Here is a 72089-nt window from a genome sequence, read left to right as displayed (position 1 = left end):
GCTGGCAACTATTTTTCAGAAAAAAAATGTCATTCTCAAAACAGTGCCATAGACTTTTCTTTCTACGTCTGTTTCTTGTGTCTGGAACTGTGGCAACCCCGGGTCCACCACAGTCACAGAGTTGATCTCTCTGTGCATCGTTGCCTGTAGGAGATTTTGCAGGTTCAAACTGGGGGAGGATATTACAAGCCAAACTTCATAAATGTCCACCTGTACCCAGCCAGAACGGTGATTACCACGAGACATGCTTCCGCGCTCAACCACAGCATTGCAAAGCAGAAGCAGGTCAGAGAAGCCCAGGTTTCTAAAACGACGTGGCTTCATTTTTCTCCAAAAGTGCAAAAATGATCTCCCATTTTATCTCAGTTTCTTTTCAGCAATGACGCTAACCAACCGTTTAATTCCCCACAGAGTTGTAAAGTGTGGCATAAGCTCATCAGCCCTCATTGTGTTGACGCAGAGAGACAGCAGCGGTTAGAAGGAAATCGTCACAGAGAAGGTCCTTGCTGACAGCATCTCTCTCACGTCACCAATAATCTGCTGCTGGTTTAGAGTCATAAAAATTATTCCACCTGTGAGTTTTCTCCGCTTCCTCCTCCTTTCTCAGCCTCAGCAGAAAGATGTGAACTTTATTGGTTTATGTCTCATCTCACTGGGTGAAGTTTGAATCAGTCTCTCTCCCCTGAGGGCAGAGGAGGGGTGTTATCCAAGTAATTATGCATTTCATCATCACTAGTAATAAGACGAGGAAGATAATTTCTTCCTGTCCAAAGTTGCATTATATTTGGATTAATCTACAAATCCAATCGGTTTGCTATTTTAAAGATATAATACAATGCCATGGAAACAGTAATCAACTTTCCTTGACTATTATTAGGAACGTGTCGAGGCTGAGGAAGAGGTTAATGTGACCTTTTGTGATATTAAAAGAAGTTGAATGCCAAGAAGAAAGGATGATAATTCAGCTGTTCTCTGCACTTCTGGGGACTTCTGCCTCACTCCGGAGACATGTTTTGCTGAATTATCAACTTAATGAGATGACTTTAAATACAATCATTATCACAGACTTTTCAAATGCTAGGAGAAGGAATATTTATGAGAACAGATGGAATAGAAGGAATATTGTAGTTTATTTACTGAAGGGCAGTTTAATGAGAGAGAAATACGTTCTCATCCTCTCGCCCATGCCTCATGTCAACATTTTCGTCCACATCAATTCATGTTTGTTGAGGGTCGAGCTTATTCCTGGCAAGGTAATGGGACTGAGAACCAGGCAGAGATTTAAATTCTGACTCTTTTGTGCACTGTGACATGACCTGGGCGATTATTTCCTTTCTGAGTGGCAATATTCTCACTGGACTATCGGGACAATCATACCTATTTCACAGAGTGAGGCCAAGTATTAAATGAGGTAATAGAGCAAAGGTAACACAGGCCAATTCACAGCCAGCATTTGACACATCTTCCGAGTACTGCTAACAGTCATGTTCAGTGTTTTAGTAGGTTCCCAGTGCAATGAGCTAGGACCAACATGCTAGGATTGCTGCTGTATTCCTACTCAGGTCAACAGTCACTTTTTGCTGCCCATGTTTTGACTTGCCCTTCTTAAATTGTTTTCTTCATAAATATCTTGGAAATCGTGATAAAAATCTGTGAGCTCATTCTCAATACATGTGTGTTTACAAACCAGCACAAATACAGGCAATTAATTTTGTTAAATTATTTCAGGAGGATTATTTTATGAAAATCTTTTTTTGTACCATATGTCATCAATGAATAAAAATTAAATTGGCAAAATTACGATTTCATAGTCTTAAGGGTCAGGGATAATTCTTCCAGTGTGGGGAGAAATAAAGCATTGTCAAATGCTACTGATGGGAATACTAATTTTTCTTTTTAACTTTTTTGGTAATGATTTAATAAAGGAAAAAAAAAAAAACAAGAGGTTGGAAATGTCATCTCAAGTCCAGTGGGAAATTACAGTCCATCAAGCAATATCCAAAGAATAATGTTCCCTAGGCACAGGGTAAGTGGAAATTTGGATGGATTGAAGTTAGTGACGAGGGTGCTCTTCATTGTCTATTTTTACTTTTTATATTTTTAAAATTAAGGCGATATATTTTACATCACTGTTTTAGGATTCAGAAGTGCAGGCTCCCACCCATTCAGGTGTGGGGACACTCATCCAAGGACACTCACCAAGGCACCCCTAGGCCTCCACTGTCGTGCACTGTGTCCCCTCCCTCTCCTCTACCCTCGCCAGCCCTGGCTCCCTCTGAGAGACTCTGTTTTATAGTCAAATTTCTGGGATATGTTTTTGACCGGCCCGTTGCTTGGGTTCTTCAAATTCACAGATAATTCAAACTATGTGGTATTTGTTTTTCAACTTCTGACTTATTTCACTTAACATTATCCCCTCCAGTTCCAATCATGTTATTGCAACTGGCAAGAATTTGTCTTTTGGGGACTCCCTGGTGGCACGAGGGGTTAAGTCTCAGCACTATGAAGCTGTCCACAGCCACTGCAGCACGAGTTCCATCCCCGCCAGGGAGCTGCCCACAGGGTACAGCAGACCTCTCCTGACTCACCCGCTCCCCTCAGCAGTGTGTATCAGTGGATCTGCCTGTTCTGCTCCCCACTCTGTCTCTGGTGAATCCTATCACATACCCCCCGCCCTACACCTCTAGCCTGCACCCCAGCTCTTGTATGCATAAATAAATCTTTAAAAAATAAAATATAATATTTTAAAAGATAAAGTGGGAAGAGTAGGCTGGGAAGGGGAGTATCTGTGGTGCAGGTAATGTCTTCTTGAATTTTAGAGCGTTCCCTCTGTTAGTTCATGAGGTGTATGTAGTTCTCCTGGAAAAAAAAAAGAAAATGGACATTCATCCTGGTCCCTAGGAATGGCTTGCATTTTGACTATTTCTGACTTCCGCTGACATTGATCAGTCGTGTACATTTAGAAAAAAGAAATGCCCGAACATTTGAGCAGATGTCAAAAATTTTATTGAATTCGCATAGCAGCATAGCGTTTAATGGTTTTAAGAAAAGGCAGTAAAGGGATCACTTCAAAAGTTAAACAAGAACGTTTATTGGTCATTTTAATATTAATTTCATAAGCAATCCAGGTTTCCCCTCATACACCTTATATAAATATATATGCATATACTTTCTAAGAAACAGCACGGGCCTGCAATAAAAAATAGTGAGCATTGAGAAAAAATAATTAAAACACAATAATAGTAGAGTACAAAGGAACGTATAATGCTAATTTGCATAATTCACAAAAAAGATATTCTAATGATTTTACACACCTCCCTCTGCCTTCCCACAAAAATAACTAAAACTCAGCAGACAGTGCACTTACGATCAAGGTAAATATTGGCAAATAAGTAGCACCTTTGGTCAATAAAATGATTGTCAACATTTATTTACAAGAAGCCTAAAAACAGCCATTCTAATTTGTAAAGAAAATAAAGCTAATCAATATATAACAGGAAGTTTAACTGCTGCATATTTCAGCATTTGCATAGAATATTTGATGATCAAATCAAATCAAAACAGCTTTTCAATCTAAGATTAAAAATGCTAAAGTTGTCGCTTTCTAGATCTTATTTTGAACATTAGTCAGAATTTTTCTAATATACATTCAGTCTGTGACAGAATACTGTAGTATTCATTTATCAATATAGATTCATCAATTCATTTCAATAAAGACTTATTCTGTGCCTCACCCTTTGTTAGGCCTGAAAGTTATTACTGTAATTAAGATAACATCCTTGTCCACAAGGAGCTCACAGTCTAGTAAGACAGAGATGAATCTGAAAACATTAAAACCTACAGGCAAATATATATACTCAGACAGAGGAATTTGACTTTCAATTTCAAATTTGTTATGTAGTGAAACTTAGAAACTCCAAAACAGGTTTTCCCAGAAAATTAAGTCCACATACTACTGTACTATAAAAGAAAGTTGAGTGATAAATAATTCAGTATTGAAACAAGTTTGCCTAAAAAAGGAAGTAGCACTATATTTTTTAAATGATGGACAATGTGATATATTGCTTATTGAAATGAATCTACATTATGTTTAGTTAAAAAAACAAAATACATACATTATGACAATGCCAGTTTGTTCATTTTTGGTTAATTTTCTTTCACACGTTTTATTTGCTCAGTTTGACACTACCGTATATAATATGTATGTGCTTTATATATAATATAAATTACAGAAATATGCATTTCAAGATTTAATCACAGTCACTTTACATACATTCATTGGTAGGAGATTTCAGTGATTTTATACGTGTTGATATTTTGAACAATGAAATCTGTACAGCCATGATTTGCCATGTTAAAACGACTGATTGGATCACCTTAAGAGTCAAACAAAGCTACCTTTTTCTATATTTTCCTATCTTAGTAACCACTGTTGATACACTAGGTGGCAACAGGAGGGCCTGTTCAGTGGTCTTTAAGATGCTGAGAGGACAAACAAATCAACAACACCTTGTTTCTTTTCACTTAAAAATCATAAAAATACAGCCTAAGAGATGATGCACATTAAAAGATAATTTATAGATCAACCCCGAAAGAATTCTTGCAAAAGTTAATTTAGCTGTGGCTTTTGCAGGGAATGTCTTTCTTATACCTATATGATTAGCAACACGTCATTATGTTTAACTTTTATTGCGAGAATCTTACTTTTAGTATTTTCCCAAATGTACTAAGAGAACACAAAAGAAGTATTTGTTGAAGAAATACATGTAGTAAATAAAATATTTTCAAAAAAAACCCTGAAAACTAGAGTATTACTCATTCCAGGAGGTAGCAAGCAGCACAGTAGTTTAAGCCACTTGGATGGAAGTGCTTTTAAAGAAAAACTTCAAATCAAATGTACATTTAAGTGCATATTTAGAAAGACCTTGCTTTTCCATTTTCAACATAGGAATTGCTATACCTGACTCATATCTAACACACAACCACATTCTTGTGTCATTAATAAGAGGGAACCTTATATTTAGTTGATAACTCACTGTGGCTATGGAAAGTTGTCCCCTGTCACAATGGCAGTGCCAGTCAGAGTATGGGGATCAGTTTGACCGAACCTACCCAAATACATCACTGGCTGCACACATGCTTAGGGCTCTATTCATGAAAGATTTTAGTGTGACACATGAATTGACCCAAAGTGTTATTAAAGTGTGCTCTGAGGGTAAGTACTCTTCATAAATTAAGCACATAAATTCTGTGTACAGATTACTGCTTTTGCACAAGTTCCTAATAGAAATCACTCTTCTGCACCACCAGAGACCTATATTTTTGGAGTGCATTTTTGCTGGAATGAAATTTAAAAAAACTAGAGAAAGAATATTTATTTAGGTAAGATTGGGATGGAGGAAGATGGTACCTCGAAGATAAGAGAAACACTAGTTTTACTGCTTCTAGACACCTCCTATAGATTTTAGTATTATTAATTAGTATTATTTAGTATTATTAATTTAGTATTATTAATTAGGTGAAATAACCATTTTAAAAGCAGGAAATTTTGAGATTGTTCTAATCCTACTAATACGTTCCTCCCTCCCAAGATCTTAGATCAAGAACTATTATGGAGGTCTTCTCCTCAAGGTCACACAATGTCAATAAATTCTTGCATATGACTTAGTAATTTAATAATTTTTTCTTGCATGTTGTGTGCTCTGGCATACTTTTAGGAAACACATAAGTGAATGACACTTCTAAAATAAAATATAAACATCAGCAAAAAAGGGAAGAAATGAAATATTGACACATGGATTCAAAACATATCATGGTGTTTTTTTTGACCACTATATTGCTATAGCAAGATGTATTGTGCAATATCGTTCATCTCACTAGTGATTATGCCCAGTTTACTCAGAATTGTATCCTGTGGGAATCAGCAAATATCCTTCAAATGAAATTTAAAAACATGATTTTGAAAACTATGATCAGTAGGAGAAATGTATTCATGTTGGAAATAAAGGATTTATAAAGTAAGTTTATGTGTTTCCAAACAAATATTTATCATTGTATTAGAGTACATCATTGCAAATAGGATGACTTATGTATGGAGCAAAAACTGGGTTAGCAGTCAAAAGACCTGGTTTTAATTTTCAACCCTGATTAATTTACAGTATAGATATATGTCTAGGCAAACCCCTTAGACTGTTCTCCTCTTAGTCTGTAAAAATGCAGATATCTAACAAATATTTCAGGCTTGAGAAGATGGAACAAATTAAGTTTGCAATTTGATGTGCAAATATGTCAAAACCAAAATACAATACAAATCAAAATACAGTTGTATCTAATGCCTAGAAAATAAACACTTCAGTTCACAAGTCCTTTTCCCCTAATCCAGAAATATTCAGATATTAGTTACAAATAGCAAGCATGTAATATAAAAATAAAGTCCATTAATATATTACATATCAGAAATTTATACTTTAATAAACAAACTATTTAAACTAGGTCTGAGTAAGATTTCTTTGCAGATGAATCTTTTATTTATCTGTTCTGAACTTTTTACAACTTAATAGGACATGGAGTATGTTTTCACACAGACCTCTAATTATTTTGTCATGTTTGTATTTAAAACAATGGATTTTTTTTAAATGTGAAAAAAAAATTGCTGGAATAGTAATGAATTCATGGTCACTGAATAATTGCCTACTAAATAGTCCTGAATATTACCTTACTCACAAGTACATATGAAGACTGAAAAATAAGGAGACCGTTTAAATAGGGGAAGCGCATATCTAAGCCCCTATTCTATGCTAAACATGTTTACTAAAGAATGTCCATAATTATAACAAAAGATAAAGAATTTGACCTATATATTGCAAAACAATAAAAACAAAATCACTTTTAAAAATAATTGTAGAAAATGAGGTTGGCGTTAAAGCAGCATGAAATTGCAATGGGAGAAATAATTTGGTCTAAAAATACTACCATATGCCCATTAAAGTCAAAACTGATTTTTATAGTATTACTTTTCCTCTTAAGGTAGAGAACTCAAAGGATCATTCTCAATACTACAATAATTATTCCACAAACTGTACCTAAGTGAAATAAAGTGAAAAAAAAAAAAAGCAGTAAGAGAAAGACTAAAAACAAACCAACCAACCACAACTGTAGGAAGGACCTTATAAAGAGTTACAGCCGATAGTGCAAAAGCAATCGACAGTAAAGCAGAAAAATCTGAACTACAAAAAAAGACATGAACTCTACGAATTATTCATTTTTACTTATCAGGAAAGATTATGATTTTTGACTATCCAAGCATTCTTAATTAATTACTGATAGTTGGGGCTCTAATGGATAAGTGCATTTTCAAACATAAAATTATGTACATAGGTAGAGAGAAATCAAAACCTAAAAAAAAGACACAAGAAATGCTGCAATTTTAATTTTTATCTAAATAATTGCTATGCTCTTTGGGATCATGCACCGTTGGGGTGAGGGATCTAGTTGATCTGATGTATCAGTGATATCCTTGCACTGCAAGAACCTGCAGGATGATCTGGAACAGCATTACATTGTGATGGTAAACTTTGCTTCTCAAAGTAGTCAGGCATTGTAAGAAAATTAGAAACCCAGGAGTAAGTACAAGGACAAGTAAGGGCAAGATGATCGAATTTTCTGAATTTTCGAAAGTCATCTTCAATGATGTATTTACCATTCAATGGAGAACACATTAACAAAGAAAAATCTTCCAGAGTATCAGTGCTCTCCTTATCTGGAAAAGCATAAGTCTGCAGTCACTTAAGTTTTTGAATATGAATTGCCATGGGCAAAATTATTGACCGTTAGCTCGGGAGCACAGCTACCTCTGCGAGTCACAAATAAAGACAAGACACAACATCGTGACTATGTGAAGGATACGAGACTTTGAGAGTGTGCCCGCCATCTGAAATAGAGCTATTTAGCTAATGGAGCTAAAGGAGAGCCAGATCCCAAAGATGTCAAAAATATAGAGAAAGGACAAAAGTAATGATACTTGTGTTCGCTATAAAACAAATCGAAAGAAAGGAGAAAGACAATGCGGATATTCAAGGTAACTTGAGAAATGAGTTAGGGTGCAGGGCTAGTTGCATTCACTGATGAAAATACTGTATACATTAACCAAATTCTTTGTATTTTATAATATTTATGAAATTTTGGTAGCTCGGAATAATCCTATACATGGGCATCACTAAGATTTTATGAACATGTTTCATAGTAAGTGCTTTTTATTTTTGAGTCATAACAAGTAGCAACAAATATGGGAAATATTTATAAAAAAAAGCATTTTTCTTCTAAATCCAACCTCAGAGAAAATATATTGTAAATGCCATTACTTTCACGAAAGAGGACAAATAAAAGCAATTATGGCTATTATGCACGCATTACTATATATATTTTTTCATTTTTTGGATGTTGCATTGGCTAGAAAAACAGGCAACCCCAAAAATATATTTAGGTTATAGCAAACACAATATCTAATAAACATTAAATAAGCATAATGCAAACTGCAGTTACACCTGTTGACTTACAATGTAGTGTTTACATTTCTGAGTCTCCGTTTTACTTGACTTTGCTTCTGCAGCTTCTAACATTAACAGCCTAGGGGCTCTTTCTGCTTTGAGATAAAACTGAGTTTCAGTTCTGGTTTTATCACATCCTATATCCTGCTATATCCTGCTACATCAGGCCACTAAACTACCCATCTACCCATGATGCTTTATGTTGAATAGTAAATCTTATTATATAAGCAAAATGCAGGGCATAATTTAGTTTCTTTTCCACTTTGCATGCCTTCTCCCTAAGGAACATAATCATGCTTTTAAATCGTATTAAAAATCTACATTTTACATTTGAGAGTTTTTTTAATGTACGTTTTCAAATGCAAAATAAGTGTCAACTCACTGATGAAGGATATTACTGTATCTTATAACATCAATAGGAAAGCATATCACACATCTTGGGTCTTTTCTATATTTTAATTGCCATATGCTGTCAAAGGATAAGTAAAGATAACTAGATTAAAAATACGTAGTCAAATACAGTTATTCTATTTATTTCCTAGTGTTTAAGAGGAGCCCATGAATCAAGGTGGCTGGAAATAGAGAAATGAAATTTATGAATCACGTGAATTCATACTGAGAAAAAATCCTGTCTTCCAAGATAAATTACACCAGAGCAACCCACTGACTCGCAAGTGTGTGCTGGTTAGACCCACAAAGGGGATTGGGGAAGAAGGCAGGGTGAGGGCAAGGCGATGGATCGCCAACATGCTATCAGTAGACGAACCATGTCTAAGGTTCAATAGTGACTACTGGGGGGTGCTCCGTTTTCACACATGGACCAACTTAAACCTGACTATGCTGAGAATGATCGTGAGACCCTGGTTTATATTCACTGCCGTCTGCACCACTCTGTAACCGAGGTATGGGACGTAAAAGGGGCTTCAGGGATAACACATTTACAGGAACGGGAAGAGTGAACATGAAGACAAGCTTACTTTGCCCTTGAACAGTTGTGGCTCCTGGATGTGAGCTTGCACCCCTGCTTGCAGGGGGCTCTGATTTCATTCTAAAGAGCCTTATGTCCGGAGTCCGCACCTGGGCCCATCTGTAGTGTGTGCAGTGCCGCTGGGGCAGGCCTGATGCCTCAGCTCATGTGCTGTGGATGTGCAGGTTGACTTCCCTTTCCTCTTTCTAACAATTTAATAAACTCAGTGTTTGAAATGAAAAGTGAGGTAAGGTGACCCGGGAGCAACAGAACAGACACAAACTGGCTTGCCCTGATAAACTCATCCCTGGTAAATATGACTCCTTCCATGGAGAAAGCTGCGGGATGGAGTCACCCCCATATTCCCAGCAGAATCTAGGGCTCCACATTATTGTTTTGCTGTTTATTTACCCTGGGGGTCTGAGATCTCTATTAATTTAAATGTGTATCTTCAAAGAATTCAAGACATGTTATGGAATGGTGTGAGAATTTCTGCACAATTTATGATGTTGCATTTCTTGTGACGAATATATTGAGAGCGAGATGTAAAAGCACTAATACGAAAAAGCTAATTCAAGACTCAAGATTAGATGGAATTAAATTGAAATAGCCATAGACTGTCACATTTTCCCTGATTTATTTGCCTATTTTATTGGCACAGCCTGCTTTACTTAATATTTGAAAATATGAATACTTCTTCATATGGAAATAAGCAAACGTCAAATGAATGATGGAATTTCATATAACTTAGGTAAAATCCAAGTACTTAAACAGTGCATATATTTACAAATCAAATCCTTAACATGAACTAACACAAAAGCTTGGTATCCAGGAGCAATTTTATAGGGAAGAAGAATAGCACCTACCTCTACAGAAATTAAAAAAAAAAAAATGTACTGCAAACTCTTTTCGACATCTTAAGAGTGACATCACTTCAATAATCAAGCACTCAATGTTTTTATTAATCATGAACTTCATTTAAATTTCAGATTCTAGATATAAATATTTATAACTCGTCGTAATAATGCAATTTCTTCTTGTTTAAAAGCACGTTTTTCACTTGAAATGGTATTTACAGTTCGGAACAAACAGAACTATCCTAGGCCTCTGTTTTCAAAAGTGATTCTGATTCCCAGATGCTTCCGTAGAGCGATGGGAACGAGAAACTCTTCTATCTTAGCCTGGGCCGCAGCGCAGCACTGCCTGCTTCTCACTGTCACGTTAAGAGCTCTACCTACACCGCACAAGTGGTTATCAAGTCACACTCGGCCTTCAGTTCTAAAAGCCTTTTCTTACATTCTCCTGGCTTAGTTATGTCCACAGGCAGCGTGAAATCTCACCCTAGGGAGCAGGGAATTCAAGTGCTGTTCTTCTTAGACAATGAGGTATTTTCAGCCACTGAGTTAAAAGGTCTGTAATTTCCTTTTTTTTAATTTTTTTTTATTTTTTTGCTTTTGCATTTTGGGAAGGGGAGGGAAATGAGAGCTTAGCAGCCTCATTAGAAGCACCTCCCACTCTTAGATGGTTTTAATCAGATGGATTACTCCCAGCAGGAACCCTTTGATCATCACTCTATGCTGGGAAAAATTAGAATTTGACCTATTTGTAAACCTATCAGTCAGGATTCTGACTGGTTCCACTTTGAGGCTGCAGTATTACGGTTCGTCTGAATTAAGTTCTGTTTAAAAGAAATCCCTGGTTATCAAATTATAGATTTCTAGGTAGCCTCTTCTAAAATCAATGGGCATAGCTTATTGCTAGGAGTCATTTAGGCTTTTAACTTGATTTACACATTAACTGAGGATTCTGAAAATTGTCTGAGGGTTCTGTTCTCTAGCACCAGGTCCTCAATGCCTCCCTCCAAAAAAATCATGTGCGTGAATTAATCAAATCTAACAGTGCTCAGAAATAATGGTTTAAAGTGGAGTTTTTTCTTTTGTTCAAATTTATTTTAAAAATGCAATTTTTTTTACAGCAGTGACTTGCAATTTCAGATTAAGACCATCCTCGTTTTCACCCATGTTCTTGTCGGATTTTACGATCCACATGGTAAAGCACAATGCAGATACAATACATTTATTTTTATTCTGTGGGTTTTTCTTTTATTTGAAAAATTGCAATGATAATATCCCCTTTGAACTCGTCTTCTTTTTTTCCTCCAGACACTCTATGAGTGTGTGCATAATTGTGTGAGTGTGTGTGAGCGAGAGAGAGAATGGAGTACATATGTACGCACACAAGAGGGAAAAAACTCATTTTCCTTCAATTTGATACTTTAGTGTCAAAAAGAAAAATGATATGTGGAGACGGGTCACTTTATGAGATTAAACATCCTCCTACTCACTGCTTATACCGGGATTGGAACTCACATCTCTATAACCAAGCCTGAAAGTCTCTAGAAGACTTTAAAATTATTCAGCCACCACGATCAGAGTCATGCACTTAATTAAACCCATTGCACAGATTGGCTCTATGTAGAATCTCAAATTTAAGGAACCAAATAAAATTTTAAAAAGACTTCATTAAAATTTGCCATTAAGAAAAATATCATCTCCATCCTTAATTATGACTCACTACAACAATAAAAAAAATGATATTTGGGGGGAAAAGTCCTAGCAAAGTCATAAACACTGAAACCAGAGATGTGATTTTTTTTAGATATTAGTCTCTCTTTCTGAAGGAGCGGCCCCTTCTCTCGAACTTTTGATACTAACTTCGCAATGTTTACTTTTGTTCAATGGTTCAGATTCTGTGGAATCAGGACTGTGCGTCTTCTCCTTTTTTGCTTCTTCCAACTTCTTTTCCTTCGCAAGCAATCTATAGTTTATAGCATTACCAATGAGCAGCCACACACTCGCTAGAACCACAACAGCGCCACAGGCCATATACATGTATTTATATTCTCCAGTTTTATCCACCAACTGACCTTAAAGACAAAGAACATATTTTAAGTTAGCATAATTAATAGTTTATCATAAAATGATAAACTTTTAAAATAAGTTCTTCCCCAAATGCATACTTATTGCTTTTTTAATATTAAAGGACATTTTACAAAGAAAACTTAGATTAAGAATTCCATATATTTATAGTAAAAACATACATAGGTACACACAGCGTTATATTACCAGTATGTTTCATTTATTAAAAATTATTTACCTTGATAAAAATGTATACACAAAAGATGTACAACCAACATAAACTGGGTACATACGTGTGTATATGTTCAAAAACACATCTGTAAGGCACATTTTAATGTCTGTACATATTATATATTTATCAACCTATTTACTTATGATATATATATATATAGGGATTGTTTATTCCTTTTCTTGCTTCCTATCTTTTCAATAAAGAGGGGAAAATTACATTCCTTAGGAAAAACAAAGACTTTTATGAAGTACCCGCAGCTAAATCAAGGACATAGTCTAGTCCTTGATTTACAGTATCTCACTTTATTCTTATAAGAACCCTGGGAAGTAATGTGGCCATGGTTATATAGCTAGTAAGTGGCAGAATCTGGACTCTAATCCAGGTATGTCTGAACTTCATATTCTTAACTACTCTACAAAACAGTTTTAAACAAACTTCTTGGACAACACTGATGGACCACACCACTAATTTCTGAACAAGTGAAGAAGAGAAAAGCAAAAGACCAATAATGCCTCAATATTAACAAATTAAACATGCATTTTCCCATTTTCAAGATGGTTCCTTGATGTCCAATAGGAATATAAAACTTGATTTAAATATTTGAAAAAAATGGATATTTAGTCCAGCAGTTGCTTTGGCCACCAGGGGGCAGGCCAGGAGGCTCAAAGAATACCCAAGTTCTGTTTCAACCAAACCAATATACAGGGGGTTATGCAAAGGAGGTTCACAAATGGTACGTAATATGTATAACATTAAATATAATATTTGTTTCGTATTTATAACATTTAATCTATCGCTAAATAAAGACTTCACTTCAAAAATTAACCTTTATGTTATCTTTGTCCTTGGTCCTTATAGGAAACGTTGAGCCTATTTCTGATTTTAAAATCTAAAAGTAATCTTTATGGTTTATAAATACGGAATATAAGTCCTGATCAAAAGTGATTCCCAATGAATTTCCCTTCATTTCTGCATTTCCTATACATGTATATATAAGTATATTCATATATTCTTACCAGTGATACTACAAAAGCATTCTTCCTTGACTTGTAACAAGCACCCTATCAATATAACCAAGACACTCCAATGATAAAACAGAGTCTTACTGCTTAAGAGCATTATTTTTAATTTTTGACTCATTTTAATTGCAACAGAAATCTACTCACCAATGCCAGCATAAAGAAATGACATTTTAGTTTTGGGATACATCTTTCAAAGCATAAAACAACTGATATGGACAAAACCTGAAAATCACTATGTTACTGATTATCCAGCTGACCTAAATTCTAAGTTCACAGACCCAGACCCTGAAACACACTTAGGTCTAAAATCAACCGTGAGGGCCTCCCTGATGGCACAAGGGGTTAAGACGCAATCTATGAAGCTGTCCGCAGCCTCTGCAGCACGAGTTCAATTCCCCACCGGCCAGCAAGCAACCCACATGGCGCAGCAGACCTCTCCTGACTCGCCCAGCTGCTCCCCTCAGCAGTGTACTTCAGTCAATCTGCCTTTTCTGTTCCCCACTCTGTCTCTGATGAGTCCTCTCACCCCCAGCCCCCACAGCATCTCTGACCTGTACCCCAGCTCTTGTATGCATAAATAAATAAATCTTAAAAAAATAAAATAAAATCAACTGTGAAATTTTAAAATTCACGATAAAACTGAGACTTAACATCCCCTAGTCGCTAGAGCTATTCTAGATTTACTATCACAAATCACATTATGCACTACCAAGAAATAAGAGTTAGTAGATAGTAATTTTATGCATGTTGCTTTCCCAGATGAGCAATATTCTTACCAGCCAGGGGAGGACCAAGAAGAACAGGACCACACTCCACAATGGTGACGAGTCCCACCGCACTGGAGAACCTTGCAGCGCCAACGAGGTCCATGAGAGTTTCAAAAAGGACACTGCTAACACTCCCAAAGCCAAGCCCAAAAAATACGGCATATAACACAAGTGTCGTGTAGTCGTGTGCCAAAGGACACAGGAGATGACACAATCCATTGAACATGATCGCAAGACTGAAGAAGTACTGGATTCGGGGCCGGATAAATTTGGAGTTTGCAATTAATCCCACAGAAGGCCTGGCAAACATATCTACAAAAGCCATAACAGACAGCAAGAAGGCTGCAGAATATTCATCAATGCCTTTGTCCTTAGCATATGGAGCTAAGAATATAATGGGGGCAAAAAACCCAAAGAACATGATAACATTTCCTGATAGGTAGATCAGAAAGCCCCTGTGCTTAAAAAGGGAGAAATCTAAATACTTATTGACTTTCTGATAGAGCGACATCTTCTTATGGCTTTTCTTCACATCTGCATCATCTGATGCTACGTCAAGCTTAATTTTAGACTTGGAAGCAGTCTGTCTGGGGCCAATTGGTCTCATGAGGGCCCCGGCCACACAGGCATTCAACAGTATGCCTCCCAGAATCAAAAAGCTCCCTTGCCAGCCAAAAGTATTCAAAAGGTACTGATTGAAAGGAGCCAATGTACTCAAAAAAACAGGGCTTCCTGCCATGGCCAATCCATTAGCCACAGGCCGTCTCCTGTAGAAGTATTTGCCGATGATGGTTAAGGCTGGTTGCAGGTTGAAGGCCAGGCCCAAACCTAAAAAGAAGAAAACAAAAAGAAGAAAAACAGATACAGTAGGCGACTCACAAAAGAAACCACCCTTGGAATGGGACACAATATCCATAACAGTTTCATTTCCTCTCATGTGAAAGCACAACAGAAAACCAAGAACTTCTACTGATGTTTCAATGATTGAATCTAGGACAAAATGATTAATTTTTAATCACAATCACTGAATTCCACAGATACACACACATCACACATTCCACTATATATTTAGAGTGAAGGAATGTGAATAGATCAAAAAGACTGTCATTTCTAAAAAACCTTATATGTCCCCGGATATTTCTTTCAAAACCATGCAAGCAGTAAAAAAGAGCAATAAACATGTAATTTCATACTCTAGATACCTCACATTCAATCGTTCACGAATACAGATGCACATGTATACTAACTAAAAAATAAATGCATCGTTTTGCTAGAAAAACACTCCTATTTTAGGGATTAAAGCCTATTTTTAGGAGTCAAAAACTCTTGCTCTCTAGGGAACTCCTTGGCAGAGCTTAAGCACCACCTTTAAGAAATGAATTACTTCTGAAATCTTGCCAAGGTACAATTCATCAATAGTAATAAATAAGGTTGTTTTAATAGTACCTAAAGTTGATTTATATCAGCTACCTCTCTTTCTACTTAACCTAGACATTTTTCTATATTTAGTATTATAAAATGCTTTTATTTTACAATTTTGCATCTGCTAATTTACATATATTGAAACAGCATTGCAACGTGGCTAAATATATAAATTCTTGGACATTCAATTCTGAGTACACATACTCAAAACCTTCAATACGAACACTGTCTGTGAGCAGGTAGGTCCTTAAAAGATGACACAAAGGAAGCAAGATGCTTTGAAGAATAACAGGGCGGCATGTTCTCTCACCCTATCTCAGCCTTACCAGTAAAATAGATAGATTAGCTGCAAGTAGATCCAGTATATAAATAATAAAACTGGTCAAGAGACTTATAAGTGGAGGAACTCAAATTAAAACCCAGACGTTGTGTTTCAAAATTAAAATTTTTTTATCTTATGCCATCCCTTGCCTCCCTCCACCCCCATTTTGTTCCCCTGAATTTTGCCTTCAACTATTAATTCATGTTCTCCTTAGGAGACAGTTGACATTTATTTCCTACACCAGCATGACCAAAAAAAAAAAAACAAAAAAAAAACCTGAAATGAAAAGATTTAAATGTCTCAACTACTTCACTATATGTACAATGGGAAAAAATATTTAGACTATGTGAACTCTATTCCTTCAACAACAATAAAAGGATGGTTTACCAAAGTCAAGTAAATTCTAGAACTGTAAGATTAATATCTTACAAATGATACTGCAATTATCATTATTTACTAATACTTATTTGAAAAAAAAAACAACAAATGCTGGACACTTTGTAAAGTACCATATGTTTTTTTTTTTTTTTTTACATTTATCATTCCAACAGCTGCAAAAGAAAGTTCTCCCTCTGTTGTAAAGACAAGGTCACTAAGAGGTTCAGCCATCCCTGACCCCAGAGCCACGAGTGCTGAGTCAGGTGTGAAGCTGGACTGTCTGATTTCCAAAACCCGAGGCATACTGGCTGACAATGATTTCAGATAAATCCCCAGTAGTTGCATTGAATGTTCAACTCAATAGTCCCAAAGCCTACAAGACCTAAACCAATGGAGTCGAAGTTAGAATAACATACTGCTGTCGACATCTGTGGCACAGTAATGCCAAAATCATCTTTTCCCTAACACATCTAGTAGGTCCAGCTGAATTCTATAGTCCCATATTTAGTATGTCTCTACACAGGAAAGGGCATGCCCTCCACCATGGCAATTGTTAGCTGTAAGATTCCTGTTTGCAATTTCGAACAGTAATTTTGCCATCACAAAAGGAAGACAGTTGGAGGTACACTGTAAAGAGAAATACCTTAACATCACTATTATTGTAGGTTTTACTACATCTACATATATTTTTCCCATCAAATGGTACATACATGCAAGTTTAGACAAATCTAACATGATTATAAAAGGGAAATATATTTATGGATGTAAGAGAAAGACTGAATTTCTTTATATGCTGAAGTCTATTTTTCTAAAAATTGTGAATGTAGAATTGTTTAATTCAATGGCAGGTGAGATTAATAAAAACAGAATTTTCTAAATGCACGTATTCAGGCCAATTGGACGCTATTACATGAGAAACAGCTATAATCAAATGACGGGATATCCTTTAAAAGTATTTGGGTTTAGTGAAGGAGCCTTACGAAAACTTTTAAACAGAATAATTTAGCAAGGAGACACAGGTATACCAACCAGATCTATACCGAAAATATAGACAACAATAATATTGTTAAAGCTAAATTAGTGTGTCCAGAAAATGTCTTTTGAGTGGTATTTTGAACCTATTAAGGGTAACAAGTAAGATACTCTAAATAGTAATAAGTAATGGGTTATTTTTGTTAAACGGAGCTGTTTATATGCCAGACAGTCTGTCCTTGAGAGCCCCCTAAATGAAGAGTGAAGAGAAAAACAGTAAAAACAAACCCTCGCTGTTTTCTTTTTGACACACACATAACATATAACTTTTCCCCCAATTCTTGCAATGAGTTTGACCATTCTAGAGCCCATATTTCAATATGCCAGAAAACACTTTAAGATACTTGAATATTTTATGAACGGTCCTAAAAAGGGAATTCCAAGAAAATAAGAATTTCCCATTTTTTGGCACTTCTTAAAGAGCTTTGCAAACAATAGAACTGCCAAGGAGAAAGCAAGCAGGAAACAGAACTTGACTTACCTCCCAGGAACCCCACAGTGAGGTAAAGTTCCTTGACGCTGCTACTGAAAGAGGCGGCCACCATTCCCAAGCAGCATAAGCAGCCTCCTACTATTACGATGGGGCGGCTGCCATATTTATTCACCAAAACGCTACTTATGGGACCTGCAGAGCAGAGAAGGGTAAGGAGAAGGTAAACTTTAATGGGCAAAGAAAAGTTATTCGCTCACACGGGATATAAGCAAAACTTTCCAACACTTTCCAATCAGCTTGCTGGGTTAGTTTAAACCACATGGGTGAAAGCACACAAAATAATAAATTAGAAGTATTTTACATATAGTTGGTTATGGTCATAACAGTTCAACTTTGATACAAAAGTTTTCCCACAGGACATAGATAAATATATAATTATGTTAATAAATGCAGGTAAATCTGTATAACAAAAACCTGCGAAGAACAGAACTCTCTGATATGGTGAAGGTCACCTGAAAATTATATGAATATAATCACGTACACAATGCAAGCGATGAGTGTTTTCATTAAGAAGCATTGTAAGGAACAGAGTCAGAATAAATTGATTAACTTTGATTCATTATTAGATATAGGTTTGGAAATTTCGTGCTAATACATTCCTATTCATTTTTTAAAATCACTTAGCTAATTCACTTCACTTCACCTCAAATCAGTTCAGTTCAATATTTCTTGAGCTCCTTGTATAAAGCCAGTTGGCACATACCAGGAATAAAATAATAAAGGCACAACTATAATCCTCAAGGTTTTATAGTCCAGAGGAAGAAATAATCAAGTTATTTTATAAACTGTGATGGATGATATGACAGATGCTACACTATCAGAATGGATTCAAAGGCATTAATCAATTATTTGGACTAATAACAATAACCTCCCCTGTATCATTTATATTATGTGTATCAATCCTTTGTGTTGTCTGGATAACTAACGAATGGACTAATTGAGCACTCCATTTTATAAGTGTGGTTGCCTAAATGGTATGAGTTTATATTTCAGCATAGGCTATAAATCACAACTTAATTTATAGTGATGTCAAATAATTATTGATATATTTATAGGTTGCAATAACCACATCAAGGCTTCTTACCATTATTGAGATTATTAAAGGTAGCACTAAAGAAAACACTGAGCGATGTTGGCATTTTTTTTTTTTTGATCTGCTAATTTCTCCAGTAACATCTGTCATGATGCAATGAGAGTTCTAACTTACCATGAATTTATTTTATTTTATATAGTTTATTTAAATGACATCCTATGAAGGATATGTTTGCATAATTCATCTATAATCTTTTTCTAGTAAGAAAAAGATATAATGTATGGCATCTATTTAGAAGTAATTGAAGCCTCTTACCCCATTATATTAGATGTCCATAAAATGTCAAAATATTTCTGCTTTGTAATGGTTGTGAATCAAAACCATTTATACTATGATATAGTATAAAATATACCTTATTTTGTAAAGAATCTCTAATGCCAAGTATTAGCTTGAGGAGGTATCTTAAATCTAAAACACAGCATCATACAACCTCTCTCTTCATCCTATACACAGCTTGGCTTACTTTATTAACAAAGAAGATGATATCTTGCTTTATTTTCTTTCTGTTTTCATTGAGGTGACATTGGTTCACAACCCTGTATATGACTCAGAGCTCCAAGACCACACCTCTTCAGCTGTGCATTACCACACCTCACCCACCACCAGGCACCCACAGACTCCACTGCAGTGCACTGAGTCCCCATCCCAATTCTTTCCCCATCTCCCCCGCCCCTATGGTAGCCTCTATTTTACAGACAGATTTCTTGGGTGTGATTTTTGTTTGACTTTTCTAAAAAAAAAAAAAAAAAAGAAGTTTCAAATAAATACATTCTTATCAGACGTGATTTTTGTTAAACATGAGCTAGCCTCACAGGTGTCCCTTGTTGATGAATTTTTAGGTCTAATTATATTCAGAGCTCACTCATTCATTTATTAATTCAATCATTCCGGAAGTTTTTACTCAGCATGTATTTTTCAGGTAATCATGATGTTTAATCATTAGTTATGTCAAAAAAGAACTCCACCTGCTGAGAGTTCTATCTGAGCCCACATCGAAGGAAAGCATCGCTACTGTTTATCAAAGTGCTTTATTTTATTTCCTTAAAAAGAAAGCCTTACTTCCAAAAACAGTCACAGAAGTGTCAGGCTGTGTCTTAGGCTGACATATCCACCCATTCCTTCAGATCCAGCTTCCAAACCTTTCTCAGAATTTTTAACATCAAATACAACAGCCACTTCGATGCTAGTTACGAGGTTGTAGATGTGGGGTTCATCACAGAGCCGCCCCACCCATATTTCAGCTCCTTCTTTGACTTCAAAAGCTACTTTTTGAATGGTTGTGGTTCCATAGCAATTAGCAAAGGAATATTTATTCGACAAAGAAGGTTTTGTGGATTCTTATAAACTAGAATATGTTTGCCCATTCTGAAAACCCCTCTTGCACTTACAGTTGATAACACACACACACACACACACTCACTCAGAAAACAAAACATTTATTTCCTTTGTATTTCCTTTATTTGCATCTTATTGAGACATTATGTTCTAAGCTCTATCAAGGCAACTGCCATACACACCATCATTACCGAGCTATTACTACTTGCAGGCAGAGTGCTAAGAATTGGACCTGCATTATTGCATATGACATCCATGGTGATCCAATCACATATTTGCCTATTTAAAGCTATTTATCAGTCAATAAAATGGAGGTGTTCAATGTGGTTAGATAACTTGGCCAAGGTCACATCAATATAAATGGTAGAATGTGATATGAGCCCCAGGTCATTGGATTGTAAGGCTTGTGCTTTTAACTACTGTTCCGAAATGAGTCATCCAAACAGGCCCACACTGCTATCCTCAGACAGACCTGCTTGGCTCTCGGTGACCATCTGAGAACATGGATTTCCCAAACATTCCCAACATTTCCTAGAGTGATTTGCTCTACCTAAAGGATTTTGTACACAATGCAGTTTATACAGAACACCCGCTTGCTTTCCTTCTGGAGTCTGGAATGTTGGTCCAAGCTGGAGGGGGAAAGACTTAGTGACCAGCAGCCAACGGAAACCTTAAGCACCGAGTCCCTATAGAGCTTCCCAGTCGTGGGCCTCCCCTGGTGGCGCAGGCGGTGGAGCGCAGCGCTGTGAAGCTGTCCGCAGCCTCTGCAGCACCAGTTCGATCCCTGCTGGCAAGGGTCCCACATGCACGGCAGACCTCTCCTGCTGCGCCCGCTGCTCCCCTCAGCAGTGTGTTTCATCAGTCTGCCTGTTCTGCTCCCCACTCTGTCTCTAGTGAATCCTCTCACCCTCCCGCATATCTGGTCTGTACGCTGGTTCTTGTATAAAATAAATCTTTTAAAAAAAAAAAGCTTCTTAGTCAATAACATGTAGCGTGTGTTTTCACTACTAGTTGCCATAGGAATTAAATCCCTACTTCCCTCCTTCATAGCTGCATTGGGAGAGGACTTGCCCCTGGTTTCCTCCACCCTTCACCCAACGCACCCTTCTCTCCACTGACTTTCTTATGTATCCTTTCACGGCACTGAATAACAGCCCTGCAAGAGGCTGCAGAGTCCTGAGAATCCTTCCAGTGACTCACCTACCTGGGGGTGGGCACTGAATACAGTATGTCTCTCCTACTGCTCATTTTGAGTTTTGCATAGGATGATAAACAGATGATTCTGTGTTACATACTTTAAAAATGTATGACCTCCATATATATGAACTGACCTATTCTTTTGGATATTGTTCTGTTTCAGAAGCATGAACTCAGAGTGCTTGTTTTTATTTCTTTTGTATGTGTATATGTATTGCATGAGTACATGATAAATGCAGTAAGAAAATTTAGAGAGTATGTTATGTAATAAACATTTCATAAAATATAGTTGATCAATCTAAAACCATGAATTGGAATTGACTATCAATTTGAGCTATGTAAAAACTGTATGCATCGCATAAACACGAACAGAAAAAACGATAAACTGCTAGAATTTATTTTTCATTTGCTTTATTCCAAATTTGTATACACAGTAGCCTGTCAAATCAAATGACAAAAAGCACTAATGCAGGAGTGGGAAAAAGCTGTTTGCAATTATAGAAATTTATCTGTGTTTACTACCCAAACAAAAAACTGGCTGTGGCTCTAAAGTCATAGGCATCTGAGTCTCTCCAGTTATCAACCAGCCATCTGTACTCACGCCGGTCCTGGAGACAATACTTTGAAAGGGAATCAAATCCCCACATCTAAAAATGTTCCCATGGGCCTCCCTGGTGGCGAAGGGGTTAAGACGCAACCTATGAAGCTATTCGCAGCCTCTGCAGCACGAGTTTGATCCCCAGCCAGGGAAATACCCACATGGCCCAGCAGACCTCTCCTGTCTCCCCGCTGCTCCCCTCAGCAGTGTTTTCAGTCCCTTTGCCTGTTCTGCTCCCCACTCTGTCTCTGGTGAATCCTCTCACCCCCCACACCTCTGGCCTGTACCCCAGTTCTTGTATGCATCAATAAATAAATCTTCAAAAAATAAATACAAATAAAATGCTAAGTGAAGTAAGTCAGAAGGAGAAAGAGACATACTGGATGGTGTCACTATTATGTGGAATACAGAGAAACCAGACTAAGAACCAGAGAAAGCCAACCCTTGAAACCAGACCTAGAACTAAAGCATCCCAAGAGGGGTTGAGGTGGGAAGAGGAGGAAGCACAATGGACTATGGGGTGACGTTGGGTAGCTTGGCTGCAGGTACCCTATGGTGGTGATACCTGATGGGGAAAATCCTAATGTTACCACAAATAAAAGAAGAAATTAATATTTAAAATAAAAACAGAAAACAAAAAAAAGTAAAAGTAAAAACAAAAACTTTCCCAGGTAAGCAAGAGAAATGTTATTTTTTCCCACCTAAGATGAGTTCAATTCACATGACGGAATGACTGCTGAAATCCACCAGGCCAGAGTGAGTTTTAAGTTTGCTTTTAAAGTTGCACACACCTACGCCTTGTTACCTGTGCTGAGAGATCCTCATTCGATCAACACTCACATAGACATCGTTTCTAGGCCAGGCTTTCTAAGTGCTTCCTTGGTTGCCAAGGTAAAAAGCTACTACTCCTTCCCTAGAAGAGGAAGCTGCTGCGGCTCTTACTCTGCTTAAGGTACTTGGAATTCAGTAAATGAGGGGAGTTCAGACAATAAAGAAATGAGCAGCTGAAACTCCGATCTGAAACAGTTACTACGGAGGGCTCAGGGCAGCTACTAAGGAGATCCCAAGGTCGCTTGCGGGGCTCAGGGAGACACCAGTGGAGTCTATGCAGAGGAAGCTGGAATGTCTCTACATTACTGATTTTTCACTGGGAGTTAAGGTTGGAGGTAATGGAAATTTCCAAAGGACATACGGATGTTGGGGATTCAGTTATTTTAACCAACGATTTCCACATGTACTAGACTAAATTTCTAGAGAACAGCAAAGGGGGTTGCTTGGCTATTTTTAAACAATTGCTACAAGCAAAAATAAACACAAAACCACCATGAAGGCCTCCAACTGTCTTTGTTTTATGCATATTACTGTTGGGAATAATGCAGGTTTTATGCAGTGGAGTATGTGGGATTTTAAGTGTTCAGAAATCATATATATTGCAAGTTACGGTAGCAACATTCTTTTCACTGACTTCAGTTCTAACTATAGTCAGAGATGACATTGCGCTTGAGGGAGAGGCTGATGACAGCACTGTGAAGTGCGCATTGATAAATATGAATGTTTGTTAAAGATGATTGTTTCAAAATTTAACTTATTCCATTCGTAGGACATTCCATTAGTTGAAAAATAAAGCACCTTTTTAACAGGTGATGCAGTTCAAATCACTGAAGTTTATTTTTTTTAATTGTATGACTAACATTTTTATGTTAGTCATAAATAAACAGGAAGGTAGCAGCTGGACCAATTATATTTCAGTAGCATATGATTTTCTCTTCCTTTAAATTCATAGAAAAAATTCACAATAATGTATATAAAAGCGATGTATTCTGAATATTTACACCCGAGCCTTAAAACACATTCAGGGACATATTTACAAAAATAATACTGTCCTTTGTCACATTCCTACTTCATAAATAATACTATTAAGTACATACCAATGGAGGGTAAGGAGAGAAAAACTGGAAAGGAGATGCCACAAGACCAGAAACCAGGCTCACACAATGCCAGGGGCTAGAGGTGGGTGTAGAGGGATTAACAGCCATTAACTAGCTATAGGAACTAAGACCCTCAGGGCCAACGCCCAGATCACAAAGCACAGATCCCAGCAGGCATCAGATGCTGTAGGGGGTGTCAGCTGTGCAGACCAGAAGGTGAAGAGATGGAGATGGAGGGTCACTGTAGAAATCTGGGCCCTTCCAAATTCTACATAGTTTATTCAAAGTCAACAACAAACAAACCACTCCAGGAAGGAGGGAGCCCCTCCCACAGAGAACAGGTCTACATCAGTGCAATCTCCTCAGGGGCACAGATGGGCCATAAGGACTGCCCACCTGTGCCCAGCAGGTGCTCCTTTCTCCCCAACTCTGTCCCTCTGCAGGGCAGCAGCCTCCTGCCTGCCTGTGCCCTGTACCCTGCCTGGGCTTCTCTTCACTGACCCCCTCAGCAGAGGCAGCTCCTCGGGCCACCTGACTGTGACCATGCAGGCCTCTCTCTTAGCAAACCTGTCCCTTTCGGGGCAGCCCTCTCTGCCCATTTGTGTCTGTGCAAGTGTCCTTTGTTCTTCTCTCCCTTTTATAATAAATCTGCCCTTTTGATATAACTGACATCTATGTGTCCTGGAGAAACTCACCTGGAAACTCACCGGTGCTGGTGAAACCTTTTCCAGAGTGCACCCAAGGACCCCGCACCCCAAACCCAACAACTCCAAAAACTGACATCACGTACCACTGAGTCATTTCATAGTCAGCATCGGAAACAGCCTATAGATTTGTTCTTGCTTTTAATCTTTTTGCAAAAATATATAAATATGAAGATCAACAACATTTTAGTGTTGGATTAACTCTGTAAGAAGTATCCCATAATTGATCTCAGTGCTTTATAATAATCCTCAAATGCATATTAAAATATTCATTTGAACTTAAAAATCAATTCAAACATTTTCAGACTAAAATGAACTCTGATATAGCTAATTAGATTGAGAGTAGGGACTGACTTTGCTAATTAAGTTAGAAGGCTTCATCTTCCCATACATTGAATGAGTCTGCATTGCCAATATTTTCACTAATATATTCTTAAAGCATGTGACACACAATAGCTTTAACCACAAATACTATATTGAAAAGGTATCTATTTTAATTTATTACCTTATTAGATGAAACATTTGCCTCTAATGATAAAAAGAGAAGTCGAGTTATTTATCATTTGATAAGTTTTGGTAAACTTTGCAGAAGTTGAAAAATTTATAGACTGGAAAACGGTTCTTTTGTAAGTGAGATGGTTTCCCCAAGTCCCTATTTTCTATAAAGTTCAGGGAAGCCTTAATTGAATTGTTAGCCAACAGATCATTACAAGCAATTTTTGAGGATAAATCATTATGTGATTTTTTGCAGGTTCAAAGAACTGACATTGCTAAAATCAAATACTTTCTATTGCTCTCTACTTTATCATGTAAACAAGTTACTACTTATCTCTACAGAAAGCAAAACAAAAAAGAAATATAATTGAGAACAAAAACTATCTACTTAGCTAGCAATAAAGACTATTTATCTATAAATACATAGAAGGCCTAGTTTTTCCTAGTCTTTCCTAGTGTTTCTGGTAAATATTTTTTGTTTAATAATTATCTCACTTTGATGAAACCTGTTATAATAGAATAAAGCTCAATCAGAATAATTCGTAGTGCCTTATGAAGCCAGAAAACTTTTTTAAAAACCTGAAATTTATACCCAATGTTATTAAAGGAAGAAAAAAGTACTGAAATATTCCATGCTATGAAAATAATTTGCAGAAACATAATGGAAATATAACTTCAAGGAAGGATTGAACTCAATTTTTAAAATTTGTGTTCCGTTGCTCATTCATTTATTTATTTTTTAAATGAATGACAGTGATCATCAGATCATCTTGCCATTTAGATTTCATTGTTGCTTCAGAAAGAAGCTTTGATGTCTATTTTTTTCCTCGTGTAAAGACTTGTAACAGAGAAAATTTAAAGAAAAATAACTTCTAGATATATTGAGTTCTGAAAGTTGTTTCTGGAAGGTGTCTGAGGACATTTTGCAAGCTTACTGGCTAATTTTAAGCATACATAGAAATACGACATAAGCAAACTCATATTTTTTTCAAAAATTTAAAGCCTATCTCCAATTTACAATGTCATAATTATACACATAGCATAATAAATTAAATGTAACTATGAATTATCTCAATAAATTCCTATTGGATATTAAAGGTAGAGTGAAACAAGGGAACTTTGTATAAGGAATTCCATCAGAGCGCACAGAGAGAACAATTTGTCACCCATGCCATTCTAGCTCAAGATATACGGTTTTTAGAATTTCCCTAATGATGGTTTAAGACCAAAGCAACTTTCACTACAGAGTTGGAGACAATTCTCAAAATGTAATAACAGATGGGTAACACCTCTTCATTTGCTTAATTTGTGTCAGTTTATATTAGAGAACAATTTAGTCTGAGCTTGCGTGTCCCACCTATCCTAGAAGGTCATAGTCAGCTGAGTGCCTAAAGAAATAAGGAAGAAAACCTATAAGAGGAGATAGTGAGCAAAGCTGGTAAGACCAAAGACATCCACATCACCTATACCCTCCTGGGTATTATTTCCCATAGAATGATCACCTTCAGGACTTTCCTTTGATTGAATGTTGGCATGATGCCCAGACACCAAGCAAATGCTCTGTATTTGTGTTTAGAGACTTGACACCAAGGGAACAAATAGAGGAAGACATGAAAATGTCTAGCCCTGCCAAGAGTTTCCTTGGGCTGACTGGCACTGGTACTGGCACTTTCCCCATTGGCATTGCTGTATCCAAGCAATTATGAGTTGGCATCAGACATTATCTTCTGCTTTGTGCTAAAAATGTATGTTGTTCACTTGAAATGTTACTGTTTAACTTGAAATGCGAAATGACAAATGTTCATTGATATACAGGGACTCACTGATATTTACTGGAAGGCAACTTTAACTTCAAATAAAACTAAACACTAAGATTTGTTATAACTATGTTCCGTGACAAAGAAAATAGTTTACATTAGGCAAAGGTGAAAGGGTTGTATAAATAGACTCAGATGGAACAGATTTTGACATACATCACTATTAACCACACCTTTACAGTATAGATTATTAGTTAAAAAAAAAAATCCATGGAGATTTCATATGCTCCATTACAAATAAAGTATGTGTGTATCCCCCAGGTTGAATTAAAGGAACAAGGATATCAACTCAAATATTTGAAGTATTAGAAGCCTATTGTCAGAAGTTGAGGGTACAACTGTTTCTAATATATGAAAAGCTAAAACTAAATATTATCAACTGATTAATTAACGAGTAGTCCCAAGTTCCCCAGGGTGATTCTGATCAAACTGTACTGAATGAAAGCTGCAGAGATGAAAGCTTTCAGATATTTTACCTGCAAATGCAAGTATATTTATAGTAATCCCTGTAATTAAAGGCCATACTTTTTTCTAAATGGAATTTTTTCTAAGTGGAATTAAGTATTGGGAAGTAGACTTTCAGTGCTAATCATAGGGGATTGGATGTGGGTAAACTGAGCAAAAGGTACCAACTGTATGTGATAAATGGAAACTAGACTTTTGGTGGAGATCATGATGCAGCATACACAGATTTCAACTAGCACTGTACACCTAAAACCTATAAATAGTTATAAACAAATGTTACTTCAATAAAAATTTAGAAGCTACATCTAAGAGTATGAAGAACTAGCTGTTACTTCAATAAAAATTTAGAAGCTACATCTAAAAGTATGAAGAACTAGCTGTTTAAAATACATTTGGTTCAATAATTAACAGGAGAATCTATGTACATGGTTACCAAATATTTATCTAATGATAATGAAGCCATGAACCAATGTGCTTCCGGCTTCATGCCTTATTATTACATCCAAAAGTAAGTTTAAGGTGAAGTGAAAGCAGTTTAAGTTCTAGAGTTCTGTACTTGCCTGAGTCATTGGCAAGGCCCGGGGAAGGTCTAACAAGATCTTATGTTTTGTAAAATCTGAAAAGTAAAATGTTTTTATATTCTGTACTCAAAAGTTACCTCCAAATGATAGCACATTTCAGGAACTACCAAATCTAGATCTATTCCTAGAAATGCTAATAGTTTTTTTGTTGTAATCTAAACAAAAATCTCAAATTAAGACTCAACTTATTTCCATACACTTTAGTTCTGGATTGTTTTGTTCTTGGATAATAGAGTCAAATAGTCTGTGTACTTCTTAGCTGCTAAAATCAATGACTTTTAAACCAGTGTTGTCCACAGAGATGGAAAAACCCTAGGGTGCTAACAAACACATATTTAAGTTCCTCTCTGACCTTGAAAACATAGGCCATCTTCTCCTAATTCCCAAATAAATAGTAGTAGAAAAATGTGATGGTTAGGTTTAAGGTTTACTCTAGTAGAAGTAACTAGTACAATTTAAGGAACAAAACATTGTTTTTTTTAAGACTGAACTAAAATAATTCTTCCAAAAAGACACAAATTTCAATATCTGCAAAACAAATCCCTTAACATACCACAACAGCATTGTCTCAGAGGTAGAAAACATCAATGCATTCTGAATTCAAATGTCTTTTTCTCAATTTATCCCTAATTTATCTAACTAAATAAGTACATAAATCTCTGCAGAGATGTTTATTTCTGTTCTTAAAATAAGCTACCACATTTTTGGATTCTGCACTTTTCTTCTTAGTGGAGTAATTTATAGAGAAACAATGGAATATAATTGAAATGTATAATTTTATAATTCCCTAATTGTGGTCAAGAGGTGTTAAGAAAAATGTCAAAATATTGCAAGGGGAGATTTTGAAGAATAGAATCTGTATAAACAGACAGGTAGGTAGATAATTATAGATCAGATAGATAGATAGATAGATAGATAGATAGATAGATAGATAGATAGATAGATAGATAGATTTTAAAAAACTACCAGATACTTCTTCAACAAGTAATCTGACAGGAGGCTGACTTTGTTTGATGATTCTGAAGAGTTCCAAGTTATATGCTTGTTATTATACTCATAACTAATGATCATCACATCACAGAATGGATTAAAATGCATCTAGTTTCAGAATGTTGGAAGTCTTTCCTTAAATAGGAAAAAATTCATCTAGAAAAGTCATGACAAAAATTAATGACTGACCTAAGAATATCTTTCCTATGAAATTATATAATACAGCTGGCAGCCTGAGAAATAACAAGACCCAAAAATGAAAAAAAAATCTCATTAAAATAATGTTATTCTAGAGCCATCTGTAAAATGAAAATAAATGTTTATCAGAAATAGATGCCAAAAACCAGTTAACTGTGAAGCACAGACTTATTTTAAAATACAGGGAAACAAATCTGCATATGGTACTACAACAATGACGGATAATTATCACAGTTAAAAAAAAGTGTTAAGTTTGTAACATCTAGAAATATCACTAAAAACTCCTATTAGTGGACAGTGTTGTACATATTACTTTCAAATATGTGTTGTGAACATAGAAACTGCATAAACATGAGTGAATCAGTCTGTACTCAAATCAATATGTCTATTTTTAATTAGCTAATTATAAAGAGCCCAAAGGAATTCATGCACACACAAAATATAATTCTAATGTTCCTCTACCCAGTTCACCCACCGAGCAGAAGAAACACCATGAAGCAATCATACAAGGTATTGCCTTTAAATGTTCACCTGCAGGTTGGAAGTGTCAAACGCACAGATTCAGCACAAAACGTGGCTCTGCTGTGTGAGACAGAAAGTGAACTCTACATGCTACAAGTCAGAAAGCACAGTCACCCTGATACGATGCTCTAAAAAAAAGACTCAGAAAACCTTTACGATCAAACCCTGAATCAACTTTTTCAGTAAATGACTTGGGGTGAACATTTCGCCTCTGTAATTCTTAGTGTGCATCACTATGGTTTGTAAACTGCTCACAAGATCTCAGAAAATCAAACGACGTGTGATGCACGTGGTGGTTTTGCAACCGCTGAAGAAATAAGCTCCATTTCCTTTCCCACACCAAGCTCACCTCTGCTTACATCCTTCCTTCTCAACTACACAACTCCCTCTGCTCATCGCCTGCTCCACACCAGAAAGACAGAACCGCCGATCTCATGGGTTAGAGCCTGAGAATGCACTGAATTTTTTTATGGACAGCATCTGCTTTAAAATACGCGACCCAGGCATTTAAGCCTGCAGCCTCTCACTCATGGTATCTTACTTTTCAGTCCTTCCTTTCTGAATTTTGTTTCTGCATTTAGCCAAAGGTTATAAAAATCACAAGATGTAGGTATGTAGAAGGAATGAAGGGAAGGGAGGGTAAAATTAGTGCTAATTCTAGAGGAGAGAGTTTTGAATCAATTAGAAAAATATTTTATAATCTCAAATAGTAAGGAAAGAATACTGGTATTCGGTATAGACAGGTTTGAATTCCTGTGTTAAATAAGGACACCGTTGTAAGTTTATAGCAGTATTTAATGATTGATGTTCAAGTATATAGCAAAATAATAACTAATTTTAATATGGTCTAATAGTTATAATTATTGCTTTAATAATACCTTAAATTTTGAGTCTTTCTTTCATATTTATATATATTATGCACACATTATATATATATATATATATATATATATATATATATATATATATATATAAAACTGTCATCCATTTTAAAAATAAGAACACTAAATATTGCCTGCCTGAATTTGGGGGGAAATCAGGGTACATTGCAAGAACATCATCCCTAAAATCCCACATTATTCTGCCATCTCCTTTGTCAGTTTTCTCTGAAGGAAATGTGCTTTTGCTTGATTCAACATTAAATGTGGAACCTTCTTATTCCATGCTCTAAATTCTCCTTAAACTTTAACTACTATTTGGATCTGAAAAAATTCTAGATCAGAAATCTTTAATGATTGTAGGAAAAGTCAAACAAACCTTTTCTAGAATTTTCATAGTACATATATATAATGTGAACTGATAGTTCAGAATCAATTGTCAAAATATTGTTTCAATCAAGTCGCTGAAAATTTGGTCTGCTCCTATATTCCTAATTTTATTTAATGCCATCACTGCCCATTCAATCAAACCAGAAAGCCAGATATTATACTAGATTACTCTTTGTGTTTCATGTCTGACATCGTATTTGTAAAGTACTCTTGAGTCTGGTTCCTAAATATACTCTGAAGTTATTCCCTTTTTTTCATCCCTGTTCTGTTTCCTTATGTGAAGTTCGCACCATCTTCTACTGGACACAGACGATCAGAGAGATCTTTCAAAAAGCTTACGTGTTATTAATCATGGCCCTAAATTGACAACCATCAATTTCAGAATAAAGACTGAAAATGAGATACAGGCCATTCATCATGTTACCTGTTTTCAACTTCGCAAGTTTCCACTTAACTTTTTACATTTTTCACAATCTATTATTTTTTGTGAATGCTGCTCAATTAATATGTCTTATTAATATCGAGCACCTACTATGTTTTGGAAATAATTCTAGTATTGGGGATACAGACTGAACAACTGAAAATTAAACTTCCTATTCTCCTAGCACATTTATTCTAATTCTTTCTTCCTGGAATACCTTTCATGCCAACATAGGAAAAGTCTCTATTAAAAAAATCTTAAATATCACCCCTGGTATATATTATCACCATATATATTACTTTTCTAATTGTGAATGTTTCATCATTGGTACTCTTGTCTGATACCATGAATTTCTTTGATTCTGATACTCTGTCTCCCTCACTAGAATGTAAATTAGGTTGTGTCATTCATTATGAGTTTGGTGACTAATCCAAGGAATTAGTTTCTACTTTTAGGTTATGTAGTTTCTTCCATGATTATATCTGTTAATTTAAATGTCAAAATTTAACAGTGGATGTATCAATTGCCAGGGCAATATTTCTTTACCCCCACTGCCATTATCCTCATTACAATGAACATTATGAATCATCTACCTATGATCTTATAAATTATAGAGTCGGGGTTTGAATTTAAGTCTTCCTGACTGCAAGTCCTGTGTGCTTAAAATTGCAATAAGTCTAATACAAAAAACTCTCGTCAAAATTTGAAATTGGAACATTATTGAAAAATGTCTGCATCAACTCAATACATGAAAATGGAATTATCTGACTTCTGACTGTAGTAGTTTCAAAACATATATCGTGTGCTTAATAAAATATTTCACCGTCTTAATTTACTTAAGAGAAAATTAATGTATGTAAACTTTATAGTAATACAAATTTAAAAATAAATTCATTCATTCATTAACCAAGTATTTACTGAGCATCTTTTGGAATTATTATGAGCAAGTCTGTTAGTTTTGATACCTGCCTTCAAGGACTATATTCTGAGAAGTCCTGAAGAAATCTAAAAATGGTTAAAAATGCAGAACTTGTCAAGCAAGATTGTGATTTTTTTTTCCCTCTTGGCATGTTTCTCTAACTTAAAGATGGTAAATTATTTGAGTGAATTTCAAAATGAAACGAAATGAAAAGGGACACATTGTCAATACAAGTTTGGTGTTTTTTAAGTCCAAAAAGTCAATGCAGAATATGTGCATTTCGGTTTATAAGTAATGTATAAAGTTTGCCTTTTCTCTTGATTTCTCAGTAATTGTTCTAACTTTTCTTTCTTTAATTTCTTTTTCCACACAACTGGTGTTCATCTGTAGTTTTCCTCTACCACGTCAAACACTGCTCCTTCTGCAGTCTAATTTTCCATCTACGAAGCTATGGAAGGCTGGTTTCCTCTTTTCAGTATAATTTCTGTGCATTGAGTCATCTTTTTGTTTAACAATTTACAGACACATGATTTCTTGTAGGTGGAAGGAATCTTTCTCAAACATCCAATAAATGTAGCTTTAGTGACAAAACAGAACTAAAATAGGAAAAGTATGAAGAAAATTAACCGATGGTACCTGTGTAAGAATTTATATGGAGAGCGAAAAATAATATGCTAAAGAAAAGAGAATCTCAAAAATATATTTAACCATTTATGAAAATATGGATAGATGTAACCCAAGGACATTTTTCCATTCTTGTTCCTTAATTTTTGCATGGCCCTAAAAATCTCCACAGAAGGGGAATATAAAAATAAAATTTATTAATTAAAAAAAAGAATTATATAAAATAAAATATTATAAATAAATAAATAAATACTATAGTTTTTATTTTATAAATTTTCATAATGTGCCTCTCACTTTATCTTTTAAATCATGATATTCTCTGTAGATGCCTGAATGTGAATTTCTCTTTACACTGAAGAACATTTTGAAGTTCCCCACTTGCACAGAGATTTTTCATTTGCCTCCTCAATTGCCATTTGGGGACATGGTGGAGGATTGACAGCAGCAAAGTGAGCACTGAAGAGGCACCTCTTTCTGTCCTAAAATTAATTATAAACCAACAAATCAATAGCAAAAAGTTACTGCTTTTGGCCCTTTGCTGGACTCAGAGTCCCTACGGGTTTTCTTGAGTTTCAAATAATGCTGTCTTATAAGAGCTCTAAAACTGAGTTTTGTAAAGTAGAGCGATAGCTGAGGACGGTGACTGCATTCACCTGCTATCTCTAGGTCAACTCACCCCTCATTATTTTTTGAAAAAAGACAAACTCACTCTTCAAAAAAAAAAAAATCTAGATTTTTTTTTTTGCCCTATATTTAAGAATCACTAATGTAAAACTTAAAGGAAGTCCATTAATCCCAGGACTAACCCAGAACCATGAGCAAAGAAGAGAAGTTTCCAGCAGTTGTTTACATACATATATGAGCTATTTACACCACTTACGTGAGGTATCTAATATAATACAAGTCATTGCATTAAATTTGGAATAAAGATTGACAGGAACAAATGGGGAATTCTTAAACAACAGCACAAAATTTTCAGCTAAGCAAAATGATTAAGTTTTAGACCTATAGTTAACAGTATAGTATTACACAGTAAAATGTTTGTTAAGAAGGTAATTCTTAAGTGTTCTCGTGTCGTGCCTGCTGCTCCCCTCAGCGATGTGTTTCGGTCGTCTGCCTGTTCTGCTCCCCACTCTGTCTCTGGTGAATCCTCTCACCCTCCTGCACCTCTGGCCTGTACCCCAGCTCTTGTATAAAAATAAATAAATCTTTTTTAAAAAGTCCAATTAAACAAGTCAGATATTTGAATTCAGATCAAGTAGCCAACATGGCTGCTAATGTTTGAGAAAGAATGTAATCTATTAACTTGATGAAACTGGGAGAAGTTTTCAAAGCAAAAGTACTTCTATTATTAGCTCACCACACTTTATAAATGTGATAATAAACCCACTAGAATGCCTTGTCTTGTTGTCAGTAGCAAGCTGCCCTACTCAGGTTTCTGACAATGTCACCAGTTACTCATTAGATGTAGTCAGCTGATGTTGACTAATATTTACTCCTGTAAGATCTAGCCAAAAGCTGTTTTTAATTGAAATTCATTTCTGCTATCTCGTTGAAGGGTGACTATTTCCAAGCCACTCAGCCATCCTCTTCCAGTTCTTAAAGCCAAATTGCTTAAATTATATACAATGGCTATTCAATTTTCTCCCTAAATCTCTCCAAATTAACAGCCTCTCCTTAGCCTACTTTGCCATCACTAAGCATATAATCATCCCAAACTGCTTACTTGGTGAACAAAGCAGACATCAGGCAGAACTTCTTCAATCCAGTGAACAGAATTTACAGATTTTCTTGCAACCTATCAAACTACTGAGAAGATTGAAGAGTAAGTGTTCTATGGTATTTATAACCCAAATTTAATTTTTCAGTTGACCTATCTTTGTCACTCAGTTCTAATTTTACACGTTGGATTTCATAATCATTGTCAACATTCCCTTAGTAATTATATTTTGTTTGTAAATGGTGCTATCTTTGAACATCTTATAGTATAATTCCATACTTGGTAGACGAATTGAAATTGATTCATTCCTTGGTAGATGGATTTCAGTCATGTGATGGTGTGACCTGTACTGTTAAAGTGATTCCAAATCAAAACCTGAAGTTTCTCAAATCAAATGTGGGAGGTATGATGAACGGAATAGCGTAGGCCAGATATCTGTGCTGGAATCGCCGTGAACCCATTTTTCTTTTCAAGTCCAATTTCTCTATGCCAAAGCATTGATAGAATGTATAGCCTAGAGCTCTTTGAGGGTATAATCTAAGCTTTTACAGAAATACCAAATCCCTCTCAATAAAGATAATCTACAGGAAAACACTGACAGCACAAAATGAATTGCATGTCCTGTTTGATGCTGACCTCCTCACTCCCCCCATATCTGGAATAGAGTCTCAGTGCAGATCCTGAGCCTTGGGGTGGGTGTGTAAGGAGCATGCTGGTGACTCACTCATAAAATCCTGCAGGGTTTTCTTCTCTACTTGAGAAGAAGTGAAGTGAGCGAAGAAATCAGGGCTTGTTTAAGAAAGGAAGTCAGAGGGCTTACTCGGTGGAAGGGCTGAGCACAGAGGATAGAACACATAGATACTAGAGGATAGAACACATAATGTAAAAGCAATTACAAAAGGAACTGTAAGGATGAAGAAGGAGGCATATGTAGGACTCGAAATCATTGAGGTCTCACTGGTGAGAGGGTGGAGGAAGGTATACACGGGACAGACGATCAGGAGGATTTGTATTTAGCACTGAAGTTAAACAAAGATACAGAGCGAAATGGTGTTACCTCCCAGGAGGAACTGGGAAGCGAGGTCTAATAAGGCTGGACAAAAGCCCTTTTGTTAGTGTCCTACGGTGGTGTCTTCCCACACTGCTGCTTGGAAGGAATTATTTACCCACCGTGGTTCCAGCCTCTGCAGCGCTTTCTAGCACAGCTAGAGAAATCATCTGTGGTCTCCTGGATCAGTTCAGCTTCGAAGTGATGCCTGAACAGACAGCTGGGGAGAAATTTCCTTGATGACAAGAAGTCATCCTTCAACAGCCATTAATGGCTGCTTTAATTGGAAATTTGCATATTGTCAAATTACCTGTGAATTGTTTAGGTTTGGTTTTTATTGTTTTTGTTTTTATTTGGTGTATATTTAAAGTCTTTCACTCCAGTCTGACTTATATTATTTCAAATTTACAAAATCTCTGCTTCCAGATCAACTATTTGATTTAACATCTACCTTCTAGCAATCTGTCATCTTCTTTTGCCTCCATCATGTTTTATGCACATGTTGTCCCTGCTCTTATTTTGTTTTTCCTTTAAGATCCATCTTAAACTCAACCATGTCCTTGAATGTGAAGGTTCTGTCCTTGGAGCTTTATTCTCATGTTTCCAACATCGGCACCATCTATTGTCAGATGCAGGAAATGTCTCTTCTTATTTATTAGGAACACAACTCACCACCTGTTGCCTGCAATTATTACTAAAACCAAGTATGGAAATATATTTTTCTATCAAAATCTTTTCTCAAGTAGACAAAGGAGAGGGTTATCAACTTGAAGGGCAAATTAATGATTCGGCTCTGTTTTCCTAAGGTACAAATCATAGAGAATTTATATTGTTATGTATTATTTGAAATTTTAATTCAACATTTACTCTAATGTTGATATTTAAATATATGACAATCTCCATTACACAAAATTTATATTATATTTATTCTGAAATATAAAGCTAAATGGTCTTACCTCCTTTCTATAAATACATAGAAAGAAAGGATTAAGAAAAATAGTGGAAACTGCATGCTAAATTTATGTTTGAGTTTAATGCAAAACCGGCAAGGTCACTGTCTTCCACAGTCACCTAGGAAAAGGCACGGTGAAATGCATGATGGATGAGAAGTTTTATGCAGAACTGGTAGACTTCTGACTTAATCTGCTTCGTTGCAGACTTTTTCTTTTGAAATGGGCATATTTTCTTATCTGCCAACAACAAATAAAACCCACCACAAACAGAACTCTTATTCCCCATGAACTGATATAAAATGACTTACTTCTAATAGCTGCAGTGTGTCAGAAATTCAAAATAAATTAGTGGCCATTAAGCCATAGGATCCCCATCATCTGTATAACAAATGATGCTTAGACATCAGGCATTACTGGAACCAGCTTTCACCTGAAGAGCGATATTGATATTCTGCAGCCAGAGCACATTAGAATGATCCACTGAAATACAGTGAGACTTCAGAAAGGACATTGCATGTTATGCTGGTGATCAGAATATTTAGGTTTCCTAATAGGAAAAAACATTTCTTCCAATAGAAAATCTATGTTTTTGAGGTAGATGTTAAATATGTCTCAACCCAGTGATTTTTCCATGAACTCTTAGTGGTTTACTATTTACACTTTACCTATTTGCCATGGAAATCACAAAATACATGGGGACATTCAAAATATATTCATGAGCTATAAAAGACAATTTTGCTTTCCTTTGGTTTTGTGTTTTAAACTCTTTTTGAGATGATTTAATTATATGGGAAATACATCAAGCTTTATCGCTGTCTTAGAAAAGTAAAATTCAAGTTGAATTTTAGGAAACCGAAGAGTAATACATGAAGGTATGAATTTATAATATGTAAGATTTTAAAATATGATTATGAACATAAGTTCATAATGTCTTAAGTTCATAAGTTCTTATTTTTCTGTGAATATTTTTTCTTTCAAATGGTACACTGAACGGTATCTAACTGCATACATAAAATAATTACAGTGCTCTATATTGCCAGACCCCAAATTCACATCATCAACTATAATGTTAAAAGAATATCAGGAATAACTGATCTTAACCTGAATCTCTGAGATCATTCTCTTTATTTCCTCTACAGGCAAAAAAATCGGGCTTGAATTGAGACAACACGCAGCAGGTGCACAGAGAGGGTGTAAAGTTACCATTTAAATATCTTCGTTCACCCCCGGAGTCTTTCTCTGGTTCCCCTGCACTGGCAGCTTCAGGGAATTTTTTCACATATCAGTGAGAATGAATTGCATGTTCTTTCAACAAAGACATTTTAAAAGTGATCTCTATGTCAACTCTTACAGAAATCAACCCTTCATCTAACACCCTCTGGTTTGCAAAATTAGAGTTGGCAGGGAGGGTCAGGCCAGAAGTCTAACTGGATCGAGCTCAAGCATGCAGTTGGCTTAATGGGGAGAGTGGGGTGATGAATTATATATGGAGGAAAGAGTCAGTGTGGCATAGCAAGTGGCATTTTTTGAAGTCCCTTAACAAAGCAGGAGAAAATTAAGAATTCTGTGTATTTGAGAAAACTATTTATAAAGGAAAACGAGATTGAAACTGCTTGATAAAGGGAAAAGTATGAAGACAAGCCAGACTAACGTTTTACACTGGGCACTAGTCACATATAACAGCCTTTGCAAAGAGTCCTTATCTTCTTTGGCTATTTCCTTTGAACCCATAAAGATTCAGGAACCATTATGAATCAGACATAAGGAATAAAACAACAAAACCTCTTTTAATGTTTGGTGTTTAATGTTTGACGCCACCTGCTAATGAAGCTTTTCTCCATCTATTTAAAAAGGTTTTCTATTTTCCTATTGACATAACACCTTTCCAGTGTAAGAAGACCTTCACACACTAAAGGTCTTGTTTGCATTTGTTTATTCCATGAGATTGCACACAATAATCTGGAATGGATAAATCTCACTACTGTAGTGATAGAAATATCACTTGGAATCATTATCTTACAGTGTGTGATGAGGACACTGGCCCAAGAGTTTACCTGGATTCACAGAACTTCAGTAGCGGGTTGAGGTTTGACCTTTATGTCCTTCACCTGTGGGTGAAATCCTCACTACCAAGTGCCAACATATTACAAAATGGTATTTGCTTAATATTTTAGAAGAGCAGCACTTAGTCACCTTCAGAGAGGGTCACCTGACACCTGTAGGGAGAGCCAGGTGCATGATAACCTCCTGCTGATGAACAAGGAGACTCAGACCTCAGGCGACTTCATGAGGATCACAAAGCTCACAAACAGTGGCGTGCAGTCTAAAACTTGATCTTTTATTTTAAATCCAAAGTTCTTACATATCAATGAATTCAAGGATTTGAAAAAGTAAAGATTAAAGCAATTGGGACTTATGTCTGGATTCCTTACTCTGCTGCCAAACACTTCAAAGCACTAAGCTTGGGGCCACAGGGCCTGCAGTCCTATAGCCGAATCCTGTGATCTTTCGCCAATTACTTAACCTTCTTCACGTCAGTTATGTAACTGCGAAAATAATGATCATATCATTCCCCAAACGCAGTTGTTTAAAATTCCAACCAGGAAAGACATGTTAGAGAATATGACAAACGCATCACAAATATAAAATGTTATTATTTTTGTGACTAACTTAAGATTTTAGAAAAAGCCTAGAGCAGTTTCTTATTTGATTCCTAAGTTTTGAAAATAAGAATAAAATGTAAAAATCTATACGTGTCTGTTTGAATATTTAACATTCAATTTATATTTTTATTTATCACATAAAAACCACTAGACTGGAAAGGAAGGAAGAGGACTTGCAATAAAGATATTTAGGGCCTATGCCAGGAGAAATTTAATGAACATATTTGCTTTAGATGACATTTTCATGATTATTTATTTTGGGGAGAGTTATATATTCTCTTTGCCTTTGTTTTTAATCTGTAAAACAGCATAAAGCTCCCTATCTTGGGATAGGGATAAACAGAGAAAAAAGTGAATGCTTAAAGACTGCTATAAATAAACATGGGTGGTGACGACACAAAAGTTTAATTTTACATAATTTAAGTCTACATAAAACACAACACGTATTAACTTCAGAAATAATACATTTGATTGGAAAGTCCATTATAAGTCTTTTTTTTTTGTAATTGATATAAAGACATGAAGACTAAACTCAAGAAAAATCTGAGATGTCATTATTGATGTGCATGTCATTATTCTTATTTATCACTTTATTTTCTTGTTTCTTTTTAGGTATGAATGCCTGCAAACTGATACTGAACTATGACAATAAGATTAACTTTCGGGGGGGACATCTGATATGTTCTTTGGCTGGAGGGGAAGGTGAAACATCACCCTGTTTCATCACAGTCAACCTCTCTTTATTCCACTGTCATCTAATCCTCAGCACTAAGCAAGACAGACACAAAAGCTGTATTCCATTAAGGATCAAAGAGAAACTGCTCTCCACTGGCCTTTCAGACTTTTCTGCTCAAAAGTTTTCTTGGAAAGTGCACTGGCTGCTTAAGGAACTGATGAAATCTACCACAGCAAAGTCACATATCTATATATCGTTACACATTCTATCTGTTACACTGCATATTATATATCATAGTATGCAAACACATACATTTCATCTCCACAATTAAAATGTTCACGGTCAGTTTATATAATCTGTGCACCTACCTAGGAACGAAAAACAAAAGCTCTGTAGTATATTCACCAGCTAAAAGCAAGAAACAGATACCAACATGGCAAGAAAGACAAGAGATAGAGAAAGGCAATGTAAACAGGGAACAATAGTTATGATCAAAGAAATATTATTTTAACTTTGTAACAGAAACTAAGTGAAATATTTTAGTTTTTTCTGAAATAAACTATTTATGTATTTACATAAATATTTATAGTTTTTTATCAGTATTAATATTATGACCTCATAATAGCACACAGAGTCCTATAATATTATGCAACGCCTTGGATTCAAATACCCCACATTTCCACACTTTTATGATATGGGAAAGAATTATTTTTGACATGGCTTTGGTTGCCCCATTCTAAAATGTTAACTCTTTTGAAACATTTCTAATCCTCTCTATCCACCAAGAAATCTCCCCATTTTTCTTTCCACCAATATTCCCTTGTTGAAAAGATGCTCACATACATGTCTGGAGCTCAGGGGAGACTGGAAAGAGAAAGATAAATTGGGGAGGCAGCCATGTTTCAACCATAACTAATTAAAGTTAAAGGCACAAGTCATCTATGATCTAAGAAAATCTGGAAAGAGAACAGACCCCCACATCAGTCCTTCCAATGATGAGTGTTTAAGGAAATAAAGCAGCCCCAGAAATCAATAATGAGAAGATGCATCCACACACACACGCACACACACACACGTGTGGCCTTTAACAAGCAAAATTAATAAAGTGCTTAACGAAGAGCTAGAGATCAAGTGCCACATCAAATGTCAGCAAACATTTCAGCACGATGAGCCCTGAGAAGTGATTACTAACCTGACAACAGAGCAGCCCTGAGCGATCTTGAAGACAGCAATTTCGGACCATTGTTAGGAGCACAGATTGATTGGATTGGAGATAAAGACATTAGGAAGGGAGGAAATAGAGATTATAATTATAATAGCACTTTTAGGGAATTTTGTTTAAAGGGGAGAAGTAAGTAGGGTTGTAATGGACAGAAAATATGAATGTGGAGATGAATTTCTTAGTTGTCTTTTGTTTTTACTCAAGTGAAAATATGTAAAACTGTTATACGTTATGGGAATAATCCTGTCATAAGGGGGAAACTGTGAAGAAAGGAGGAAGAAGATAGAATTCCATCTGTAGTAGTGTCTTTTAACAGGTGAGTGGCAAAAGATAAAGCATCCGAGTCAAGGAGTTGCCCTTAGGATACAGCCAGTAAAGAAGGGCAAACACAGGCCACAGATGTAAACAGTGGGAAGAATGTTGTTGGCGAAGCCTGCGACAGTTTTGGTTATTTCAACTTTCTGAATGCAGGGAAGAAACAAATTCATTATCTGGGGGCCTCCCTGGTGACTTAGGGGTCAGTCTCAGCACTATCACCTCTACAGCCTGGGTTCGATTCCAGCCAGGGAGCTACCCACATGGCGCAGCAGACCTCTCCTGTCTCGCCCACTGCTCCCCTCAGCAGTGACTTTGGTCCGTCTGCCTGTTCTGCTCCCCGCTTTGTCTCTGGGCTCCTCTCACCCTCTGCACCTCTGGCCTGTACCCCAGCTCTTGTATGCATGAAAATAAATCTTAAAAAAAGAAATTGTAGTCAACTATAAATACATAAGTAACAAATGAATATAAGACAGTGAAAATCAAAATCAACAAAAAACTATGAACCAGAGACACTTTTTTTGGGGGGGGGGGCGGGAGGGGAAGGATTGGGGTCAGAATGGGGCGTTTGCAATTGTATGGGGGAATATAAAAATAAAATTTATTATTTAAAAAAAAAGATTAGAGCAGTAAACTCAAGTCTATAGTATTGGTAAATTTTTACTGTTATATAAAACTTCGTATTTTTATCTTGGGCTTGTTAGGTTAATGCATTAAGATATTTTATATAATCATTTTTTAGTTTAAAAGCCATTTGGTTTAAAAAAATATATGGAATTGATCTTGGACCAGAAAAGAAAGTATGGTCCTGTTATTTGACTTGCCAAAGACATCATGATGATCAAAAATAATGAAAGAGTGAAATCTCATACAATAATCATTCAGAAAACCAGAATGTTTAAGTAACCGATATCACCTCAATGTGTTCACAGATAACGTCTAAATTTATTTGAAAAAGACCAAAAATTCTACTTTGAAATATTATTAAATAGCAGTATGATTTAGAACAAAAAAAAAATACATAAGTAACAATAAGGTCAGAAAATTCCAAAGTAGGCTAAATTTACTGTCCTTCCAATTGTGAGTCCTTTCAAGAGTGGTGGATTTGATGGACTGTGTGACTGCTGGATGTTACCCAAACCTGGCTATTAGGAAACAGGCTGTGATGCAGTGATAATAAACACACTTATTTGTCATTAATATATAAGGGGGAAACAGAAATATGGAATTTAAATTCAGACAGACCAAGGTATGAATCCTGTGTGCAACATTTCCTTGAAAGGTCATCATGTTGTATTATTCTTAGTAAATCCACAACTCAACCATGCCCAATAAGGGTGAATTGTAAGGAATACATATTAAATACCTTTTTTTCCCACTTATATTTACATCTATCACTCATAAAAGTATTATCAAACTTTGATTCTGTTATAAATTGCTCTAATTCATTTTTATTGGGATCATAAATTCTATTAATTGTCATTCCCTTACATTACAGAATTTATTTATTTTTTTATTTTTTTAAATATTCTTTTCTGAGTTCAGTTTTTTTTTTTTTCTTTTAAAGATTTATTTATTTATTTACACAAGCACTGGGTACAGTCAGAAGCGCGGGAGGGTGAGAGAATTCACCAGAGCCAGAGCGGGGAGCAGAGCAGGCGCAAGGACCGAGGTACACTGCTGAGGGGAGCAGCGGGCGGCAGGAGAGGTCTGCGCGCCACGTGGGACCCTCCTCCGGTGGCCAGGGAGCAGCCGGGGATCAGAGGCTGCGGGCAGCTTCGCAACCCAGCACTCAACCGCTGCGCCACCAGGGAGGCCCCAGAATTTATTTATTTTTTAAAAGATTTTTATTTATTTATGCATACAAGAACTGGGGTACAGGTCAGAGATGTGGGGGGTGAGAGGATTCACCAGAGATAGAGTGGGGAGCAGAACAGGGAGATGGACTGAATCCACTGCTGAGGGGAGCAGCAGGCATGACAGGAGAGGTCTGCTGCGCCCTGTGGGTTGCTCCCTGGCCTGCCAGGGATCGAACTCGTGCTGCAGAGGCTGCAGACAGCTTCACAGGTTGTATCTTAACCCCTTGCACCACCAGGGAGGACCCCTTATATTACAGAATTTATCAAGCTTCTCTTGAGCTTCTCTGTTCCTTCTCTCTCACTGCAGTTCCAATACAGCGGAATTTAGTTAACACATCTGTTCACATAATCCATCCCCATTAGGACTTCATATTGTTTTATTATATCTTTCCTTAGCTTTGGTATTTCCAACCGAGAAAGACAAAATCAGATTTATCTGTCTTAATGGAAGAGGTATTCTCTATTTGAAAAACAAAGTCACAAATATCTGTTGCTGATCATTTTTAGCTTTCTTGTTTTGAATTTTCTCTGCTGCTTGATGCTATTGAGTGTGGTTTTCATTCTGTACCCACATTGTCTTAAAACCCACTAAACACAACATGCAGCCATTCACAGCAAAAGGTGAGGAAGGTGTAATAGCTTCTGTGCAATTACAATGGATTTTGTGACTCACACATTCTCACATCAAAGAGCTTTTCTCATTTATTGCATTAAAAAGATGAAATAAGGGGAAAAAGAAATTCAGATAATAAAATACAAAGTCTGGACTAAAAGTTAAAACATCTAATTAAGACATGTCTAGAAAATAGGTGTCAAAGTAACAAAAAATATGGATCTTTTTTTTCCTTTGTTTTAGGTTGAAATCTAAGGCAAATTTGGTATCATCGGATACGTTCCATCTTAATTCGTGTTTTATGTGGCTACACTGGAGATGATGCATAGATCTTCGGATCATTTTGAATATTCCAAGCGGCTTAAACAAGGATAATGCTTGACTGTTATCTTAATATGCACAGGTTTCTGTGGAAAGTATGTTGCTCAGATAACCACATTCTTCTTTATTATGTGTATAATTAGGGGAGATAAAGCTAACCAACAGAAAGTTCAGAAATATATACTCATGAAAAGAAGCATGGGCATTTTATATATAAAAATTTGAATCAGAGAGCTATTAAGTAACTTCTCAGCACTTCTTAGCTATAAAGTGATAGCAGCAGGTTCTGAACACAGCCAAATCCAAGCCCATGCCTAAACCACTATTCAACTATGTCATACTACCTCCCAAAAATAAAAAACTAAAAATGCAAAAAAGCTTATCTGTGATTAAGAATTTATTTAAAAAATATGCTACTCACCTTTGAAAGCTTTTGGTATGTTTTGGAACAAGAATGCATGCACAATCTTCATCTAACAATCAATAATCAGGTATTAAAAAGGAGAAAACGAAACAGGATTCTAGTAGAAAAAATAACTCTTAGAAAAAGCATAACCAACACATGGACACAGTGGAAAGTCTGAATCTTATATGAAAGTATCATTGAAAGTAAAACGAGTATTCAGACCTTTAGCAAACTGAACTTGGACCTTAGTAAATTCATTATATGGTAAGTAAAAATGTATGATGAGTTAAAAAAACGAAAAAGCGCTGGGTTGTGAAGCTGCCCTCAGCCTCTGCAGCGCCGGTTCGATCCCAGCTGCTCCCCGGCCACTGGAGGAGGGTCCCACATGGCGCTCCCCTCAGCAGTGTCCTTTAGTCCTTCTGCCTGCTCTGCTCCCCGCTCTGGCTCTGGTGAATTCTCTCACACTCCCGCGCTTCTGACTGTACCCAGTGCTTGTATAAATAAATAAATAAATAAATAAATAAATAAATAAATAAATAAATAAATAAATAAATAAACGAAAAAGGTGCTGTCTGAAACCAAACACATCTTGACTCTCTTCCACTACTACTAACTCCCCGGGGGAGAATGAGAGACGGCAGAAAATACAGAAAGCATGAACCATCTCTACCTTCAATTTTGTTTTGTCACAAGTAGAAAAAAACAATCTACACATGGTAATGACTCAACCTTACCTGCTGTTTGTAGTAAACCTAAGAGAATAAAATCAGTCCGAGAGGCAAAATAAGACCTCACTAATGTAAACTTATAATAGAGTGAGGCCATTTTCTTTTCCTTTTTTCTCTCACATGAATATTTTGGAATGTTTCTAGTATGCAGGGGTGACGCCATTTTGTTAGGGAAAATGGTTTCCCAAGCCCTCAAATTGCCTCAAGCTTTTAGTTCAGTTGCTTTTGAACTAATTGGGAGTCAACGTTGAGGAGCAGAGGTTATGATGCCCTTGAAAAGTTTTATCGAGCTTCTAAAATATATGATGTTTGATTTAAGAAAAAACTCTAAGTAGTATTTGTGCCACAACATAAAGGTATTTAATACCATTTCTTGTGTGAAGCGGTGTTCATGAGAAAGACTTGTAGCTCAATGTATCTGATTCATCTCATTAAACTTGTTTTTCTTTGTCTGAAAATGAAAAATTAATTCTATATAGATATTCATTCCTGGTACCCAAGACACACTGGAAGGTTAATAACCTCTGAGTGTTCAAGGACATGCTAAATCAGGTTATTAAAATTCAACCCTTCGCATATTTCTAGTGGAGGGGAAAGGTTTGTCCCAGCCAACAGGAAAACAATACAGGGAGACTTTGAAAAGTTTCTCAATCTCTCATTTCACACCCATCCTTTAAGAATGATAGAGATCTACAACATTGACACAGACCTCTGTTTCAAAAACAGTTTCTATGCCCAATTCCTGCCCCAAAGTCAACAAGAGGCAATGTGTTGTGTGTGCCACGTGGATTTCACAACTGTCATTCCCACAGCACACACCTTTCATCTTCCAACTAATATTTCAACAGCTTACACCGGATGAGATTAAATCTCAGGAATTTTTACTGGTTTTTTTTTCCCTTCCTAATTAATAGTACTAAAAGGATGCTTGAAATGTTTTTGGTCTACCAATGACTCTTACGCTTCTGTATCAGTGTAAGTCATGGGCATGAACGGTGGATTAGCTGGCAGAAGTTTGTTAGAAGTTCTTAAACGCTCTCAATGACTTAAATACCCATCTCACATTTTTTCCTTTTGTTCCCATCTGTTCATTGTCCAGACTTCATTCATATTCTTATTTACAGAAACCTTTACTCATTATCTGAAAAGAACAGTTGAGTCTGAAGGAGAGCAAAGTCCTAGTTCCTGTTCATAACGTTTTGGCCTTCCATGAATGCTACCCATTGATAGCAGGAGAGGTGAGGCCAAAGAGCAGCAACAGAAACCAAGAGAAAGCTACAGGCATCAAACATTTCCAGAGTGTGCAGAGCACATTGCGATCAGAATAATTCAAGGCATCACATTAGCATCAGTCTTCAAAAATCTATCCAAGCTTCTAGAAGCTTTCGAAAGCTTTACCTTTAAAGTCCTCCTAGGGACTAGAAAGATTTCTAAGTATAATTATTCTTACTTCAACAGCTTGAGAAAGTTTCTTTTCGTAGGAAGAACTTTGATAAAATCCAGGATCATAATTAATGTGTATGTACATAAATGTTAATGTAAATCAGCTTTGTAGCTGGACAGGTTTATTTTCAAAACAGATTAAACTAATGTACTGAAATCATTGGGCAACTTCAAATCCTCTTATAAAACACAGGAATGAGGAAATCTGCCAGAGAAAGTCCATAGTTATTGTTGATCATATTTGCAAACTTGCCTAATCACTAAGCTCTTTTGTAACCCCCAAATCAGCCATTCTTTTTTTTTTTTTACAGTCATTCATGAAAAAAATGCAAAGTGGAAAATTTGAATCACCTGAAACGTTCCCTGTTGAGGTCAGATGACACTCTTTGCTTCAGTTCACACATACTGGAAACAAGTGTCCTTTTCATGATCCAGTGACAAGTTTTCCACATTTGTGTACTCTCTGTTGATGATTTTTGCTGTTTAAAATGACCTTCAAGCATAGCACTGAGCACAAGAAGACTGTGCTGCATCTTACTGAGAAAACATGTATGTTACATAAGCTTTTTTCAGGCAGGAGTTACAGTGCTGTTTGCTGTGAGTATAATGTAAACGAGTCAACAATACATATTTAACGAAGTGTCTTTAAATAGAAACACACATAAAATGAAGTTCTATATTGATTATTTGGTGAAAATGTGACCAGTGACTTGTAGGAACAAAATGCAATCACTCTGTCAAAGTCACTGCTGTCATAAGAAAGAAGGACATTTCCAATTCTCTGACATTACCCATCAAATGTCACTTACAAAGCATAAAAATATGAGATTGGATCTCTACAGTGATAAGATCATTTTAAAATATTTAACTAAAAAATACATTCTCAATCTTAGTAGTCATTCTCAACCCTAAGATAAGTGCTGCTTTGGAGACACTGAATATCTCCTTTTCAAAGGAATATTTATAAAAATTGTTAAAACCAATCAATATACTTCAGGAAAATATGTCATGCTGGACTTCCATGTGGAAGAGAGAATCGGAAGGTGTGGGTGAGCTGGAAGGGCTAATTCAGGTACCCAGGGAAGACACGAGTCCTCCCACTCACATTTTGTCGGTCAGTTCTAGTCACTTCATGCTTTCTGCCCCACCATATATATTTCTTAGGAAATTTTATGTATGTTCATGGATAAAAATAAATCTATCATAGCTTAGGTATAAGAAGTACACAGATGACTTGCGGAGGACTGTCCAGCTATACTTTCTGGTTTTTGTAAAGCTAAGATGAAACTTCTAGGTATCTCAAGCACAGCAATAAAATGAGCTTCTTTTTCTTGATTGCTGCTAAGATGCAGCACTCAATGTCTTATTTTAATAGTTTTCATTCTGCAAAGTATTTCGGGTATAAAGTAAAACCATACAATGAGCTCATCTTGCCTTAAAATGAATGGCAAAATATACACTTTATATTATGGACACTAACCTCCTACACCTAAGACTCTCTGCTTTTTTTTTTGGGGGGGGGGACCCTCGCCGATGGCTGGGGATTGAACCGGCGCTGCAGAGGCTGCGGGCAGCCTTGGAACCCAGCGCTCAACCGCTGAGCCACCAGGGGAGGCCCAAGACTCTTTGCTTCTTGACCTACAGTAAAATAGGCTAAGTGGTCTACACTCTGCCCTCTGTGTAAAGCAGCCCACCATAAAACCCTCACCCACACATTAACGCAACTGGTAGTCACTGTTCACAGAAAACAGAAGAGTAAGTTACCATGGAGACAAAGCCAATTCTCTCCACAATGGCCAGTTCTTCCAACTTAAAAAAGATATTATCGGAAAAATAACATGGAGCGCTCAGACACTAGCAGCCCAAAATCTGTATCCAGTAACTGTGGAGCTAACCAAGCTCACTTTATCTTTTGACAGGATAACAAAGACAAACACACACTCAGAGATAATCCTATGTAATCACTATTTACAAAATAAATTCCTGTATCTGTCTAAATAATGTAAAACACTTACACTATCATATGGCTTCCACCTCTACTTAGTGCTTTATAAACGGGGTGACCACTCAGCTTGACCTATTTGGTGAAAAGCATTTGAGCTCCAGGAGACCATATGGACAGCCAGATGGCTGCTATAATTTAATGCCATTATTCTAAGGATGAAATAAGGGATAAACATAATTTGCATTATTTTCCATCCTTCCTGCCTACCTTTTATTAGTTTCATTTTTAATTCAGACATCAGAAGGGAAGATAATACCTTGCTACCAGGGCCCAGGTGCCAACTAATTACTACAAGAGACTCCAGCCCTGACATCACAGGCCAGGCGTCTGAGCACACTCCATCCCGCACAGTGACCCCGCGGTGGTGATTAATAGGGGGAGTGCTAAGCCCTAATGAGTGTGTCAGATCTTAGATGTTCTCCAGACTTAGGCAATTAGTATACTGTTGAACAGAGTTCTTCAGTTACTTCGTAGAGAGACTTACACTTCATAGTAAATTCTAAGTCTTTTCATCTTATGGTCTTTGAATTTATTTTCTAATCAGTAACTAAAAGGCCTCTGTAAATAGAGATCTTACAAACATTAGAAGAAAATTTAAATAGTTTTGTGATCAAATATTGACTTTCTCTACAATAGTGAATTTCTATGTTGAACACAACCTGAAGTGGTTTTCACAGATGTTTGCCAAAAGGCAGGTTTCTGGACTCTAACAACAGAATTTCTGATAAAAGGGGGTTTGCCAAGAAACCTAGAATTATGTTTATTTAACAAGAAACCTATGATTCAGAAGCAGAAAATCTGTGAGCTGCACCAGAAAAAAACACTGCAAAGTAAAGAACAAGACCAATATCTGTGTCTTAGATTACATGAATCAGTCAGACTTTTTGTTCCTTATAGGTATTATGTTTCTGAAAAAATGATCTGTCCCAATGTGAATAAGGGAAATTGTTTTCATATTGAGATAACAGTTTTAAATGCACCAATTGTTTCTTGTTAAAAGATTACATATTAATTATCAAGATAAGACATGGATGTTACTTCTAACAAACCATGTCAGTACATAAGCTCTTCATTCCTCATGGACATGGCAGGTAGGTAAGCAGGAAAGGACCTGGAATTGTTTTTCTACCTTTAAGGGAAAAACCAAAGGTTACGAAGGGTAACAGGATTTCTGCAATTTGCCTTTTCTCCATGGCAGGAGGTGAGGCATGTCAAAGTCTCACTTCTGATAATTAAGAACTATTAAGCAATATTTGCTATTAACTATTACTATAACTATTAAGCAATTAAGAAATATTTCAAGGTCTTACTTGGGTCTTACCTAGACAGTACCATCGTCAATTACTACGTACTAAGAATTTCCATGCCTCTCACATGGCTTTCTGGAAACAGCCAGAAACAAAATCTCTGTTACTCTTCAGTTTATACATATTTTACTCCTCTGTTACCCTAAATATTTTAAGGCAGTTCCCCCCCCCCAATTTCATAACTATTTTACCAAACTATCACTGGAGTAAATTCAAAAGATTTGTCTGTTGTGCTTTCAGAACTTTATGTTGTATCTATTAAACACGGGGACCTAAGAGTATGACTGAAAGGAAAACATTTATATAATGATAAATATGTATTTACTTTATATAATTTGATATTGACATTTCATCATTTGAGAAAAATAATTATAGCTCTCTTCATCCTAAACCTCCTTTTAAATGCAGCCAGGGAATGGAAGGCGAGCATATGGCCATGGCAAGTTAATAAACACATCCTGCCTTTCTTGGATGAAAAATGGTTGCTGGGGTATCAAGTTCTATCTGAAACGCAATGGTGGAAGCAATTCTGTTTCTTCTTATAGGAAATATGCTTTCCCCAGTACCGTCAGCCCCTCCCTCTAGTTAAATGGAATGTGTACAGAAATGATGTTTACCCCATGGGGCTGGCATCTAAAATGCTTCATATAATCTTTCATTATAGGAATGTCTGCCTTCATTCCATGTCCAGTCAGATGGAACAGATTTAGAAAAAAAGTGAAAAGCCTTAGGTGACTGCACAGCTACTAGGTAACATTGCTTAAACAAGAAATAAACTTGTATTCCCTGCAGGGACTATGACGTGGACTCAGAAACGATATGATACTTTGATTTGTTCTTTATCCATCATGACCCATATCCTCATTTGAACATGGGCTACGATTGAAGATTTAAGATTGCTTAAAACCAACAGAGAAAGTGAATTAAGACTTAACTACCTACAACGTATAACTTATTTTTGTTTTGCTTATGAGTTGGTCATCTAGCTACTTAACAGGGAATTATTAATATATTCTTAAGTCCAAATTCACGAGACTTAGATGAATTCACTAGAAGAAGATATTTCAGTTATATTTAAGAAGGGGGGGAACTATGTATCTTAAAAATCAGCACATCTTGGAGTATATAACAAGATGGATTTCATGATTGCTATCTCTAATATTCTAGAAAAATGTTATTAAGAACATCTTATGGGACAAAAGAACAAGACCTACCATTTCTGTAGTCATCAAAAATCACACAGTTACAATTCTTAAGGCAATTGATCAAAGGAGAATCTTAGAAAAATGTTTAGATGCAGAAATTTTCAATGACAAAATAGCTTTTTGAACATACCTGTTGGTACTGGAACAAACATGTATCAATTTAATTTGGCCAAAAGTGTAAGGATAAATGCAAAATCTGGCACAAAGAAACTGGACAATACATACACACACACACACACACACACACACACGGTTATTAGAGTGTCAAATTTTTACCCTGGCAGTACATGAAGTTAGAATATCCTAACAAATAATTATTATGTCACTAAACAAATGGCATTTCTTTGGCTGCAAAAGGCCTGGCCTAGATCTGTCTCTATAACTTTCTAGAGGTAAAGAGGAAGATGTGAGAATAGCATAGTGATTAAATGTCTGGGCTCCTAATATCTATTTGCCACTAATGAACTGTTTGACATGGAAAAGCATTTTATCGCTATTTCCTCAGCTCTAGAATAGAGAAAAGATAAGACTTATTTCTCAGATTATGAAGAGAATTAGGTAGCATGATAAATAGCAAGAATTTAGATAAACCTCAGTTGAAATAAATATCAATGAATATTGGATTATCTTCACCTGCAAAGTAAGAAATTGCCGTAGATGATGAGTAGGATTTCTTTTAAAGGCTTTATATGCTGAGTCTGTACTTGTCCCTTAATGTGAAATATTCAGTTAAAAAATAAAAACTCTAAAATCTAAATGTTTTAACGAATGACTTAAAAATCTGTAAGGCTGTCTGGTCTGCTGTTGAAAGTGATTTAACAAATATATTTGACATAATAATGCTCCAATAATTCTAACTTTTTAACACTCAGAAACGATGTGATACTTTGATTTGTTCATTATCCATCATGAGCCATATCCTCATTTGAACATGGGCTAATGCAAGATAATCGTCATGCAACCATTCAAATAACATGATGTCATATTTTATAAGTACCAGAGATAAGGAATTATTTTTTCAATGTCACAAATCTGAATGATAACACCCTATTTTTGCAGGTTCAGATGAATTCCTTTCCAGGCTTATAGAATCTCAGCAACTTGAGTTTCTTCCTTATTCAAAATAAAGCATTTTAACCAGCGGTAGCAATAGAAGGAAATGACACCAACACGTCACTGTAGACTTTACTGTGAATTAAATGGAAGATACTTCCCTTGGATATTCTATAATTTAGTAAAATGTAAATCTTCATTCCAAAAGACACTAATAAGATTCAGAATGAAGTGACTGGTTAGAGATGCTGTATCACTAAAATCATTACAAAATCAGTTCTAATTATACTTCTGTTTGGTTTTAAGTGACTATAATCTGAAAACTGGGCTTTCCGATATCAACACTACGTGCAAAACATTGTAGCCTAGAGGATTCAATGCCTTACTCCAGAGTTCTATTGATTCCAAAGACCCTTACCTCCAGCGTACATAACAGCCAGCATGATGGAGGATATCCATGCTATTTCACTGTAGGATGTGTTGAATATTTGCTGAATTTCTTTGAAGAATACTGTGATGGCTTTGGGGAATGCATATGAGAATCCAATGGAGATAAAAGAGGCACCCACCACTACCCAGCCCCACCCTCCATCCGGAGGTGGGTGCAGTGGGGGGGCAGCTGCAGGTGGTGGCATTTTTGCTCCTCTATTGAAATTCAAGTAACCTATAAGAAAAAATAACAGATTAGACCATGTTTTCATCTTCATTGATCACTCTTGACCAGTACCAACAGTGCTTCCCAGTGTAACTATAACTATATATTTCTTATTAATATCTTTTAATATTTGTATTCAGAAAATTTACCAAAAAAATAGTGAGGGAACTCACTGTCAAGGATTAGAAATTGAACAGATTTAATTTGCTTAGGGTTCGAAAAATACTCAATGAGAAGATTTCAATCTGTATTGATCTGAAATGAAATAAAAGCTAATTCAACCTGCGCAAGAATACAAAAACACTCGTTTCAAAGGATGAATGTGCTCCTATGTTCGCTACAATAGTCATGTTGTAGAAACAGCCTATGTGCCCAAGGACAGAGGAAAGGCTTAAAAACTGTGGTGCAGACACACGTAACTGAATACCACTCAGTTATTCCAAAAAGACGAATTTTTGCCATGCGCAGTAAGATGGATGGAAATGGAAGAGATAAAGTCAATAGGAGACCAAAGGGCTTCATTTATATGTGGAATAGAGAGAAACAAAACAAAGGGTCAGATAAAACCAAACCGGTAACAAACCGGAGAAAACTAACTATGGAAGTGAGGTTCCAGAAGGTTCTGGGAGTTCACATCGAGGAGGGGGGCATAATGGGGTGTGGTGGAGGACTGTGGACCCCGTGGTCCCAGGTGAGGCATGAAGACATTCATGCAAGGAGGTGTGATCTTAGGCCTCTGATTCACTTACAGTGTCTTAAACCAATGTCACCTCAATTAAAAAAAAAAAATTGATAAAGTGAAAAAAACAAAGCTATCTCAATCTGATTTCTAGGATTGAGAAAAATACAACTGTCATCACCTTGAATAACTTATTAATACAAAATGTTTACAATTTTTCTAAATAAAGAGCAAAGTGGACTGTGTATTAAATCTGATGGATTTTAAAGAACTAAATAATGGGCATAATTTAGAATTTTCCATTTTTAGTAAATATTTCAGCATGGATCTATTTTCTAAATCTATAGGATTAGGAATTGCATGGTTCTAACACATAAGTTAGTTTTAATGCATTTTGCACAAATGGCACTACCTATCATCTTAAGGCTGATACGTTTATACACATTTCATAGCAATTAAATAGGTCGTATGCTTTTTTTCTTAAAGAAATGGATTTTGAATATGCCTAAGAATACTTAACTGCTACCTTTATGGTATAAGGTACTCACTCTCATGTGGGAGAAAGAATCACACAGAGCTCAGCATAATTGAAGTTGAGTTAAAAACATCATGGTTCTCTAATCAATGATTTTGTGGAGTGATGCTGCTCACCTAGCTTTTAACTGTGACATTTAGTATTTTTCCATTATGAGCTTTTTACTACCCTCATTCCATGGGTAAATATTTTCAACTGAAACGGAGGGAAAAGAAATAATTTTCTGTTGCCAGATAATACTGTAAATAAGTGCGTAAAAACTAGTATCACCACACTTTCAGAAAATCTATGAAAAACCTTAACAGATATCAATGAAAATAACATGTGGGGCTTAATTTTTGTTTAATGTGAAATTATAGCTATTTCAATGATCTTCTCTATCACCTACTAGATGTTGAGTGAAAATATTCTCCACATTAAAGTTTTCTAATTTTTCCATGAATATATCCAGACTGATTTCAGAAACTCCTTAAGAGAAATTATGATAAAAATGAAACAAAATAGGTAGAGGGCAGTCTTCCTGGTTACAGTGACATTAACTAGAGAACAGTTTTAGAGGATTAACTTGCTGTCTCTTACCTTATTAAAATATATCTTAATAATATATAGTATATATTATGGGTAACAATAAAATTATATATAATATAATCATATTAATCTATAATCTAATCCATAAATTTACAAAAATGGAAAAAGAATCTCTGGTTCAATAAATATTGAGTTCTATGTTAAGAAAGTGCTTTTTAAGTAATTATCTGTTTATTAAATTTCCACAATAGCCCTAAAGATGTTGCCCTACTTTTAAAATGAGACTAAAGTTCTGACAGATTAAGAAGCTAGAACCAAGTAAAATAATAATGTCAGGAACTATATTCACTTATCACTGCTGTCTCTTAAAATTATATAAATAGAATTATAATCAAGAACATTGGTTAATTTATTGGAGGAGCACAAGCAATAAAAATACCTAAGTATATTTATTATAGCCTCTTATTTAAGCCTCAGTATATAAATAATAAATTCTTGGGAATTCAGCTTTTGGTTTCATATAATTTTATATTTATACATGATGGTTATAAACTGCTGACCTGCTGTTATATAGCATAGCTGATTCTCATAATTCACGTGAGTTGTGTTTTATAAAGTTGCCATAAACACTGAATTTTAACTGGCTGCGCCTAGCAGAAATCTGGGTTAGGTTTCTGCCAACCTCTTGTCAAAACATTTTCATCCACTGATCAACACGTAACTTTGTATGAGTGCTTCTGTTTAAAGTCATCTTATTCACATTGTTGATTCCTTTTTTTTAAAGATTAATTTTATATATTTATGCACACAAGAGCTGGGGCACAGGCCAGAGGTGTGGGGGGGGGGTGAGAGGATTCACCAGAGACAGAGTGGGGAGCAGAACAGGCAGATTGACTGAAATACACTGCTGAGGGGAGCAGCGGGTGAGACAGGAGAGGTCTGCTGCACCATGTGGGTCAGCTCCCTGGCTGGGGATGGAACTCGTGCTGCAGAGGCTGCTGATAGCTTGATAGTGCTGAGACTTAACCCCTTGCACCACCAGGGAGGCCTGAAACTACAATTATTAACACGTATTTATGAGAAGCCAAATTCATAAATATGAAATTATGAATAATGATGATTGACTACTTCTGCATATTTGCATTTATATTTATGTGTATATACTTATTTACACATGTACATATAAAGACTAATAAACTGATTCCAGTTAGTTGTCATTACCCAAATGCTGCTCTGAACATTTGCATACATATCACTTCTGTCTTGTATATGATTGTTTGTTTTCTGTTTCCACCACATTTACTTGATCTTAATTGTAACTGCACACTCCAGATTGAGAATCTTCTCTCCTCTAACTGCCAGTCTATTTTGACATTTTAAGATCTTTTAACTAAATCATCACGAAGTGGATGCAGAACCAATTAATGATTGAAAATTCCACTTCCAAGAGTGTCACCTGTTCTGTGTTAACAGGTATCTATGAATCCTGAGTTGACCAATGGTCAAGATCAGTTCATAATTTTTTTAAAATTTTATTTATTTATGGATAGAAGAACTGGGGTGCAAGCCAGAGGTGGGGGGTGAGACGATTCACCAGAGACAGAGTGGGGAACAGAACAGGCAGAAGGACTGAAATACACTGCTGAGGGGAGCAGCAGGTGAGACAGGAGAGGTCTGCTGCACCCTGTGGGTAGCTCCCTGGCCGGGGATGGAACTTGTGCTGCAGTGGCTGCCGGTACCTTCATTGGCTGTGTCTTAACCTCCGCGCCACCAGGGAGGCCCCAGTTAATAAATTTTAATGAATTTTCATTGTATTTTCTTGTGCATGATTCTGTAACTTCTGGCTGTTGTGTCTTGTTCTTTTTTAATGTAGCCATAATCAAGAAAAACAGTTAAAAGTATAATTTTACCTGCTGACAGATGTCCACTTGAACAGATTTCTTTGGATTACACGTGGAATCGTTAAATTTAGTTGCTATTTCTTGAAGTGTGATATTAGAAGGCAACACAAATGAGAGGTAGAACAAACCCTGAATTATCTAAAAAAAGAAAAGAAAAACAAGAAATACATGTATACTTATCAGAACCATTAGCTTCAACTTACCCCAAATGAATCTTTTTTTAAGTATTAGCAGATTGAATATATATGAATATTAAAAAACATTGGATTAAAAATATTTATTAGACAGCCCTCTTGCCCCCCTGTGAGTATGCAGATGCCCCTTTATCTTTCTCCATTTCCTAATGGCCCTGTCCTTTTAAAATATAACATATATATATTTTTATATATGTGAGTGTGTGCATATATATAATAAATATATCTGAAATGTAACATGTGTACGTGAGCCAAAATAAAAAGTGTAAAATGGAAAATTAGGGTTTTTAAATAAATAACAATAAATTACAAATTTGCCATTATGAAAAGGGAGTTTATTGGCATTCATTAGCTGTTATTCAAATAGTCCCTCACATTAATTTCATAATTCACTCTTAAGTTCTGTAAAATAAAATGTACATTGAAATGGAATTAAATTTAAAAATTAAAAGAAAATTATGAAAATACTATTAATATTACAATGAGACAGACAGATTCATGAAAAAATAAGTACAAAATATTTTCTATATCTTCTGATTTACAATTCAAAGTTTTCAATCAAATATGGGTAACAGGTGAACAAGCTAAGTCTCCCAAGCATGTCCAGAAAATGCCTTTATTTTCAACCTAAATATGGAACTGAGAATAGAGAAGGTAATATTTAGAGATTATTTTATAAGCACCAACCATTCCTTTGCCTAGATGAAAGTTGAGAAATGCCCTACCCTATCCATCCCTCCCTCAAATTCCATCTGGTAACCAGTATTTTTTCAGAGCTCAATAAATATTTTTGCTGTGCATGGACAGTTTTTTTCTTTGACTTTTTATTTTCCACATACAAGTGAAATCATCCGGTGTGTCTTACACTTTGTGACTTAATTTACTTGTTGCTGTTTCTACTCTACTACACAAACGCGGAGGCCGTTCTTTTCACTTAAACATGTATTCTTTCATTTTATTTCTAGGATGAACTTCCAAATTTCAATTCCTGCACATAACCTTGCCTGTCTTGCCCCTCAGTAGTCAACTACTTATATTCTTCAAGTGTGTATTTCGTAATTGAGTTCTTCACATTGGTTTGCAATACTGTATATGATTTAGAGGAACAGGATCACATCCTTTAAGTGTATGTTGTCACACATATATCTTTAATTCTAAACCCCAAAGGTCTAAATGTGAAAGTCCTTAGAAATTCATTATTCCAACTTATTTGCATGTGTCTCTTCTGTATAGGTTCTGAGGAGATAGACTACAAAATATCATTATCATTAATAAATGATTTGATGACTACTCATTTCAACAACTTACACAGTGAAATATGCTCAAGAAGTTTGCCTAATCTTACGGGGATCAATATTGGATACAAAATCTATAGAGATGATTTAGGACAAATAATTAAAATATTATCCATGACCCTTGGTTAGATTCTTGAGTTATATTCAAAGCCCTTTCTCATTAGGTTGCACAAAATACCAGAATGTTCTTTCACATACTTAGTGAATGATCATTTTGACTTCCTAAATCAGTATGCATCAATTTTATGAACCGTTATCAATTGTCCATGGCATCCAGAAGTTAAAATTTCAAAACACAGTCCAGAAATAATGTACTCAGCAAACGAGGTACCAAATTAAATCAATAGATGTTAGGAGACTATTGACTTTACTATAAATTCTTTTAGATAGCCTATAGATAAAGCATGAGTTGTTCTTTACATTCTATCTATGAAGTAGATTATGTTTTCTCCTAAAAAAATTAATATGTTCCTAAAAGAATAATGGACTGGTGCTTTACTCATTATTTTCTCTTCCTTACACAAAAGTAGATAGTGATGTCAAATTAATGTACAATGCTTAAGTTTAGGTGAAAACTCACCCAATTTTATAACAGGCATTAAACTGAGCCAAATCTTTGCTTTTCTAACATGTAATTGAATTAAAATTGAAATCTGATCCTGGGAGATATTTTATTCTTCAAAATGGGCCATCTTTTAAATGCTATTGACTGATTTACTTTGACAACAAGATATCCCAATAGCGCATGGCCTACAAAATGTTAGTAACACACAGCCTGTTTTTATAAGTAAGTTATTCCTGTGGTTAAAAGGAATACTAATTGATAATAAGGGTCAAACTAATGGAAAAATTAGGAACAAATACAAACCAGCATGTAATTATCGATGGAAGAACTGGAAATGTATGCCTCATTCCAAACATGGTTAAAGCCTTAAGAATGGGGTCTGTGTCCTAATAAATAAGAAGGCAGAGAGCTACCTCACCCACCCTTTCTGCCATGGGAGGACACAGTGAATGGCAACTGCCCATGAACTAGGAAGAGGGTCCCCAGCAGACATGGAATTTACTGGATTCTTGATCTTGGGCTTCCCAAGCTCCAAAATGGTGAAAAATAAATGCCAATTGTTGGTGAGACTTCAGCCTGTGACACTGTAATAGTAGCCCTATCAGATTAAGACAATGTGACTAGGAGTAGGGTGCTGTAGAACACCTAAAAATGTAGACGTGACTTTGGAACTGGGCAATAATAGAGCCTGGATAATTTTTGAGGTACATGAAAGAAAAAAGACTATTGCCATGAACGGACTCTTAAGTGTGACAGTGGTGAGACCCACCAACGAAGGAACATTGTAGAGAAGACCTCTATCTTCTTAGATAACAGGTAAGAAATTAAGGATGTGTTACAAGACTATGGGGAAAATATGATTTCTGTTTTAAAAGTGGCGAGGAACTTATCTCAATCAAGTTCATCTTCTAGTTCTATTGTAGAACTTGTGAATAATGAAATCAGATATTTAGCTGAAGTTATTTCTAAGTGAGTCAGCTTGGTTCTTCTTAACTCCTTATAGCAAAATGTCAGCAGAGTGATATGCTTTAAAGACAGAATTGTCAATCAAAACTTAAAGATTAAGAGTACTCTCAGCTCATCCATGTTGAAAAGATTGAGCAAATATGGTCAGAAGAGAACAGTGTGTACAAAAATACCATTTAATAAGATTTTCCAATCCTCCCAACTAAACCAGGACAATGGAAGAATAATCCTCAACACAATTCAGAAATCATAAGGACTGTCCCTCCCATCATCAGCTCAGAGTACAAGGGCCCAGGAGCCAAGTAGTTTCAAAGGAGCTGTAGGACCCTGGGGTGTGCTGCCCTGTGCTGTCTCGGTTCATGGGCTCTGTTCTCTGCACTATAGCTTTCTAAGCCATACAATCCTTTCTGAAAGAACAAATATTACTGATTATGCCAGTACCCAAACAAGCTACTCTGGTTTATGGGGGGGAGTCAAAGAGATCCTGTATCTCCACCTGCCCTTATTCCTTGACTCATCCCCTGAAATAGCCCCTAAGAATCTTAAAATAACTTAGGGCATAGTTGGAGAAATTTTTGTATTATCTTTCTCTCCTCTCATATTTAGTGGCATTCTCTGGCCAACATGGAGAAAAAGGAAATGGTATTTAAGAGATTTAGGGTCTTTCCCTTTGCATTTAGCCTTCAAAGATTTTTTGCTGGGATGGTTCTTTCCTTAACATGGAAAGGTACAAAGGAAGAAGGGTTAGAAATCATTCCTGGATGTTTCTAGGAAGATCACAGAACCAGAAGATGATTTTCCCACTTTTCTATTAAAAATCACATTTTAAAAAATTGAGTAAGAAAAAAGTCCATAAGATACCCTGATACCATGATGAGCTTCAGAAATATACTAGAACCCCCTAAAAGTTTCCATTGCCACAACTGGGAGCAGGATCAAGAAATGGTGCCACAGCAAGGTGAATCAACTTGGCCAGAGGCATTTGAGTAACATGGTTTTCCATTTCAGTAAGATAAGCTTCCCTGGTCTACTGATCCCTCTCCCTAGCTCCAAACAGCTGCACTTTCCTGTGAACCACTGTTCTGTTTAGAACCTTGTCATAATATTTCCATCTAGGCTCATTTGTCATTCAACACTTTTTCAGTTGTAGTCTCAAGATTCTAGAGCCCCTGTCCACTACCTCCCTTGGGAAATTTTTTTATTAAAGATTTATTTATTTATACAAGAACCGGGGTACAGGCAGGAGGTGTGGGAGGGTGAGAGAATTCACCATGGACAGAGTGGGGAGCAGAACAGGGAGACGGACCAAAGACACTGCTGAGGGGAGCAGCGGGCGAAACAGGAGAGGTCTGCCATGCCATGTGGGTATCTCCCTGGCTGGCCAGGAATCGAACCTGCACTGCAGAGGCTGTGGACAGCTTCACAGCGCTGCGCTCAACCCGCTGCACCACCAGCGAGGCCCTCCCTTGGGAAATTAAACAACCTAACTTCCCAACTTTGGGAAGTGGCTGAAAACATTATTGTGCTCAACTTAATAAGTCTATTATACATGCATTAAATGATGGTTATAATAATTTGGTAAATATTTATTATATAGACATCATTGAAAAAAGATGATAAAAATTTGTGACAGTAAAACTCAAAATACGTGCTAAGATAAGCTACATTGTTAGGGTGTGAGTTGTAGAAAAAATATATACCCTTAATTTTACAAATTTTAGATAATACAACTAATCTATCAAATACTTCAAGTTAATATTACATATTTAGTGATTTTCCTTAATTTTGGTTTTTATAGCTGCTTTGAAAAGTAACTTAATTTTAACTACCCATTCAATATGGTTATAATAAAATAATATGGTAACATTGGAAGCCATTTTATTTAGAGATCTTGTCTCCATTTTGAAGTTCCTTTTTTTGCTTTACACTTCTTTATGTATAAAATTATGAGGTTTTGTATAAGTTCTAAAGCCTACATTTAGAGATGACTCTCACACCCACTTTACATGAACCATTGAATGGATTTACCATAACTGCACCAGCAGCCACCACTATGAGTCTTTACAGAGAAGGGCTACAGAACTCTTAGAAATCTCATAAAGTTATCATTTATTTCTTCAATGACATAGTTATGAGTGAATTAAATTCGTAATTTTATTTTTGTTAATAATTATTTGTCCCCTACCTATCTTTATCACACCTCTTTTAGGCAAAAATCGTTTTGTTAGGCCATGTAACTTATTTCATCACCAGAATATAAACTGATGAATTACAGATCATGTCCAAGAGTAAGCTTAAAACACATTTACATGTTTTTACTCTATATCTGCAGCCCATACCTTCAATATGAGAACAATATCCCATTAGCTTAGATCCCTGAAAATAAGAACATGTTTGAAGGTCAGCCAAGCTCACTGGAGTCAGCTAAGAACTAGCACCTAACCACAGCTTCCAAGCAGCAAGAAATATTTAGCTATTGTTACAAGCCCTCCAATATTAGAGTTTTTCCATAGGGCAACAAAATCTGAGATGTGGTGTTTAAAGAAAAATTTTAAAACATGTTGGCATTAGGGGTGTTCAGCTGGCGCTAAGGACCTTGTTTAAAAAAGATTTAAAAAATGACAACTTTTGTCAAGCAATGGCAAACTATTAGGTAAAACTGTTCTCTATGATATCCTGAAAGGCATAACATGTATACAATGCCATTGGGATTCTGGGAGAAGGTATTTGGAGAAAGAATGTTGGTAGAAGGAGTTGGCTGTTGCCAGCTATGCTTAGTAAGCGCCGAGAGGCAACAAGATCTTTTTTTTTTTTTTATTTTTGTAACTATTCTTTAATTCAGCTGATCTTATTCTCTGCCAATATGGTGTTGTTGCCACAGTGTGGGGGGTCATTAAAGGTAACTGGGCTTTAAAAATGCACGGGAGTAATTTGCTTCTGCTTTTAAGTAATAGAATTACAATAGTAGTTGATGTTATAAAAGTAAAAAACTGATTTTTCTATTTCAAAATGGAATAATTGTATTGTCTCATATATACTTTGAGTGTTTACTATTTGAACATACTACACATTTTTATAAGTGCTAGTCACTGTAAAATAATTATCCCATTTAATGCTTAGAACCTAAAAGGTGGGTATTATTACTATTGCTACTTCTATTTTATAAATGAATAAACTGAAGTTGATAGAATTAAATGAACCTGGCCAAGGTTACACAGTAAGTGAATTGCTAAACAACAAGATCTTAATAGATTTTATCTGTTTGCAAGCAGGTATGTAAGAGGAGAAGGGACAGTTCACATATTACAGCCACTGCAGAGTTTAAAGACGAATTTTCCCCCATTTTCAGCCTCATAGAATATTCTCAAGTAGAGACACTGCCTCAGGGAAAAAAACTAAATCAAAAGCAAGATGAGTAAACGAAAGAAGACCAAAGCAAAGATGTAACCTTAATAACTTCTCCTAAAACCTCCACAGGCTTAAGACAGACACCAGTAAATTCTCTCAGAACAGTTGGGAGTGAGTGTGGAGAAGAAATCAATGGTTTAATAAACTCAAATTGTCTGTAAATAAGTATATTTGGACACACGTGCCTCTAAGAAAATTGCTAAGGATGTTACTATTGTATTAAGAAGAACTAAATAATTTCAAACTTCTGTTTAAAGGTTATGCTGCAAAATGTGCTACAACCTACATAGAAAGAAACAGTTTTGGCTGAAAATGCAAAATGACCAAATATTTAGAATGACTCCTTTCAGTATCGTGTGACCTGCTTTATGTGGCATGCGGAGACCGGACACCAGGAAAAATGTAAACACATACGTCACATGAATGTCACTGACGTGTTGTAAGCATTTGAGCATGTGACATTCCCACCAACTCTGTTTCCATATCTGTAAAAAGCTGGAGTAGAATTAGGAGTTCTCTGAGGTCGCTCTCAGCTCATATATTAGGCTTGAAAATGAAAATAGTTCTCTTTTATAGATCTTATTAGCATGTAAATTACAAATTTCTTCCCTTCCTAGGAAAACACTACTTCCAGGCAAAAATAAATAATGAATAGGGCCTCCCATGGTGGCGCAGGCAGTTGATGGCTGCACTGTGAAGCTGTCCGCAGCCTCTGCAGCGTGGGTTCAATCCCGGTTGGGCGGCAAGGGTCCCACATGGCACGCAGACCCCTCCTGTCTCGCCCGCTGCTCCCCTCAGCAGTGTACTTCGTCAGTCTGCCTGTTCTGTTCCCCGTTCTGTCTCTGGTGAATCCTCTCACCCTCCCACGCATCTGGCCTGTACCCCGGTTCTTGTATAAATAAATAAATCTTTAAAAAAAACTAAATAAATAATGAACAGATAGACATCTCATGAGCAACTTTTCCAAGATTTTAAAAGCTGGGCACTGAATGAGAAAAGTTTTCTTTTTTTTTTTTTTTTTTTTAGGGGTGATCTAGCCATTGAAGTTTAATGATATTTACATAAATTCTAAGTGATTGATACATATTAATTCCTTTAATCTCAACAACTATATAACATAGAGAGTGATATTATTCTTTTTTTTTTTTTTTGATGTACAGAAATTTTTTATTTTGATGAAGTCCAGTGTAGCCCATTTTTCTTTTGTTGCTGTCTACGGCCATACCACCCTGAACGCGCCCGATCTCGTCTGATCTCGGAAGCTAAGCAGGGTCGGGCCTGGTTAGTACTTGGATGGGAGAAAAGTTTTCTTGAAAGAAACATCTCGAGAAATTCCTTGTCTAAGTAAACAGATGCATGCACTTAACAGTTAAACATAGAGCCTCCTAAAGCCAAAGTATTAGTTTCTTAAGCAGATTTAGAATTTTATTCAATTTCAAAATATAATGTAGCTTCCCTAATAGTTATTGCGTGAGATTGTCAGAGAATATGAATAGTTTTTCATTTATTGAGATTACTACATTAAAGCACATTTTTATGTTTTTTATTTTTTTTAAGATTTATTTATTTATGCATATAAAAGCTGGGGTACAGGCCAGAGATGCCGGAGAGTGAGAAGATTCGCCAGAGACAGAGTGGGGAGCAGAACAGGCAGACTGACTGAAATCCACTGCTGAGGGGAGCAGCGGGCAAGACAGGAGAGGTCTGCTGCGCCATGTGGTTTCTCCCTGGCCGGCCGGGTATTGAACTTGTGCTGCAGAGGCTGTGGATTGCTTCATAGTGTGGTGCTTAACCCCTTGCACCACCACGGAGGCCACATTTTTACGTTTTTTAAAAGAATATGCTCCATAAAAGTGGGGCAGTGTGTTTCAATGTTGCAAATAAATTAGATATGAAAATATATTAAAAGACAATGAAAACAGCACTGTGCATATTAAATATAAAAATTATAAAGAACCATGCAATATTTCAATCCATATACTGTCTATTTTAATTCTCATATCTATGTAATTATTTACCATAAATAAAAAATTATACTCTACAACCAGCAAAAAGGCCATCACATCCATCATATATTGTTTGATGAAAATATGTTCAAGAGAATTTAAACAATCACTAAAGGGATCATTAATAATGCACAAGACTTAATGATCTACAAACATTCCAAGACACAATTCCTCTTGTCAAACTTTTATATAAATTTCACAACACTGCCATTGATGGGTACAGTGAACTGTGGTCATTTCTTATAAAAGATCAATAAAACCTCGCTGAAGTACGAGGCAGAGCTGACGGTGCTCACTTTCATCACATGGTATGACACTCTCAAGACTGACTATGCAGATCCTCGCAGGAAGTCTCACCGCGAAGCGCACAGAAATCCCAATTTCAAGCTCTCCCATTCAGAACCTGATGTTATTGTTCGGTGATACTCACTGAGCCCCGATAATGAAGCTGGGCTGACTGGAACAAAAACAAACCCAAAGTTAAATATAACCCAGATGAGCGCTACAGGAGCTGCTGGGAATAAATCAATTGGTTCGATCCTGCTTGTCGCTTCTGGAAGGTCAGCAGAAAGAAGCGTCACCCCCCACGCAGAGAGAAGAAAATCTCCTTCCTTTTCCCCTCTCCTGACTGCACTGGCCAAGACTGCGAATCCCCAAAAACACCTCAACAAACACCCTCAGTCTTCTGGGAACCGAGGACACACTTGCCACCCAAGCCAGAAAGAACGAAATTATTTTTTCACCCTTGTACTTTGCATCCATTTCTTCTCCCTTAGGTTTCTCCTAAAGGCAGCTAAGCTGCCTGCTTGCAGGGCTGGCTGGTAATTGGACAGAAAGGATCAATATTTCCAGGCATTGTCTTGATCCTCGTTTAATTTCCCGGTTATTTTTATAGTTTAATGTTCCGTCCACCTTGCCCATCCGTCCTACGGCTGGGAACCGGGCCCTTCTCCCAGGCCAGACCCTCTCCTGCTGACTGGCTGATGCTCTTCCCCAAAGGACTCACGCGTGTTACTCTGTTAGCTGTGCTGGAATCGGGCCTTTGGCCTGCCGCGTCCTTTAACTACCTTCCTGGGCCCCAAGGGAGCTTTCTCAGACACGAAACTGACCACCCCGACCGGACAGACAGAATGACAGCAGCTCAGCTAGGAGGGACGAACCCGCCCTCCTTCTGTCCTCCGTGGGGAAACGGTGACACCCCAAACCTGAAGAGAGCAGAAGGGAGATCCTGTCTTCACCCCCATCCCACATCTTTCCCCCTCTTCGGTCCTACAGAAGAAGGCAACCCTCTCTTTTCCTCAGATGACTCCATCTACTCCTCATTGCTAACGAGGTCTCTCTTCTCTTCATGATGGATTTTCTCTGATAATTTTTACTCCAGATTTTTCATGTGTTGATCTCGTCTGGTTCTCCCATGGAGCCTACAAAATGTGTTTAACGCCACAAGTTTAAAATAGCAGGGAAGCAGAGCTGTGTCGAGATCCTGTTTCTCTCTGGGGCTGTCCCTGTATTTCTCTCATCTTCTCTTTAAAACCTCACTCAGGGACCATCTTTCCTCACCACCCACTCATAATTCCTTGCTTCTGTCCTTCCTCTTGCAAGCGTCACTGAATAAATTTTCTCTGGAAGATGAGCGATGATTTCCAGAGCTGCTGGATCTCATCTTCTTAACATTTCTATGGTATTTAATGATATTTAATTGCACCTTGTACTTGAGACTTCGGCTTCATCTCACTACATCATCCTATCATCTCGACTTGCTTTCCTCAGGCCCAGCCCATGTGGATTCTCAAAAAGGCTACATCATTGACTCTCTTTTCTCTCACATACGCTCACGAGCATTGCCTACGTCCATATTTTCAGCTGCCATTTTTATGCTTTGTGTGTTCCGATCTGCACCCCATAGGGCGATCCTTTTCCAAATATTAATTCTCCTTTACTAGCTGCTTTCTGGAAGTTTTCAAAAGGACACACTCACCAAAGGTGAAATCCCCACTAATTCTGCTCGTTGTAGGAAAAGGCGGTTCCTACGCTAAAAAACCCTGAGTCTTTTCCTCTCTTCCTTCCTCTTTAAAGCCTGTTTCTTTACTAGCTCTTGAATCCTTATTTTCTTTTCAGCTCCCAAGTGATCACCACGGGTGACATCCCTGTTCACCTCAGAGTTCCCTAAGAATGACTCATCATCAGTTTCCCATTCTACCTCCCAAAGCTCTCCACACATCTGGCTTCCCTTCAGAGCACCCCGGAGGAATTAATCTCCCAATCCAATGCAGAGAAAAGAAAATATTCTCTTTCCCTTCCCCCTTTTCCTGACTGTACTGGTTGGGAATCCCACAAAAACACCCACAGAAACAAATACACACGGATTGGCGTATCTGAGCATTGGGTGTGTTGCTCTTTTCAACAGGCTTCTGTCAAATGTCATCTTTTCATTAGAAAGCAAAATGCAGTTTGTGAAAAGAGAGAATCCTAAGCTCTCCTCCCAGATTCCTTTGTAAATTCAAAAATACAAAAATTTGACACTTTTTATTGCATTTTTTTTCTACTGAGGGCAAACATTAAAGACAACATTAAAACACACACAACAGAATGTTAGAATAAGAGTCTATACCATTGACCCCCAAAACCGAGTTAGACAATCATTCACAGTGATAGAGCTTTTGTGGAAGAGACCTATGAAGAAGCTGCAGCAGACCGTTGCAGCAAAATAGTCTGAGATTGGAAATACTGAGCAGGGCAAAGTAACCGATTTTAGTATGTCACTGTCACTCTTTCATTGAGCAAAAATCAATGTGCAGAGAGAACTTCTCAGATAGTGAGTCTCCCGCGGAGGGTTATCAGTGACCTGGTCTTTGAAGCTGTGAGAGACCCACTTCTCAGCTACCACCAGGACAGTAAGTCATGAGTTACATGGCCGGGAGGCAGTGAGAAGCCGGGAGAACAGCAGCGAGGACTCAGAATGAAACACGGGAGATGGATGCTGGGCCCACGCACTACATCACTGTCGTCTTTAGGAAGCGATCACGTGACATCTATCCATGGGTACCCCAACTGCCCACAGGCACCTCCGATGCTCCTCATGTCTGTCCCCATAACACTCCAATCCACACCTGACTCCGAAAAGGCTAATAAGCATGAGCAGAGAACCAGCTGAACCACAGACCTGGCAAAAACCATAAATGTGAGCATTCAGCACCATCCAAGGGAAAGTTAAAGGAAGGCTGACAGCACAGAGCCTGACTTTGTAGGATCAGGGATGGTATATGAGCTCTAAAAATCTGCCACAAGAGGGAGCAAGAAGTTTGGAATAGGACTAATAATAGTGGAGGTCTGAGAAATCCTCACGCTCCAGAGCAGACCCTGTCAGACCCCATCAGTAAAGACGGGAGGAGGTGACCACTTCTTCAAAATGAAACGACAGTAATCCAAGATATCAAGGAACATGGAAGACCAAAGAAACATGCCACCACCGAAGGAACACAATAATTTTCCAGTAACCAACTCCAGAAAAATGGGATCTGTGATTTACCTGGTAAAGAAGTGAAAATAGCTATTTTAAGGAAGCTCAGCAAACTACAAAAAGCATGGACAGACGACTCAATGAAATCAGGACAACAAAAATGAACAAAATGAGTTTAGCAGAGATATAAAAATCTTAAAAAAGAACCAAACATAAATTCTGAAATAGAAAAATATAAGGAATGAAACGAAAAATGCAATAGAAAGACTGAAGATAGCAATGGATCAAGCAAGAGAAAGCCTATGAGTCAAAAACAGGACATTTGAAATAATTCACTCAGAGATGAACCAAAAAATTAAAAAGTGTAAAAATCCTATGTTAATTATGGGATATCATAAAGAGAAACTACGCATGCATTATTGCTGACCAAGAAGAAGATAACAGAAATCATATTTACAGAAACAATGACTGAGAACTTTCAAATCTGGGGAGAGTTTTTGGAATTCAAATTCATAAACCTAATATGACCTTATAATTCCCTGAAAGTTGATCTTCTCCTGGACACATTATAATAAAAGTGTTTAAAATCAAAGACAAATAGAACTCAGAAGTAGCAATGGAATGAAAAAAAAATTCTCATACACACAGGAATCCCAGTAAGACTATAAACGAAATCCCCAGTAGAAACCTTGCAGATTTTTATGAACTGGATGATATAGTCACAGCACTGAAAAAAGAAAATGCTAACCAAGGATCTGGTTACCTTGCAAAAAACAAAAGTTGAAGGAGTTCATCACCACTAGACCTGCCTTATAAAATGACAAAAAGTTGTTCTTCAAGAAATGAAGGGACACTTTATAAATCATTATAGTCAAAATACTGTATTACTGTAATAAGGTATTATGCTAACCACTTAAATCTAGTATAAAGGTTAAAGGGCAAAAATGATTAAAAATAACAGTATGCATAATAATTGGTCAATGGATACATGATGTAAAAGAGATAAATTGTGACATCATAAGCATAAAATGTGAAGGAGAGGGAATAAACTGTAGAGGATCTGCATGAATGTAACTTTTTTTCAAGTTATTATTGGCATAAAATAGACCATTATAGATATAAGATGTTCTATTAGCCTCATGGTACTCTTAAAGGAAAAATATGGAACACACAAAGATAAAAAGAAGGAAGCTAATGCATACCGCTAAAGAAAATCAATTCATTAAACAACAAGAGAGGAAATCAAGAATGAAGAAGCTACAACTATTAAAAAACAATGAGTGAGCTAAGTGAGAAAGTGCTCACTTCCCAATAATTTTAAATACATTAAACTCTTAATTAAAAGGTATACAGTGACTTTACGGTTTTAAAGAACAAATATATGCTACAAATACAAGACTTCAGGTTTATGGACAAACATAAGCCCACAGTGAAGGGACAGAAAGAGATTTCCCTGAAAATGGAAAATTTTTAATTTCTATCAATTTCTATCAAAGTAGACTTTAAGTCAAAAACTCTAGGAAGAGATGAAGCAGGTCAACATATAATAAAGATGTTAATTCATTAATGGGATAATATATATATATATATGTACCCAATATCAGAGCACCAAAATATACTAAGCAAAAACTAATAGAAATGAAAGGGAGAAATTAAAATGAAGGGAAATAATTAAAAATGTGCACAATAACAGTAGGGAATTTTAATGCCCAATTTTCAAAGAGGCAAAAAAAATAAGGAATGATTGGAGATAAAAAATACTTCAGAGATACCATAGAAACAGAGTACGACGATGATGCCAACCGGTGTGGGTAGGGGAGACATTAGATTAAGTGTTCTAACATCCAGTAATATAATAGTTAAGTTTCGGAGATTTAAAATGCAGCACGGTGACAATGGTTAGTAAAACTTTTATTGCATGCTTAAAAGTTGCCAAGAGAGTCGATCTTAAGCGTTATCAACATGAAATAAAAATGGGACTTGTATGAGCGACAGGCATGTTAACTACCCCTGTTGTGAGTATCATCACAAAGAAAGTGATTTCTTATTTTCTCTCTTTCTTTCTTAGTTTCTCTATTTGCAGGAATATAATTTAGTGGGGGCAGGCCTAACAGTGTATGGTTGTTTTTCAAGTACATTTGCCTTGCTTGAGCAGATAAATGGTAATTAAACATTCCATAATTATTAAGTAGATTTCATACAAGTCTTAGGTTTACTGTTAAATACAAATTTCTTAAATAATAGGAGCTACTTGACATCCAAAAAGAAAAAAGCAGGATTACGTGAGACTACTGAAAAATTACATTGAAATTATACTTTCTTTCAAAATAAAGTTTGCCTGAAAATGATTAGTTCACTCAAAATGCATGTCTACAAATATAAAAAAAAATTATATTTTCATCCAATTAGTGAAAGAGTATAGTAAAATACTTAAAAATGAGGTAAATTGTTTCTACCTAGAAGCATAATAAATCAGAAGCAAATGCTGTCAAATGCTAGTCACTGAGGACATCAATCTGTACAATGGCTGTGCTGTCAACTTCAGGTTTGAGGCTTAATCATTTCAGGAACAAAAACGCCATGAGTCATATTTTACGCAAGAGACACTTGGGGACACATATTCATGCTGCCACCCTCATAAATTCCTTGACAATTTGCCTGAAGGTCAACTGGCAATGAAATTATAGAAATTTTAAGTTTTGAACAGATATGGGAAGGCGGATTTAATGAACAGTTAGTATGCATTGCCATTTACTTTCATCTGTATGTCCCCTGGGAAATAAGAACCTGCAAAACTAGTTAAGTAAATAATAGTTCTGAAGTACATTTAATAAGTGTATGATATGCAAAGCAGACACACTGAATAACATCACAACATCTGCTCCCAGGTCATTTTTTTTCTAAAGGGCTAGCCGGTGTTAAATGTTTAATGTCAAAAGAAGCTTAATTCCTGAATCTATGAGACCTACCCAAATTTTACTCAATCTTATTTATGTATTTAAAGATTGTGATGCCATTATGACAGATTATAAAAGAGGCCAGAAATGATTCCTGTCTCTGGATCCACCTCTTTAAACAACTCCCTTTCACACTTACTCAGGCTTGG

At 36.4% G+C, this 72089-nt stretch overlaps 1 protein-coding gene across 1 annotated transcript; it reads right to left on the bottom strand.

Moving 5' to 3' along the window:
• Positions 1-12167: 12167 nt before the first annotated feature.
• SLC16A7 (solute carrier family 16 member 7) lies at positions 12168-53511 on the bottom strand (the record flags this gene model as incomplete). The annotated part of the gene is made up of 4 exons (XM_084254822.1): positions 53210-53511; positions 18088-18231; positions 14462-15280; positions 12168-12439 (listed from the first exon to the last, which is right to left on the bottom strand). The coding sequence occupies exons 1-4, from the start codon at positions 53496-53498 to the stop codon at positions 12168-12170; spliced, it is 1524 nt and encodes a 507-aa protein (XP_084110948.1). The 5' UTR covers positions 53499-53511.
• Between the last annotated feature and the right edge of the window lie 18578 nt (positions 53512-72089).

Source organism: Talpa europaea, assembly GCF_964194135.1.
Source record: "Talpa europaea genome assembly, chromosome: 15".
Classification (NCBI taxonomy): Eukaryota; Metazoa; Chordata; class Mammalia; order Eulipotyphla; family Talpidae; genus Talpa; species Talpa europaea.
Note: the sequence above shows the minus strand (reverse complement) of the source record. Positions and strands in the feature narration are given on the sequence as shown.